General features: G+C 39.4%; 5 protein-coding genes, 1 long non-coding RNA gene and 1 pseudogene across 9 annotated transcripts; 3 read left to right on the top strand and 4 right to left on the bottom strand.

The window, feature by feature from the left end:
* Window positions 1-12,075: 12,075 nt before the first annotated feature.
* On the bottom strand, window positions 12,076-45,671 carry LOC149933117 (uncharacterized; annotated as a pseudogene). The gene is made up of 8 exons (XR_016473193.1): window positions 45,592-45,671; window positions 45,384-45,457; window positions 45,205-45,318; window positions 28,354-28,423; window positions 17,286-17,396; window positions 14,370-15,998; window positions 13,692-14,337; window positions 12,076-13,647 (listed from the first exon to the last, which is right to left on the bottom strand). The product of XR_016473193.1 is annotated as an uncharacterized LOC149933117 (transcript).
* Window positions 45,672-46,948: 1,277 nt separating this feature from the next.
* Ubc7 (ubiquitin conjugating enzyme 7) lies at window positions 46,949-47,905 on the top strand. The gene is made up of 2 exons (XM_090155488.1): window positions 46,949-47,117; window positions 47,185-47,905. The coding sequence occupies exon 2, from the start codon at window positions 47,200-47,202 to the stop codon at window positions 47,701-47,703; it is 504 nt and encodes a 167-aa protein (XP_090011614.1). The 5' UTR covers window positions 46,949-47,117; window positions 47,185-47,199; the 3' UTR covers window positions 47,704-47,905.
* An 847-nt stretch (window positions 47,906-48,752) lies between these two features.
* Window positions 48,753-49,735, top strand: LOC149933115 (uncharacterized). The gene is made up of 3 exons (XR_016472751.1): window positions 48,753-49,086; window positions 49,166-49,395; window positions 49,463-49,735. It is a non-coding gene; the product is annotated as an uncharacterized LOC149933115 (long non-coding RNA).
* Window positions 49,736-49,831: 96 nt separating this feature from the next.
* Ccdc58 (Coiled-coil domain-containing 58) lies at window positions 49,832-51,230 on the bottom strand. 2 transcript variants are annotated; one of them, XM_090155093.1, is made up of 5 exons: window positions 50,634-50,917; window positions 50,395-50,520; window positions 50,195-50,341; window positions 50,068-50,127; window positions 49,832-49,983 (listed from the first exon to the last, which is right to left on the bottom strand). In XM_090155093.1, the coding sequence occupies exons 2-5, from the start codon at window positions 50,503-50,505 to the stop codon at window positions 49,930-49,932; spliced, it is 372 nt and encodes a 123-aa protein (XP_090011219.1). In that variant the 5' UTR covers window positions 50,506-50,520; window positions 50,634-50,917; the 3' UTR covers window positions 49,832-49,929. The 2 variants fall into 2 exon arrangements, with proteins under 2 accessions (XP_090011219.1, XP_090011218.1); XM_090155092.1 differs by lacking the exon at window positions 50,634-50,917 and adding an exon at window positions 51,013-51,230 and having other exon boundaries at window positions 49,833-49,983.
* On the top strand, window positions 51,136-53,929 carry Kap-alpha1 (karyopherin alpha1). The gene is made up of 12 exons (XM_090155091.1): window positions 51,136-51,274; window positions 51,494-51,615; window positions 51,690-51,788; window positions 51,883-51,979; window positions 52,047-52,138; window positions 52,206-52,337; window positions 52,409-52,497; window positions 52,554-52,653; window positions 52,719-52,882; window positions 52,949-53,153; window positions 53,249-53,552; window positions 53,621-53,929. Exons 2-12 carry the CDS (start codon window positions 51,502-51,504, stop codon window positions 53,827-53,829), a joined length of 1,605 nt encoding a protein of 534 aa, XP_090011217.1. The 5' UTR covers window positions 51,136-51,274; window positions 51,494-51,501; the 3' UTR covers window positions 53,830-53,929.
* A 1,776-nt stretch (window positions 53,930-55,705) lies between these two features.
* woc (zinc finger protein without children) lies at window positions 55,706-63,597 on the bottom strand. 2 transcript variants are annotated; one of them, XM_090155133.1, is made up of 20 exons: window positions 63,162-63,597; window positions 62,049-62,973; window positions 60,790-61,856; window positions 60,598-60,718; window positions 60,475-60,536; window positions 60,169-60,408; window positions 59,852-60,109; window positions 59,590-59,787; window positions 59,293-59,520; window positions 58,934-59,231; window positions 58,615-58,871; window positions 58,364-58,553; window positions 58,106-58,302; window positions 57,758-58,031; window positions 57,385-57,689; window positions 57,109-57,325; window positions 56,915-57,040; window positions 56,587-56,856; window positions 56,416-56,521; window positions 55,706-56,333 (listed from the first exon to the last, which is right to left on the bottom strand). In XM_090155133.1, the coding sequence occupies exons 1-20, from the start codon at window positions 63,270-63,272 to the stop codon at window positions 56,159-56,161; spliced, it is 5,625 nt and encodes a 1,874-aa protein (XP_090011259.1). In that variant the 5' UTR covers window positions 63,273-63,597; the 3' UTR covers window positions 55,706-56,158. The 2 variants fall into 2 exon arrangements, with proteins under 2 accessions (XP_090011259.1, XP_090011258.1); XM_090155132.1 differs by having other exon boundaries at window positions 60,790-62,973.
* A 99-nt stretch (window positions 63,598-63,696) lies between these two features.
* Window positions 63,697-69,081, bottom strand: alpha-Man-Ia (alpha-Mannosidase class I a). Its single transcript, XM_090155385.1, has 9 exons — window positions 68,294-69,081; window positions 67,024-67,242; window positions 66,875-66,955; window positions 66,690-66,784; window positions 66,413-66,630; window positions 66,228-66,343; window positions 65,942-66,161; window positions 65,635-65,807; window positions 63,697-65,572 (listed from the first exon to the last, which is right to left on the bottom strand). The coding sequence occupies exons 1-9, from the start codon at window positions 68,903-68,905 to the stop codon at window positions 65,336-65,338; spliced, it is 1,971 nt and encodes a 656-aa protein (XP_090011511.1). The 5' UTR covers window positions 68,906-69,081; the 3' UTR covers window positions 63,697-65,335.
* Between the last annotated feature and the right edge of the window lie 1,489 nt (window positions 69,082-70,570).

The following is a 70,570-nucleotide window of genomic DNA, read 5'->3' as shown; positions in this document are numbered from 1 at the left end:
CTTGCCGACTTCTTTTGCCAGAACCATTTAGTGAGGAGATGTTTTAAAAATGGCGGGTTCCACTAGCTATCCGTAAACCCCATGATGTTTTCCAAGGGCAGATAAAAGGACCCCTCTCTCCAGTCTTCGATCTCCGGAAAAATCGCCAGAGCCGGGCATTCCAGAAGGACGTGTTCTAGCGTTTCTCTTTCAGCTCCGCACTGTACGCAACGACTGGAGCTGCCAAAGAGCTGTTCGCACCTATCGCCGGTTAAAAGGGCTCCTGTCCGCGCTTGAAAGAGAAGACCACTCGACAAACTCCCGTCGTAGAAATCTTCACTGCTCGGCTTGGCTTTGTTCTTGTAAATCTGGAGAGACCTGTGATTCGCGACCTTTTTTTTTCACTTTGCTTCGGCGTTCCTGTCTACGTGTCGATCGACATACACATTCCACTGAGCCTCCGTGAGTGCCTTAAACCGTTCCATACCAACACCATAAGCCCGATCGAGATTAGCTGTTCGTCGTTTAAAACGGGGGACAAAATGGCTCGTGTTACGCGCGACGATGTAAACCTTCTTAGCAATCCGGCTTGGGGACATAAACTTCAACCGTCCAAGGTATTTCAATTTGCTTCGGGCTTCACGTTCAACCATGAGGCTCCAGCCCATTCCACCTTTGATGGCCGCGTGCGCCGCCATCGGTCCAGCACTTAACGCGTAACGACCGACCTCGCACTGAGCGTAGTCGAGAGAGTCTTGCACCGTTTTCGAAATGTCAAGAACTTCATTGGCGTAGGTGAGCACGGGGACAGCGACAGTCTACCACAGAGTTCTCGCAACCGAGTAGGAATTGTACGAATTTTAAGCTAAATTTCGAGTCATCCAGCGGAGTTTGTTTCCTTTAGCCACCAAGCCCGATTCCCATATTTCCAAATAATTTATTCCTGATGAAAATACGACTCCCAGATACTTATGCGAATCAACAACTTTTATTTCCTTCCGCTGTAGAACGAAATTGCGAGTACAGGTAGATGACGCTGAAATGAGCGGCAGAACGTTCGATTTTTCAATACTAAAAGACAACCCTTTCGCCTCTCCAAACCTTGAACACTGATCCAATAACAACTGTAAATCATCACTACCGTTGGCCAACAAAACTATATCATCCGCATACATTAAGCATGGTATGACAGTGAATTCGCCATCAACTAAGTATTCCTGGTCGTCGTACTTAGGAAGAGAAGCACCCACTCTTAACGAGGACAATTTGATAGCTAGTTTATCCAGAAAAATGACGAAAAGTAACGGGGAGAGTGGACACCCTTGGCGTAGTCCGATCTTGCTTTCAATGGGTCCAGTGGAGAAAGTATCAAGGGTGTATGTGTAACTGCAACTACTATAGAGACTTTTTAATAACTCTATACTCTCCGAGGTAACTCCCTTCCCTTCGAGACTCTTCCATAGGCGAGGTCGGTCGATACTGTCATACGCTTTAGCAATGTCAATGAAACCTAGAAAAAGGTCTAACCCGCGGTGCCTGGAAATCTCGATTAAATGAGTGAGCACGAAAAGATTGTCCGCTATACGCCGGTCCTTTCTGAAACCACCTTGCGCCTCGTGTAATAAATTGTTGTCTTCAAGTTTTGTGCTCAGTCGCTCCCGTATCATCATAGAGTATATCTTGTAAATTACCGACGTAACAGCTATTGGTCTATAAGAGTTCAATTCGTCTTTGGGTTTGTCGCCCCCTTTATAGATTAGTGTAACTCGCGCTTTGGTCCATTCAGTGGGGACGGTTCGGTCCTCTCGACACGTATTTAACAAACGTAACAGGCAGCGTCTTGCTTTGGGACCCAAATTTTTTAAACACTCCGCGTAAATTCCATCAGAGCCCGCCGCTTTACCGCAATGAAGGCTTTTTAAGACTAGCTCCAGTTCCTTAATAACAAAGGCACTCTCAGCAATGTCCATTGAAGCTGGTATTGGGTCGAGGTCAATTTGCTCCGACCCACCAGCGGTTGCGGATGTCATCAATAGTTCAACCACGAGATCCCGAACATACTCCTGGATACGGTCAACTATGTCTTTCCGGTGGGACAAGAGAAAACCGTTTTTCCCTTTAATGCCCACAGACGCCTTCATATTCCGCGTGGTTTTACGTAGCCTTTTCAAGTATTTCCAAAATTTTCTTCCACGGGTCTTTCCAGCAGACATTATATCATTTTCCACTTTCTTGTTAGTAGCACGTATCGTCTTCTCTATTAAGATCTTACACTCAAGTTTGGCCGTCATATACGCATCCCATTTCGTCTTTGTTTTTGCGATATCCTCCTTCCGAGATAGGGCAACACGATGAGCCTTGCATGCCATTCGACGTTTCGAAATAGCCATCTGGACATCTTTATTCCACCAACTCTTAAGACATTTTTTTCCCTTAACCGCAGCAAGAGACCCTGTAGTGAAGCGAGATAAAGTGGAGCGCATGACATTTTTCACTGCGTCAACGAAATCGCCATAGGAACAATTTTCCCCGCATGACGACGCCCAATTTTCCAATTCCAGAGTGTACTGCGTTATTTTTTCCGTTTCCGAAAAGTCCCAAAAAACTCGCTTTTTACCAATAGGAGCGTCAATTTGGCGGAAGCTTTCATCAGTAATTTTAAAACTTGGTTGCTCCACACAGGTCGTAATAAGGTTATGGTCACTTCCTACGCTTTTTATACCTTCTTCGTCGACGGAGATTGAAAGAACAGTAGGCACAAGGTTTTCACTAACCAAGACATAGTCAATAGACGAACGCGCGCCTCTAGTCTGGCACGTCGTTTTGCCAACACAAACGTCCATGAGATTCCCTATGACCATTCCATTATTAGTGCTAAACATTTTAACCATACGCCCATTTGCGTCAGACCTTCCATCCAGTTCAACGATATGGCCATTCAGATCTCCCAGGATCACCAACTTCTCTCTTCCTATAGTTCTGAGCTCATGAACGTCGTGAGCGAGGCAATCGTAAATTTCTTCATTACACTCTGTCGAATTTGCACCTGTAGCGCAATAGACAATTCCGAAAGCTATTTCTGGATTATCTGCTAGTCCGATCCACATATGTTCAGGACATTTTTTTATTAACACTAGATTATCCAATTTTGACAAAACACCAATACCCCCGCCTTTTTTTTCAGATTTTTTTCTGTTTAAACCAAGCCACGTAAAATTCTCAGGGATACTGGGCAATTCTTCATCTCGCAAGTGCGTTTCCGCGACAGTCACAAAATCATAATTTTGAGATATCATAATATCTGAGAGTTCAAACCATTTTCGTTTTCCTCTTCCACCACAAACATTTAAAAAACCAAATTTTAAAGAAGTATTGCCAAAACGTTTATTTTTATTTTTAACTTTCCTTGGTCCTCTCTTCCGATGTCGCCTCCTCATATTATTGACTGTCACTTCTACGAAAGGGACCAGCCTCCTCAAACCCCCTACTATTTTCATCATAGTTTGCTACATTTTCACTCTGTTTTCGAATTACTCGTTTGCCTCGTATTATCCATTCACCACCCCCTTCACGTTTCTGCTTCAATTCATTATGAAGAGCTTTATCCTCTTCTCTTTCTAACGGCGTAAGATCTCTCGCGATGTATATAGGCGGTCCTTCCAATCCTCTCAAATGTTTGGACGCGGTCAAGACCTTGTTGCGACTCGGTACTCCGTCTAATGTCACTATCAGTGGACGTACATTTCTATTCCTTCTCTCTCCTTGACGGTATACTCGAGTCACTTTGACATCTGAGACCTGAATTATTTCTCCGAACCACTCCTGTACAGCCTGATTTTCCATCGGCAATTCTTCGGGCAAATTGAAAATCACGACATTCGCTTTCCTGTCTTTGCGGTTATTAAATTCCATAATTTCAGATTTAACCTCGTCCTTGACCTGTTTACCGATGACTTTGACATCCACGGAATCCACGCTGGGTATGTTCATTTCCATTTTCGCTTTCAGGATTTCATACTCATTCTTCATTTTCTTCTCTAATTCGAGAATTCTCGTGTCTCTCTTACTCTCGATCGAATCAAGTCTATTCATCATACGTTTTTCACTTTCTCCTACGGCTTGGTCCAGTTCTCTTTAAAAAAACTTTGGTACTCCGTGAGCTTATTGTCGAAAAGCGACGCCATCTTTGAGAAGCTTATAAGGTAGAGGAGGCTATTGAGGGTCCGGAAGGGATGAAAGAATGGCTGGTTGGGCGACTATTTTTGACCAAAGAGTTCGATGTGGTTCGCTGCTGTCGTATGGGGAGGAGCTCGGATCGTAAGTTTCAACCAATTAAAATCACTCTAGATTCGATGGCGACTCGGGATTATATATTATCCGAGGCCAGGAAATTAAATGAGAATGCAGGAGCGGAACTTCCTTCTTTTGCCCTTTATGTGGACAGACCTCTGATTCAACGTCTTAGCAACAGAATGCGTAATACGTTTTTCCGTGGCGGTTTTAGACAACGTGCCCCTAGATATCGTCGTAGCAATCTACGGGTAAATGAACGTTCCAATGAAATATACGCTGCTAGTAACGATGACAAAAATACGGACAGGTCTAACATAAGAGAAGATGAAAAAAACGGGCGAAAGGGTCGCCCACAACTGCCGATGTTGGCGACCCTCACCAAATATTGATTAAGGGGAAGCATTGTGAAATTTTAAACAAGGCGACTTGTTTGCGCCTGTTTATCTAGAGTTCTATAGCTCTAATTGTTAAGCACTCTTCGGTTTTGTAATAACGAGGTTTTGTTCTAAAAAACCTGCGAACAAAATTTTTATATAGTTAATAGTTATTAAGATAATGGTACTTAAATATGGCTGAAATGCCCATACACGCTCACACAAAACACTGTTTATCTCGTAAATGGTTAAATCGTTCTTCATGCGGTTTCTTGTATCGTTTTTAGAAAAGTTAAAACTAAAAAGTGTGCGAAGGAAATTGTATTTCATCGTTTAGTTAATTTTTAATTCACCTTGAAAAAGTACCTAAAATGATAAGTATTTAGGTAAACTATTTAAATACTTTAAAAATAGATATCACTCTCATATTTATGGTACAATTTGACAAACATGTTTTCTCTCAAATGTAAAAAGAAATAATCAGCTATCTTAAATATACATTACAATAATGAGCATTAAACTTCAATAATAATGCTGATACATATCAACTTTGCGCCTGTTATTCTAGAAAACCGTTCACAGTATGGCTTTGTGAAAGGTTTTAAGTTGCTCTGGAAGTTTCGTTTTAAAATTTGTGCGAAGCGAATTTTAATCGAGGGCTTATTTAATTTTTTATATGGTTACAAAATTCGGCAATATTTAACATATCTCGTCATCATTTTTAATATACTTCGGTACAACGAAAATCTTTTAGATTCATACGCTTCGTAAGTTTAACCTTATTTAATCGAATGCAAAACAAAAATTTAAAAAATATATTATATTTTGGTAACTAAACTAATTTTTTAAATTATTCGAATTTGGTACGTTTTCCTTTACTGCCATCTGCACGCGGTCGCTACCTTGTGGTAGTTTCCCAAACTATATATTAATTAAGAAAAAAATATGTGTAGATGGCAGGTTGAAGGTTTCCGAACGGGGATTTTTACTATAGAAGCCCCACGGAGGTTTTGGTAGTAAAGTTAGTAGGCAGGAAAAATCTTTTTTCCTCCCCCTAAAACTCGGACCCCTTTTTCGCCGGACCCGATTAGCCGCGCTTGTCCGTCAAAACTACTCTCCTCTCCGCTTAGCTTATCGTCACTGACTCTCGTTTGCGGTATTTCATATAGGGAATAGCTATCCGTTTCAGCCCAACTTTTCAGTGAGCTCTAAGGCATTCATACTACTCTCGCAAAACGTTGCTATTTCAGCCAGTGTTCCATTGTTGAAAGAGGCTACTTTTGATAAACTAATCTAATAGGGATAAATGTGCTTTTTTTATAAATCTGTTTGATCATTATTCTCTAACCCCTTCAATTTGTAATCGAAAACTGGTGTATTTCAATAATTTAACCCTATAAAACTCCAATAAATTGTTAAATTTATCCTAGTATCCTTATACACGCATATTTCTAGACACTATTGGTTGCGAATTTGATACCTAATTTTTATTACTTAAGAATATTTGGAATGGTAATGTCGAGTGGTCCGACTAATTTTGGCGCCGCAATGGAAATTTCAAATTCTATTTCAATTTTATTTTACAATAATTAGGACGAGAGGTATGTACAGTATATCTCTTACTATATAGGTATACATCATAAATCATAAACTTTTTGATAAAAGGATGAAAAATTACGCGTTTTAAATTTCGAAGTCGAAATTTCATTATAATTATAATTTTAAATGCTTATTTTAATTTCCATTAAATCTTAATTCAGTTGTGTATAATTAATAATTTCTAATTTTATATTTTTAAATTGTAAACTGAATTTTATGATATCTTTAAAAAAGTTTTTTATTGTATTTTTGTGCGTCAACGAGTTGTGGAAACGAACGGTGTGGGACAATAGCCTAATCCCTATTGTTAGGGTCCGCGTTTGGGTCGCTCTCGTTGCTTCCATTCCCACTCCGGTTTTTCCTCCCCAGCTCATGTCAAGGCGCACTTGAAAAAGACGAGGGCCCTCTTGTCTCATTGCTATAAACAAATTTTCAATCTAAGCGAAAAGGTCATCTCCAAATATGTTTAGCACTTTTAAAATAGTCGTTTTCATTTCCCCAATAATTAACGCGGTTTAAATTGTCCTTTGTTAGGTCCAGTTACCCAAGAAAGAGATTATCTCGCCAGGGGCCCCCTTCGTCTTAACCCATGAAACCCTTCGTAGCGTCCCATCTTCGTTCCCACGCTTCATCTAAGTGAACGGACGATTAAAAAAACGAAAGCCAAAAAACTCTACTCCACGATTTACATTTTAGACAACAATCGAGTTAGTTGATATTCATCGAGATTTATTCATAACTAATGGGCTACATCAACATTTCAGTCACTTTATGATTTGATAATTCAGATTTAAAATTACGTATAACCCTTTTTAAAATTGATAAAAGAAACGATAGTTCGGAAACAATTTTTACACAATTAAAAATGGCACCGAATTACAACTTTAAATGTGATACGGGAATTTGAGTTATTTTGATGAAAAAAAAGCGATTCAAAAAATATTTACAGATATACAAACAAAAAAATTGACATTGAAATCCAAAAAAAACCAAAGAAAACGCTCAAAACTAGGCAATTGAAAGTCAAGCACAACCGCAAATCTTATAATTGAGTTATTTTATATGGAAAATTTTTTTTGAGAAAATTGAAAAATTATATGGTGAGAGCAACACATTAAAAATGCTTGGAAAATTGAGGTAATGGTATTACAAAGTCAGACAAGTGCTTAGTCCTTCAATGATTCGAGTTGCAGATTTAATTTACTTTAAACAAATGACTCTTAAAAATAAATGAACTATAAACAGGTCGATTCTAAAAGTCAATATGAAAGTATTCACGCCAAATATTTACATTTTGTGAGATTCTGGTCAGTTCTTATGCAAAGATAAAATTTTATTTTGGTTTCTAAAGCCGGATTTATCAGCTTTATATGCAGAGGGCTTTACATTACATGAATGCAAAACAAAATAGAAGAAGAAATGTGGAAAGCAATGGAGATGCGGTATTATAACAATGTATATATTTATAATGTCAATAAATAATGGATAGTGGTAAACCATAACAAGTTGGCAAGCCAAAATATACCTCTCCTCGGAAGAATTGTCCCTAGTGGTATTAATTTCTCGAGATAACCCTTAAAGATATATCTCCGCAATTTAGAGTTATTTGTTAAAAATATTAACCCATTTCTATCCCGCCCGGTATAAAATTTTAATTATAATTAAAATAATTGAGACGAAACGACCAATTTTAATTTATTCAGAATATCATAAGTTAAGTAGTTACAACAGTAAGTTAGACGTACTATAACAATGCACAATTGAATTAAACCCTTTTACAGAACAAGTTTATCAGTTAAATATAATACGAAGCAAATTTTAATGAAAGAAATATCTACAGAGGCTTTTTGGAATTACTCGCTTACGAAATACTTGCCGCATCTTTAACGCTCATTTTATTTCAACACTCGCCCTTGATGAAGATACCGTAGATATCTGGTAGTGGACGACTCGTTCACTTCCTGTTGACGTTGTGACACATACCACATGAAAAAGACCAATGCCGTCCAATTTCCAATATCATATAATGACTCGCACACCCAAGAAATCATTGACTGCGTTAGAAATCGTAGATATCCAAATATCCACACCAAATGTATTTACAAGAAGCAAAAACCTTACCATCAACAAAGCACAGAGAGCCACTTGACTAACCGCCAGCTCTTAAAGCAATTAACGTTAAATTATCTCCTTTGAATTAACAGAACTATATATAGGTCGTTAAGAAAGTGGACCACCCTTTAACCCTCTAATCTCGGCTGACTGCGCTAAAACAAGATTTAACCTTTAAAAAATACCAGATTAGGCCTTCATAAATTCATTAATAAAAAAGACTTTATTACCTATTATGCTTACGATGCCTGTCTTAATTTCAGTGATTCTAAGCAGCTATCGGTGGTTCTGTGGTAGAGCGCTCGACTGCCAAGCCGAATGGTCTGGGTTCGAAACCTGGGTGGCGCATTTGTTTTTAATCAATAGAGAAACGCTAAATTAGAATTTCTTCGATGCAATAATTTCAATTTCAATTCTATTTCAATTAAACCAAAATTTCGTACTCTATTAAATACGCTTCCGATAAAGCTGAAGGTCTAATTTTCAATAAGGCGTAACAAGTGTCGGTGGTTCTGTGGTAGAACGTCCGCCTGTCAAGCAGGAGGTCTCGGGTTCAAATCCCGCCCGATGCGATCGCAAATTGATACTAAGACGAATACCGTGTACAACTGGTGGAAACCCTGCCATTGGACGTTGAGAGGTAGCATTACACTTAGCGCTCGGTCCGTCCCGAAGTCATTAAGAAGAAGTTGGAGAGAAAACGCCCATATAAACACAACAGACTCAACATGCACAACCATCAGAACACAAACACAACAAATTCAACACTCACAACCTACGAATAAACATTACAAAAACGTAATACACCAAACCGACACGACGGTGAGCGAAAAAACACCATCCAAACCAAACCGCAAATGCATCCGTTAACGCTCACCGTCACACGGTGGTTTTGCCAACCCTTTGAGAAACTGCGTACGCAGTGATTACACTTTGCACCGAAAATGCGAACGCGTTCGCAGGCCTGACAGACAGACAGACCCACCCACAGACCCACCCACAGACCGACCCACAGACAGACACGGTCGTTGTATAACCCCTCCTAGGGGACTTTGTCCCCTCGGAGAGGTAAAAAGTGGTTATGATTCGTAAAAACCGATGGCCGAAAAGTCGAAAAATTCACCCTGATTAAAAAAAATCGAACATGAAATTTTTGAAAATTTGTAGTTCGGATTATAACCGAATAAATCAATAAACAGCGGAATAAATAAATAGCGGTATGTAGAATAAATAAATACATATAAATAAATAGCGGTATATAGAATTAAAAAAATAAATAAACAATTAGCGGTATATATAAATAACAAATAAATAAATAGCGGTATGTAGAAATAAAAAAATAAATAAATAGCGGCATAAATAAATACATAAATAAAAATCTGCGTAAATAAATAATTAACGACGTAAATAGCGGTGTAAATAAAGAAATAAATAAATTAACGGTGGTGTAAATAAATATTGCTTTAGGTTTTCGAAGAAGCGGTTTGCGGTCTTTTTGAAATGCTCCGTTTAGGTCTTTTTGGAGTGGTTTCCCCGTCAATTATATTCTTTGAATTGACGGGGGTAAATGACTTTCTTTTTTATTGATTTATTTTCGTTTTGTTTGGCTATTGCGTCCAATATGTATTGGGGTTCTCTAAGCTCTGTAGGGGAAGACGAGGTCAAGGTTTGACCGTTGAGTTCGATTAAACAATTAAGTTTAGGAAACCAAATGATAACTTTAAAAAACAAGTCTTTATTCTGCGCTCCGATATCGTGTATACAGTTCGATAACCTTTCCACCGAGTCCAGGCTTACAGTAACCATCGGCCTCCTGTAAGCACCGCCTTATAACGTCCAAAAAGCCCGCCGATGTCAACCCTTGAACTCCAGATAAGACTCCCGCCGCTGGACTGGTGGCGCCATCTCTCCATCGCTCCTGCAACCAAACCATAAACAAAACCCACCGAGGCTTCCCGTAACTAGCTCCCCGTTACATCTTCCCCCACCCCAAAAAAGGGAAGCCTCGGAAAAAACGGAAACAAGAGAATTGATCAAAGAGACTTTATTGAAAAAAACCAGCCGAAACTTCAAACCGATAAATAAATACCGTACAACTGCTGAACGTTCTCCAACAGAGCCGCCGCCAGAGGATCCACCGCACAACCCCGCAAAGTAGCCAACCGATGTACTAACACCCCCGCAAGGCCCGGCAGCGGAACCGAGACGTCCGAAAAATAGTCCACCGGCAGACCCCCAGGAACAAACAATGGTGCAGCTGATTCCACCACAATCCGACCTACCGCAGCCCGCCGAAACACTTCCCGGGCCGGCCCCAAAGACGGAAAAGTGGCCATGGGAGAGTATCCCAGCCACAGGTTCGGAAAATACCCTAAGAATTGGTCCGCGTCCCACCGAGACCCCGAGAAATTATGAAGCAAAATGTGTTGCGACCGTCCGACATATTCTTTAAGTAACCGAAACACCTCCGAATACGCCCCCCGACACTGCACCACGACCGGAAACTGATACCGCCGGGCCAGCTCAAGCTGAGCAATGAACACCGCTCGCTGGACCGAGTATGGAACCCGACCCCCAATGCTCCGATCCAGTCCACACGCACCGATCCCTACCACCCGATTATGCCTCAAAATACCCTCAATTGCCACCGAAAACCCGGCGACACTTCCATCCAACGCATTCCTCGGCGGCACACCGACCACCACCCAAACCCGAGAATTCGCCACCAACCGATCCAATGCCACCGGCAAAGTAGCCGGAAGAGCCAAATTAGAGACGCACCCGACGAAGCCGTCCCCGAAATATCCAGGCTTTAACTCCACCAACCGATCAAATGACATATCAGCCGGCCAGACCAGCTTCTTAGAAATCTAGGTAATGTACCCAAACCCATCCAAATGCCGAAAAGCACACCTCTCCAACGCTGCCTGAGCCTCCGACGGTCGAGAACCCACCGAGACGTCCAAACAAACGGTAGCCACCGCCGACGGACCAACAACCGGTACCATTTGCGAAGCAACCGGAACCATGGACGGAACTTCCTCAGAACCCTGCTTCACCGGAACATCCGAATCCTCAGACCCTTTCTCCAACACCGCCGCTGCCTCCAAAACCTCCAACAGTACCGCCTGTCCAAAACCTCCGACCCCAGCCGCACGACGCACCACCAGACGTTCGACCTCCACCAACTCGTCCCTGCCACCATCACTCAGCAAGAGTACGTCCTCGACCACCCCAGGATCCAATACCTCTTCCGACATACCTGCAACTAACCATCTAAATTACTACAAAGATTCCCTAGTCGTTACAAAAGGAGAACCCCCAACTGGCCAAGACAAAAAACCATCCAAGCTCAACCCATGGCCAAAATGATCCCGAAGATACGTCGCAACCTGAGGACTCGACCGCAACTTTTCCCGAACCGGCCCTGGAGTAATATCATAAACACCACGCCGAGGACTTTTTCCCCGACTAACCAGCAACCGGTTCCACCCATAACGACCAGGCAAAGTCAACACATGCCCAGAATCCCGGCCCCAGGTCCACTGCCCGGCCCACCACAGAGAAAAACCCTTGACAGAGAAAACCCCGGGCCGCCTCCACCGGAAAAGACATACGCAAGAAGACAGAACTCCACCCCTGACATTCCCTATGAAGGAATTGCCGACCAGAATCCCCCCCCCCGATTTCAGCTTAGAACCATCAGAAGTAATGATGAAGCCCATCAAGGTAACCCGTCGCAAAACCCCTTCAACCCAACAGCATGGTCCCCGAGACCACCCGGGTAGTTCCTCCAATTGCACCACGTCCCCCCTCAGCGGACCACAGCTCCAATGACCCTGTTCCCCTATTTCTCCAGCTGTAGTGTTACCAAGCCTGAACCCCCTACACGGACCACCCTGCTTCGGAGAGCCGAACAAAGAAAACGCAGCGATACCCCGTCCAGAACCAAGAAGAGGAACAAATTCGCCAGTATGTACGTTACCGACGTGATAAGAAATCACCGAAAAATCCCGCTCTCTGGATCCCCAACGAAGCTGACGGAACTGCCGCCCGACGTCCGCCCCCGGTTCGAGTTTCCAACTACCAGTTTGATAGTGCCCGCCAAGGTAAACCCGTCGCCGACAGAAATCCTCCTCAACCCACCAGAACCAGCCCCGAGACGAGCCAGGTGAAGACCATCATTATGCTTCCCGCTTCAGTCCCCGACGACGACAACCGCACCAACTCTCCCCGGCTAACCCCCCTAGGAAGGGCAAATAATCAATTCGTCCCGAATTCCACCGCCCACGTGCCAGCCGGGCCGCCATGGAAAACCATCCTCCACCATCCCACAACTCCGTAACCTCCTGTCTCTACAACTCCGAACCATCGCAAACCATGACGACAAACCCGAAAGAAACCTACGTTCCAAGTCAACCCGTCGATCGACCCCGATATCCCCAACCATCAACCGTAATATTGCCCCAGCAATTAATACCACAACCAACGGACCCCAGATAGAACCGCCACCAACCATGTCTCTCATTATAGAAAACAAGCTTTAAAGAAACCCTTCCCCATTTAAAAACTTTCCATAAGCCCCATTAAAAATAAACCAAGACCATCAGAAGATAGCCCACATAGAACCTTGTATAAAAATACTAAAACCAGCCCATTCACCATAGGAAAGACATTGCGGAAAAAAAACCCTCCAAAACTTACGATCAGCGGAAAAAAAAAAATTATCTCGGCGGTACCTCCAAAAATGTAGGGGAAGACGAGGTCAAGGTTTGACCGTTGAGTTCGATTAAACAATTAAGTTTAGGAAACCAAATGATAACTTTAAAAAACAAGTCTTTATTCTGCGCTCCGATATCGTGTATACAGTTCGATAACCTTTCCACCGAGTCCAGGCTTACAGTAACCATCGGCCTCCTGTAAGCACCGCCTTATAACGTCCAAAAAGCCCGCCGATGTCAACCCTTGAACTCCAGATAAGACTCCCGCCGCTGGACTGGTGGCGCCATCTCTCCATCGCTCCTGCAACCAAACCATAAACAAAACCCACCGAGGCTTCCCGTAACTAGCTCCCCGTTACAGCTCCATACTTCTTTTAAACCGAGAGTCAACTATTTCTGGTAGCATACAGTTATTATCAAATGTGACTAATTTATCTTTCATTTTTTTCCCCAAAAATCGTCATCTCTCTCGATTGTTTCTACGTGTATGCCATTTTCAGTATACACAACAAAATAACAAAATTTTCTTTTCGTAATATGCAATTGCCCTTGGGTTTGAAAATAGAAATGGTCATTTCTATTAAGTTTTAGAGAATTGTTCTCTTCATCATCGTATGTGCAAAAAAAAGTTTTAGTTTGGCGTGTTTTCTTAGTTTTGGCTTGGAAATTTAATTCTTCGATATGACAGTGCGATAGGTAAAAGGTGATTTCACTTCTACTATGGCGTCTTCGCCAACTAGACCATCCGGAGACGCCCCTAAAAACCCGTATTCCAAATCAATAAATATTCCACAATCTATTACGTCCAAATGATGTTCTTTTCTTAGGATTTCTTTGGCTTTTTCTTCGCCTTCATGTCCATACGCAAATATGTAATCCATATTTTGGGAAGGAGGTTTTGGATAAAGGAGACTTTCAACCGTTTTGCCGCTTTTTGTTGTAGATTTCATTTTACAGACGCGACCGAAATTAGACGCGGTGAGGCGATGTCTTCTCTGATCTGACCATTCCGACGAATTGCCTCGCTGCCTCGTCATCATCTCGATAGCGCTCTGTTTCTCCGGTGTCACCCTCAGCTCTTCTAGTTTTAGTCTCGCCAATTCAGATATGGTTTCAGGTAACATGTCGGGTTTCATGGCATTCTCACCATTATGCGCCTTTCCGTCGTCAACCGGGTGCGTTTTTCTAGTAGCGCCAACGAAAAGTTTTTTCCTTTCGAAAAGACTGCGCTTAGAGTGCTGAGAGATTTGTTTTTGCGTAAAAGTCTGATTGCTCATTTTTTCAAAATAATGTTCGGACTCTTACCAGCTATTTTTCTAAAAAACTGAATTTGGTAGTTTCCCGCTCCTCTGTTTTTATTTATGGCAGCCGACGCGATACGACTGGGTATCACGCCTCTCTTTCCCATGTCTTTTCTTTTACAACCGATATGCTTTCCTATTAAAGACATCGTGCTTTCGGCCTGGTTGCTTGTGTCGTTTGTAATTAATTTATCGGCTTTATCCGCTATTCGAACGGCAGCGGCTGTAATGTTCCTTCTAATAGGGGAAGCTACGCTCTCCCATTTACCACTATTTTCACCTCGTTTGTCGCAAAAACTGGCATCGCACGTTCTGTGATCTCCAAAATAATGTTTGGGCGCATTAACTATGTCTTTTTTCAAGGCAGGTACTGAGTGGTCAGTCGATGAATGTTTAGATATCGCGGCTCTCGTTCCCTTCGATATGTTTTTTATTAAAACGTTATTTAAAATATTACCGCATTTATCTTTGTCTTTTTTTAAATTGTATAACGCTTTGGTGTAATTTTTTACGACGTGATTGGCGCATTCCCTTTTCGCAATTTTGTGCCCATAAACTTCTACTTTGCTTTGAAGTTCGTGCATGACGGACGAATCTCCATCCCCAATAAACACGCGATATTGCAATTTGTGCATCTCCACGCTCGCGTTGAAGCCTTTTTGAAGAATGTTAGCTTCCATGGCGCTAGAAGAGCCATCCCAGTTTTGAAGCAGTCGTGCTTTGGTGCCTCATTGCCTCGTTTCACGTGGAATTTGCACAAAGCGCAAAATTTGTTTCTGTAATCAATGTACAAAATTTTTCCGGTTCTAGCGCCAATGATTACAGCGAAGCCCGAATTTGAATTATAACTATGGCCGAAACTTCTTTTAATCCAACCTCCATCTACAATGACCGCGATGAAGCAAATATTATTGAAAGGGGCTTCGCAAAAGTTACCGGCTTCGGCCGCTAACCGGTACTCCTCCTGGCCAGATAACATTAATTCTTCGGCTAAAAGCTTTTTCCACATTTCTCCAATTCTATTTTCAATTTGCATATAACTCGATTCAGCCATAACGGGTACTCCAAGTACCGAAAATACTTCGTCGACGTTGGCAAATCCCGATCCCACACCCATAAATCCCATCACCACTTCGTCATTAATTGACAGCTCTTTTTCGCCCTTTTCTTTTATTTTTGTCACATTTTCGGCTATTTTATCCGAATTCACTGTAAATATTTTTCGGCATTGGTCGCATTCGAAATATAAACGGGAATAAAGGCCAACGCGCCTTTCTTTTAGATACTTGAAGTACCCGTTAGACTGATCGAAACATTTACCTTGCCGACCATTACATAAAAAGTAGTGTCTGTCCATTTCCCTAATTTGCTGGATAAAATAAACGGGGTCAACGATCCTACGGCCAACCAAAGTATCGCTATTCAACCCAGAATTTTTAAACGAGGGGTAAATTGACCTTATAAAACCTGGAGATTCGGGAGCTCTGGTTGTGATATCATTATTTAATGGTTGCGCGACTTTCTCATGACTAGACTTTGACTGCGTGCTCTCCTCTTGATTGAACGTCGACTGGTGATTCTTTTGATTCAACATAAAATCCTCCGTAATTTTTTTATCCCTTAAAAATATATGTATATATTTTTAAATGTAAAGCAACGGTTATCCACCTTTTATGAATTAACTGTACTCTTTTTACAGTTTGGTTTTCTCTCGGGGGTGGGGTAGGGGGTGAGTTATCTGGAAATGGATTTTATCTATCTCGTTTTCGCCGGTTCGAACAACGTACCCTAGTTTTAAGGCGAAGCACTGCGATGCCTAAGGCGAAATTATCTTCGGCGATGTCACATTAGTATCGCGAATGTCAGTCCTTTATATAGATCCCGATTCAATTCGCGCAGTGTTACCAGTTCTTAGCCACGTAATGATAATAAAAGGCTATAAATAACAAAATTATCGTTGGGAGAATATGAAGTGTCATACTTAAATCATAATGTTACTTATGATAGTATACATTAGACAGTTTTAGTATACAGGGTGTCCTTTTTTTATTCGAAAAAGCGATTTTTTTTTCAATAACCGTTTCAGTTAGAATGTAGAATTTTCAGTGTGAATTGTCAGTACTGGGGGCCATTGTTGTACATAATTTTTATCGATTTTAAAAAAATATTTTCAAATTCTGAAAAAATAACTTTTTATTTATTGGAGCTAGTAAAATTTTGCCAATGAGAAAAATGTAGAGCGACATCTAAAACATAAGAATAACGTTTGGTTGTTGAAAACCAAATAATTTTTCACGAAATAACACTGCATCCAAAAGATTAAAGTTTTTGATTTTTCCAATTATTTTGTTTACCCATTTAGTCAATTTTCAAACGCGTGTAATTTCGTGAAAAATTATTTAGTTTTCAACGGACAAACGTTATACTTATGTTTTCGACGTGGCTCTACATTTTTCTCATTGGCAAAATTTTACTAGCTCCAATAAATAAAAAGTTATTTTTTAAGAATTTGAAAATATTTGTTTTTTAAATCGATAAAAATTATGTACAACAATGGCCCCCAGTACTGACAATTCACACTGAAAAATTCCACATTCTAACTGAAACGGTTATTGAAAAAAATAGCTTTTTCTGATAAAAAAGGACACCCTGTATATCTCTCGCCAAAAGCTTGTCAAATCGTCGAGAATAGACCAAGGGGCTAACGACCTGCCAAAAGTACACCGAGTACAGAAAGTACAGCCTTTGGTAGTACAAAGTACGCTTACGCTTTTTAATACAGTCAAAGCTATGCTATTTGAAATATCGGTAGTTTTTCGGCAATTATGATTAGAATTCCCGGTTTAATATAACTTCTAGACGTTGTTTAGTAAATATATCGAAAAGAAGACGCAAAAGACACTTACTTTGATAGATTGTTTTCCCATTTCATACGAGAAGCTCTCTTCTTGGCGCGATTTGACGTTGGTTTTTTATTCCGTTGTCTTTCCATGACGACTCTTTACTGGAGTTCTACACTGTAGGAGAACGCGAGCGGTACTTTTTTCAGCAAATGTGTTGAAGTAAACCAAAATATGAGGAATGATCAGGAATCCTCAATTCCTCATACTTTCGGCCGAAATTGGAAAAGCCCCTTTTTTGGGGGTGGGGAATATTTTGGGATTAAAGTAGTGCTTTTGTCCATGTCTTTAGCCTGTTGTTAGGCCTTCCTAAGCTTTTACGGGCAGGAATGGAAATATTTGGTATTGGCCCGCAGCTTTTAGAGTGTTCGGACAGATTGGGGTGGGCTAAAAGTGGTAACCCATTGCTTTTAAACTCGTCAGTGGCGGAAGGTGCCAGGGTTTTTGGGGTATTTTATGAAAGGAAAGAGGATATTAGGATAAGGATTAAAGCGCTGATAGCTAAATTACGTGACCAACCCATTTGATTTCCAAACCAAATGTTCGATTGAGCGTTGTCAGAATAAAGTTGGTGGATATATATATATTATCTCGAAACGAATAGTGTTTTTAATAGACCCATAACAAAAGAGGGGCCGCAGACGAGGCTTAAGTGAGACCTGTGGACGGAACATCCTGTTTATGACGTTTTGAACCACGTGACTGCCATTGAAATATACAGGCGGAAGTAAGGAAACGGATGTTCCGTCCAAATGCTGAGTTGCCAGGTCAAATGTTAATTTTCGGCCCCCCAACTTTCAACATGGGTCTATTTATTTATAATTTTAAAAATAACTGGTGCTCTCTTAGCTAACTTGTTAAAATGTTGCTCTCTACATCACGAGATATAATATTCTTCACACGGGCGAAATAATAAAAATGCAACATGTTCAAGCTAGACTCCTCCCTTTTATAAAATCAACTATTTAATTCACAAATTGTAATATGATCAAAGGTAATAAATCCCAGTAAGTTCTAAAAAACCAATATCCGCACGGTAATGTTGAAAAAGCACCGCGAAATCGTATTACAGTGATTAAAGTTGTGAATTACAGAAACGCAGGGAGCGCCACGAAACCCTGGGTAGGAAGACTTCGACAAAAAAAGAACATAGCCATATCAGAGCACACGTGTGTACGTAATATCAGGAAACTATATAGGTATATACTTGGAGTGTCTAAGGTTCCATTGGGACGGTGTGACGAAAGCGCGTCGAGAAAAAGGCGGGGCTTAACTACGTCGAGTGTAAGACATAACAAGACATTTCAAATTCGTGGCTCGAGGTTTAGCGCGAAAAGAATGCGTCGCCATGGTAACAAATAGGTAATCTTCGAGCGCAAAAAAAAGGCTTACCAGAAAATTGATTTAAAAACCTCAATTTGTTATCGTACTGAAGTTTTATGGGTATTTATAAAGTTATTCGTTAAACAAATGTAGTGATACCTAATTTCAAAAAGAGAAAATCAGGTAAGCTAATATATAATAACTGGGACAAGGCTCAATGAAAAGTTTTGGCAGTGGTACGTCACTGTTTTTTTTTTCAATAGTTTTTATCGTGGGGAGAAAAATATCACCACAATGGCGGCCATGGCCAAAGCTACGGCCAAACCTCCGGCCAAACCTCAATTTATTATCTTACTGAAGATTTATTATGTTATCCGCAAAAACAAGTAAAGTGATACCTAATTTTAGGTATTTATATGTTTAAAAAAAGAGAAATCAGGTAAAGCTAATATATAATAACCGGGACTAGGCTTAATGAGTCGAAGTTTTCGTCGAATTAGGGTAGCGAGGCGCGACAGTTTATCTTTCGCGCTTTCTACGAGCATCATCACGGCTGCCAAAATCTTCCTTAGACATTCCAAGTGTATACCTATATAATTTCCTGGTAATATATATAAACTAGTAAATTCGGACCGCAAAGAGTTTCGCGCAAGGGATAGAAATATTACCAAAGGGACAAGAACTAATTCGGGGAAAACATGGCACCCGGAACTAAGTTTAAAAGGTCGCCGATGAGAAATCGCCTATATACTTTGAATTTGTTGAAAGGCTATGGGAAACAATATTAATTTCAAATAGAACCAACTTGAGATGTAAAATATTTTCAGCGTACAAATTTATTTTAAATAAGTTTTAATTATGACTTATGAGTAACAATTATTAAAACCTATTTCCTACGTAAACGTTTTTTAAGTTTAATCGCTAAGTTTGAAATTCTGTTTGATAAACATTAATTAACTTCAGTGAAATTTGTAAACTTTTATTTATTATTTAAATTTATTATGTCTTCCAACACATTAAAATTTCGTGAGTGACTGATTTTTCTCGATTTGAACTAGACCTATTGAATCGGCGTGTTTTACCGAAGAATCTCAATCTGTCTTACGCGCTACAAAGATAGGTTCGCATTTTAAGCGTAAAAGTAAGCATTATCTCTTCTGCCGTAGGCACTAAACAAAACGCTGAACATAATCCTTTACAACCGCGAAGTCCGAGAAAAGGGTCGACAGTCGCTACAATAGAGGGGCCACGAGGGGGAAGTAAAAATAATGTTTTAATCCTGTTTTTTTTTGTCCAAGAGGGGGGGAACTTTAGGCCTAAAATATATGTAAAGAAGAGCAACGGGTCACCCTGGAGCGATATTGTAGGTCTAAGCAATATACGGATATGTCGTATCCTTCCTCGTGCCTTTCCACCCCTTACCAGGTGACGCGTTTTTTCGAAATGGTCACTGACGCCAACTTAACACAGTCCATCTACTGTCACACCCGTTTGGGATATGTCTTCCAGCGCCCTAGTACACTGGACCTTGTCTTCTCTATTGAAGAACACCTTGTCTACGATGTCAAACAGCTCCCTCCGCTGGGTAAAAGTGACCACAATGTCATTCTCTTATGCATCGCCTGCCCAACACCATCGGTGCCTCACCGCCAATGTCGTGACTTCTTCAGAGGGGACTACGACTCGTTCGGTACCTTTATCTCCCAGGTCGACTGGCGAGCTGAATTTGGCTCTGGCGATGTTGAATTCTGCTGGTCCCGTTTTTCGGCCATCCTTCATGACGGTATTCAGCGTTTTGTTCCTCTTCGGGTCAACCGTCCTCTTCGTCCGGCTCATTTCTCTGCACGCTTCCAGAAATCTTTTTTTTTCAAAACCACTACCTGGGCGCAGTACGTGCGTTCTAAACGCCGTGGGTACTCCCAATCTCGGGTTGAAAAGGACTACGCTGCGTACAAAAGTGCCAGGAATGCCGTAACTAATGCTAGTCGGAACTTTAAGCGCAAATTTGAAGCTGACCTCACTGCGCAAATTGCTTCCAATCCGAAGGTCTTCTACAGTCATGTTAATAGATTGCGGCGAACTAAATTCACCATTACAGCGATGAGGGCCTCTGATGGCCAACTTGTCACTGAACCTAGTTTGATGGCTACTATCCTCACTGACCATTTCATCTCTGTTTCCTCTACTGTCAATCAATCATTTTCGCCCTCCACTGTGCCTCCCACACCGGGCAGTACCCAGCCTTCTCTCGACTCCTTTTCTTGTACCGCGGCTGATGTACACAAACAACTGCTGTCGTTGAACTCTACCCAATCTGCTGGCCCCGATGGGCTACACCCGTTTCTGCTTAAACTCCTAGCCAATGCGCTCGCCTCTCCGTTATGCATCATGTACAATATGAGTTTCACTACAGGGATTGTACCCCAGCAATGGAAGAGTGCCAACATCACTCCGATTCATAAAGCTGGCTCCCGTGACAACCCTGCCAATTACCGCCCTATTGCCAACACCTGTCACGTTGCTCGAATTGGAGAACGCTTGGTTGATAAACCCATCCGTGCCTTCCTGGAGGCCACCAGTTTTCTCCATCCGTCTCAACATGGATTTCGCGTCAAACATTCTTGCACCACTAATCTCTTGTCCGCCACCAACGACTGGACCACCTGGTTGGATGAGGGGAAGCCTGTCGATGTCATTTATCTAGACTTCAGAAAAGCGTTCGATACCATTCCCCATCCTGAATTGATTGCTGCTCTGCAGAAAGCCGGAATTACGGGAGCTGCTCTCACATGGCTCTCCAACTTCGTCATCGGGCGTCGGCATTCTGATGTCCTTCAAGGGTATGCTTCACCACCACAAACTCCTCTCACAGGGGTTCCCCAGGGGAGTGTGCTTGGTCCGATCCTTTTCACCGTTTTCATCAATTCCATGCCGCAGGTGGTCCAGCACTCTCGACTCTACTTATTTGCCGACGACTCAAAATTAGCAAACCAGGTTTCCACCTCATTAGATCAACAGCGCCTCAATCAAGACCTCCAGGCTGTGGCGGCCTGGGCTAACGCTCACAAAATGGAATTTAATGTCTCTAAATGGGGAGTGAACCACCTTGGGCGTTCTAATCCCTGTGCTTGGTACTTTTTGGGTGGTTCTACTATCTCGACCAGTGATTCTCCGGTGCGCGATCTCGGAGTTTGGGTGGACTCCTCCCTCAACTTCAGTCACCACTGCACAAAAGCTGTTAAAAAGATTAATTCTATCACCGGCTTGACACGTCGCTCTTTTTATTTTCGCTCCCCACGGCTGATACGTACCCTGTACAACTCCCTTGTCTTGCCCTATATCAACTTTGGATCCGAAGTGTGGAGCCCGCCCCTTCAAGGGGACCGGGACAACCTTACAAAAGCCCACAACCGTTTTACTAAACTCACTAAGGGCCTTGAGTGCCTTCCTCCGGTTGCGCGGAATGAGGCCCTCAAGCTGGACTCCCCGCTTCTCAGACACGCGATTAATGACCTGGTGTGTATCTGGAGCATGTGGTCGGGTCAGTCTGCTCTCCAGTTGTCCACCTTCTTCAAATTAGACACTCTTCGCAAGACCAGGGGTCATGCAGCGAAAATATTCAAACCACGGGCCCGGACCAAACAACGTCAATGGCACCTTGCTTTCCGTGCTATCCAAACTTGGAACTCCCTCCCCGCAGATGTACTTTCTGCTCAATCTCGTTGGACTTTCCGCAGCCGCACTCGGGAGTTTCTCCATTCTACCGTTTAATTTTTTTTTCTTGCTTTTCCACTTGTGGGTTATATACAAGCTATTCTAGCTTTGTAACTTGTATTTTTCTTAATAATAAATAAATAAATAAATAAATAAACGCACGGCAAGACCTCATCCCATAGAGTTTCTATAGGAGGAAAACGTTTTTCACAATCATTCTATCTGGTTATATTAAATGCGACTAAAAGTTGAAAATATTATAATAATAAAACAAAAGTATTATTGTATTATTAAGTTAATTTATTTTTATAAATACGAATCAAATGAAGAATTAAAGAATTCTGTGTATTTTTTCGTCATTTTATAAATTTAAAAATATCGGTTTTGTAGATGGCGTAGTAAGATTGGAACGCCCGCGAAAGGTGTAACGGTCAGCGCCATCTGTTGATTTTCATTGGTACTAATAGTCTAAAATGCTTCCCCTTAAAGACACTCGCCAGAGTTTCACATCCCCAGAGAGTGAAGTCCACGCCTCCTACCTACATTTGTGTAACGAAACGTGTGTATTGAATGTAAATAGTGATGTAATATGTACTACAGACTTGTTTGGGAATGATATAGCGAGTGAAGTTTCTGCCGTAACCCCTAGCATATCCGTTGATAATGCATTGTGTACGTTTATTGAACATATGGAAGTTTTTGAAAATACCTCTTCGTCTATAAATACTAAAGTTTTAAACACTTTGCCTGTCTCCCTCTCTTTCAATTGTGGTGCTGCTACAAGGGATGAAGCTATCAGTAGTTCTTATTGTTCTAAGAAAAAACGAGTCAAGAGGGGTAAAAGACAGAGCCAGAAGCGCAAATGCAGTCGACCGGCCTTTGGTTTTCTTAACATCCAGGGCGGTAGGGGTTTCCAAAGGTGGGAAGAGATGGCCCAGATTTTGAAAAAGAAAAGATTAATGTTTTTTGGGGTGGTAGAATCACACCTCCGAGATGGGGAAACCCCTCCTGGGTTGCCAAGCTCATTTCAGTGGGAGGGAGTCAATCGCACCAAGAAGGAGAAGAGACTGGGGGGAATTGGTATTGTTTTCCCGCAGTCTGAGGATATCATAATTCACCGCCGCTGTCGGGAGCATATGTGGTTCAGCCATGTAGCGTTCCCCAAAGTCAGCTTTGCTGTGATATACTGTGCGACAGGTACGCAACCGAAAGTTATTGATTGGAATGAGAATATATATACGTGCCTGCAGGAAGACATTTTATTTGAACAACGACGAGGCCACAAAATATGTTTGATGGGCGATTTTAATGGACACATTGCGGAACTGGAAGAAGAAAATATTAACGGCCTGCGTATGAAGACTTTTGTGGATATGAATAATTTGGTTATTGCTAACTTGACTCCTTGCTGTAACGGTAAATTCACCTGGCATGGTAGAGACTCGCGCACCACTGTTGATTACGTTTTATGTAGTGAAGAGTTGATTGATAATGTAGTAGAAATTAAAATAGACGAAGCTGGCGACTCGAGCGTGGGTAGTGACCATAACTCCATTTTTGTGACAATGAATTTTCAGCCGCCACAAGGGGGGGCCTTACCTCTGTCGACAGAACATACAAAAGATGTAAATGAACTACCAGTATTCTGGATATTAGATGATGAAGATAGTTTAGTTGCCTTCCGCAATAGAATGGAGGAGCTTGCTGAACAGGGGCTGCAAAATTATGAAGACTTCACAGCGGCAATGCGTGATACCATGATGGCTACTCTTCAAAGGAAACCAACAGTTACCGCAAAGGGAAAAACAGGGTATAAACCGAAGCAGTGGTGGGATGGTGAAGTGAAAGCGGCAATTAATAAACGAAAGGAAGCAAATAGACAGCATCGAAAAGCGTTGGCCTCCGGACAGTCTCCGGAAATTATTCTGAGCTTGTGGCAACGGTACAGAGCTGCTAAAACATCGGCCACATCTCTGATTGCGGTAAAGAAGAGAGCGTTTGACAAGAAACTTGAAAAAAGTATCTGTAGTGCAGGGAAGGACAAAGGAAAAAAATTTTGGCGCTACCTGAAAAAGCTACGTAATTCCAGCAAGTCTGTTAAGAGATCGAGCCGGGGTCTGAAGGCTAAGCGGGGCTCGCTGCTCCACACCCGCGATGAAATTATAGAGAGGATTATTGAGTATGTGTATGATCTTGAACAAGAACTACTCTCGGCGCCGGCCCCAATTTCGGGATGTCCTAATCCGAACCCTGATTTTGCTCCGTTACAATTCACTGTGATAGAAGTCATTCGAGCCATACAAGGTCTAAAGTCGGGTGAAGCAGCTGGTTTGGAGGGCATCTATGCCGAGTGTCTTAAACACCTCGGCCCTCGAGCCTGCTCTGCTCTGTGTATGATTTTTAACGGTATCCTCGATAATGGCGTTGTTCCTATCTCGTGGCATACAGCAAAGGTGTCTCTAATATTCAAAGGGAAAGGAAAGGATCCTACGGAAATGGACTCCTATAGGCCGATTGCAGTCACTTCAGTGTTGTACAAACTTTTTGCCTTGATTTTAAAGGACCGTTTGAGTGAGACCTTGGAAGACAATGACTTACTCAGTGAGGGCCAAGGTGGTTTTAGAAGGGATCGGCGTATTGGGGATCATCTGTTTGTTATCTGCCACCTGCTTGAAATTTCAAGATCTAGATCAATTCCTCTTAAGGTGGCTTTCCTGGACCTTCAGAAGGCGTATGACAGTGTATCGAGAGACTTTTTATGGAAAAGACTAGATGAAATGGGCATACCTCGGCCGCTGTCAATGGCAATAAAGAGTCTGTACGAACATTGCGATTACTCCTATAGCCTGGATGGAGTATCGACTCCAGCGGTTAAAAGCTTAGTGGGCCTTCGTCAAGGCTGTCCTCTGTCCCCCATCCTTTTCATTGCGTTTTTGGACCCACTGGCCAGGAAGTTAGATGCCTCTGGTATACGAGCGGTGCTTCCACCGATGACCTCAGAAAATTACGGCTTCAGCCTGGCCTACCTCTTCTTCGCTGACGATATAGTTTTATTCGCGAACAACCCCAACGACATGCAGGGATTACTTGATATAGCAAGTTCATTTGCAAAGGATGTGGGGCTTACCTTCAGTTTTGTGAAATCAAAATTTATGTCCTCCAACGGTCCACCAGGCCAGATCCTTCTGCTCCAGGGTCGCGAAATGGAGGAGGTCACAGAATACACGTACTTGGGCGTTAAAATTGAAAACACGGATCTCAAACAGCAAACAAGAGAGAGAGCACTCATTACGAAGGCGCAAAGGTTTCGTTGGGGTGTGTGCACCTCAGCAAGGGAGTCCTATAACCCATATGCAATAGGTCGTATCATTTGGAAAACTGTGGCTGTCCCTGCCTTGACTTTTGCGAACGAGGTAATCTGTTATTCACCCAAAACTCTAGAGGTATTGGATAGAGCTCAGCGGGATGTTGGTAAAACACTCATAATTGCGGGTCCAATGGCAGCAGATGCTGCGATCCAAGGCGAAATGGGGTGGAGCCTGTTTCGTGATAGGGAAGCTAAGAGTAAATTGAAGTATTTGGGAAGACTTAAATTTCTCCCTGAGAGAAGGCTAGTAAAGAAAATGTTCCTCTATATACGAAAAAACGGGATTCACACGGAGTGGACAAAAGCTGTGGAGCGTCTGGATCGTTCGCATGGGGCTGGTACAAACAGAGGAACGGCTGAAACGTATATACAGTGGATCAACATAGTGGAGAACGAGGTAAAAAAGGCGTCTGAATGTGCTTGGAAGGCTAGAGTGCTGAGCAAAGACAGCCTACGACAATACTCGGCTAAGGAAAAACCAGCTCCGGAGATGTTCTATGACGGAACAAAGAGCAGCAGTTTGCTGTTCCAGGCCCGATCTGGGTCACTGTTGACAGCGGGGCGTCAGAGTCAGCTGACAGACTGCTCACCTGAATGTCCTTTGTGCGGGTGGTATTATGAAGATATTGAACATGTTTTGGCGGAGTGTCCTGCTGTGGGTACGAGTACCACGAGTAATGACTGGAGGGCTGAATGGTTTGACTCGTCTCTTAAAGATATGGTTGGCTTTGGGCGCTCTGATTGGAACCCTGTAGGAGTTAAATGTATCTTGTTGGAATGGCACAATGCCAGGGAGCAATGGCGCCGCGATAAGTTGCACTGACCCTTTTACGTTTCTTGTTTTTGTCAGAGGATGCTAGGGATGATAGGAATTAAGTTATAAAAGACATTGGTCAACTTGAAGTAAGGGTGGCTGAGATGTGTAAAGGAAAAGAAGTTGAGCCGCTTAATAAGGCTAATAAGACTAATAAGACTTTTAATACGACTTATATCTGTATTTTATTTTTATTGTTTTGCGTTTGTAGAGTGTTTATGGTATGAGGACGTTATAGTTTTAAATGTTGTTATAATTTCCGTAACTTTAAAACGCTAAAATTGTAGGCTGTGCTCCGGCCCTGTGTCGGAGCCGCCCTGTTATAAAAGGGTGTATAACTACGGCTACCAATAAACCTGTAAACCTGTAAACCAGAGTTCATCCATTTGTGGCTTCGTTGTAGAAGTCTCACCAAACTGTCCATCGTTTTCAAAATCACAACCATCTAAGTGACAATACCATTTCACTCGTCTATCCTCTTCTAACGCCCAGTACAACGATTCCGAAACTTTAACGCATTTTATATGGAAACGGAGTCCACATCCAGCACACTGTATGCTCTTGGCCTTCTGGGTTAATTGTTGATCACAACACGAACATATTTTTAAACTCGAAGCGTCGTCTCCACCGCTGACATTTCTTTTTCGAGGGTTTTGACTCATTTTTTTAACAGCTTTTTACACGCGCTCCGTTTTAATTCACGACGCACGAGCTTCGATATTGATACTCCAACGCCCAAATTTTTAGGCTTAAAATTCTTCGATTTTCGTCGATTTAGGGTTCCGTATACTACCAAATAACTAAAAAACTAACCTTCCAAGAGAGAAACCGATTTCAGAAAATGTACTAAACTGTATAATACACCTATTAAGGCAAGACTTTCATCAGAAAAAAGGAAATTTACGTAATTAACTTCGCTGTACTGAGAGCTCCAAAACTGTGACACTGAGATATATAGTCCTTTATTTACATCGTTATTACTAAATTATAATATATAGATAGGGGGGAGGACTTTAAATCAGACCGGGCCTGTGTGTTAAAAATTCCTGGCGGGGGTACTGCCCATATCCCAAGCGCTCCAACCTGTGTAGATTCTATAAACCGTGCCGAAATGCGTCTTACAATTTTGAGCCTTCATTGACTTAAAACGCGTCCGCCGCTCTTCATGTAACCGCGTTTAAAATTTACCCAGCTAACTCTTGTTATTTCTGCAATAAATCTCTTGAAAATGAAGCTATTGTGAAGGATGTGTGAGAGAAAATGATGGCAAAGTCGGAATAATGGGTCACTTCAATTTAAGTTCATATTTACTGCCGTAAGGATTAAATCCACAAGACCAGTATCAATGCTTTGAAAAGAAAACACGACACCGATGACACTGTTCAACATGTAGAACGCGAGCGAATCAAACGTATAATAAATTATATTTAATACTTTAAATTAGTATATACATTGTGTATTATTTCAACGCTAAATGTAGACCTCAGAGCCAGCAAGAATATACTTGGTTAATACCTTATATAATCCTTTAGCAAAGACAGTTTATCTAAACAAAAGTACATCTAATTTTAACAGAAGCCTACTGAAAACCTACTATAAACTAAGTATTATAAATAGTTAGGCGACCAAAGTAAAATTACCAAACAAACAGTGAAGAAAAAATTAACTTTTGGATATGAGCTAGCTAGGTAACATAATTGTATAACATTAGCTTACAAGAGTGACAGAATCAGATAACAAATTCTAAGCCTAACTAGCCCTAAATACAGTAATTTTTTTAATAAAAGATAAGTTAGAACAATTATTCAAAAGATAATCTATCATCTCGTAAAATAACAAAGAAATGCTGTAATTACCTTTCGAAAAATATGAGTCCGAAAACCACATTCTGGATAGTTGCAGCCTTCTCTCGCTTTGTACTTACAGCTAAAACCGTTAAAGAAAGTGGAAAAGACCACTAATGAATCAACAACACCTGTAAATGGTTATTTTCATCCAGGGCCGTGCTTAGGGGGTGGCGAGCTGGGCGGTCGCCCAGGGCCGCTAAAATTTTACCATAAGGATGTATATACCGGAGGGCCGCTACACTCACAAATTTTCAGTTTCGCCCATGCATTTCGCCCGGGGCCGCGAGACCTTTAAGCACGGCCCTGTTTGCATCAGTGCCTACGTTATTCACATAGTAGACCTGATCACTAGTTAAAATGCTTCGTGCGCGCGGTGTAGATGGTGTTACGGTCGTTTTAGCCAAGAATCTAATCGGTGGGCTGCCAGCCATTCGATTAAGCGTTCTAGTTTGTTATCCTATTTCTATGACTGTACCTTCCATATTCCATTCAAAAATCTTCACTAATGGTTTGTTTCACAACGAACCAGTAAAAAGGTGGACTACGTTAGATTTTAACCTTTATATTCATCTTAGTGATTTTGGGAGTCACACTATTGGCTACCAACATAGGTATAGAAAACCTTTAAATTGAGAAGGAATTTTCGGTGTCGGAATTTTAGTCAGCCCAATGTAGCTTTATTGAAATTTATAAACTCGCTCGGTTTGTGCGGATGAAGTTAAATAGTGAGTAATTAAGAAAAATAAAAGGTTGGGGAAAATGACCAATAAGTCGAAGTGTGATATTCCACCAGCGTTATTAAAAAATATACCTAGCTTAATTGAGTTAGGCCTAGGCTCAAAAGAATCTGCAATGACTCCAATCTTATAGATGCGCCAGTAAAGCTCAACCTGAATTTCCACTATTTTTTCCAATAAACCTGCTTCTTTTATTTGACAATGCAAATTTATTTTAGAACGTGAGTCTCCGAGAACTTCATTAATTTGCAAATTAATTACATTAACAACAACTTGACACTATATTGTAGTTCATTTTAGCTCGTAAGCCTTGGTTGTTCAAACCGTTTGTTTACAGGTTTACAGGTTTATTAGTTGCCGTTGTTACACACCCTTTTATAACAGGGCGGCTCGGACACAGGGCCGGAGCTCAGCCTACAATTTTAGCGTTTTAAATTAGGAAAAGTTACGAAAATTATAACAACATTTAAACTATTAAGTCCTCACACAATGAACACTCTACAAACGCAAAACTAAAAATAATAATAATAATAATAATAATAATCAGCTAGGCTAATACCCAAGGCACCACCTTAGGCCCAAGTCATATAGCGACTTATAATGCCTTTAAACCGGTGGCCGGGTTACAGTACGTAGGAGGGTGGTGGAAGCCGTTGGTTTATCAGACGTAGAGCTATTTGTGCGATGGCATTATCGGCATTTGAGATTCGATGACGTCAATAATGACTTCAAAAATTACGTCAAATATTACGTAGGGTACGGATGACGCAATATCTGTGAAACAAACCGTTAGTGAAGAAATAGAGCTAGTAGCATACTTATGAGTAGTTATGTTACATATGCTTATACTTTCTTCATTTATAATTATCCCCGATTTATCGAAAAATCTTTTCCTAAGGACTGAAAACCTCAATTTGTGCCGTGATAGAATAAAATAAAATCAAGGTTATAAAATGAACTAAAAAGGGGCCCTCTGGAACTCCCCAGGGCCGTAGCTAAGTCTCGAGAAATCTTATGAAATTATTTTTTTTTTGGGATTTTTTCAATCCTTTGGAATTGTTTTTTTAATTTTTGTGGGGGCCCTCTTTTTTTGTGGGGGCGCCTAGGATGCCTACCTTTAAATTCGGGCCTGCTCACTACGCGAAAAGACTAAACGTTAACCATTACTAGAAACACGAATTTTTTTCTTGAGTGAAAATGCCACCCCTAGAAAGTGCCGCCCGGGGTCGGACCGCCCCTCCCGCCCCCCCCCCTAGGTACGCCACTGAGTGGCGCCATCGAACGTCTAAGACTAATATAACGGGTCGTCTGCTTCTTCTAGGCGCTCGCGCTTCAAAAACGTACGACAAAATTATAACATTGCAGGAATAGGAAGAGGCGCCTCTCTATGGCGAAGCGACTTTACCCTCTCTGTTAGTAGGTTAGTTATTATGAGTATTTAAAAATTTTGGAGTGTTAAATAAAGAACAATAAAACTTTTAATTAATTATGTGTTCACCCCAAGCATTTAATATTTAAACTGGCCCAGCTAATTTTTAAACTGGTGATTGGCCTATGATAGTGCCTTACTTCTCACACTGACATCAAATTTTACGTAGGGTAAGGATGACGCAATATCTGTGAAACAAACCGTTATGAGTAATTATGTTACATATGGTATTAGACTATTAGTTTATCATAAAGCCTTGCCACCATCAGATCTGTACGCAGTCAATAATGTTTTGGTTTGAGTGGGAAATTTAAAAATATGTTTTGCTTATCAGGTTTTGAAATTTAATTCATACCAGTGGCGTAGCCATGGGGGACCAGGGCGCACATGCCCCCACCAAAACGTATGGTCGTACGTACATATCTTTTTATTTTTTTGCATTTTTCAATGGTGTGCCCCCCTCGAACCACGCCAATGAATAATTGCGATTTTTCTGCAAAATAATTTTTTGAAATGGGTAGAAAATGTTTATGTCGAGAGTTGTGTAAATAATGGGATAAATAAAAAGGTTTCGTGGCACAAGTAAGAAACTAACAGTGGCGTAGACAAGGGGGGTTTCGGGTCCAGACCCCCCTTGGGCCTACCTTTAACTGTACTAAATCTCCACCCCTTCTCGACCCCCCTCTAAACATTGACATACTTCGACCCACCTTTTATGAATTTCTGGCTACGACACTGGAAACTAATATAATAATTAATAAAAGTTACATAACGAAGTTTGTTATATTAGTTAATATATATTACTCCATGTCAATATATTTATCCGGAGTCCCGGGGGATATAACCTCTCCTAGCCACGCGTCGGCCACTCTATGCATCGAGCTATGCATCGTTGAAAAGTTCAATAGTTTTTACATATCCGAGGTGAATATGTCCCCTAGGAGGGGTTTTACACAGTAGCGCTGCCAGCGGTAGGCACAAGTAGGTACGTGCCTACGTTGAAAAATTTTGGGCCTACTTAGGGGGCCTCCATTTTAAGAACTATAGGCCTACTTGGGGCCTCCAATTTAATAAAAGTTGCCTACTTTAGGCCTCCAATTTACGAAAAAGGTGCCTGCTTGGGGACTAAAATTCATTGAAAAGATGACTAGTTGACTACCAGTTTTTTTATTCCTGAACGGCCGGTAATTTCTGCTTTCCACTTTAGAAAACAAGCCCCCCCCCCCCCCCCAGGGGGCCCCTGCAGCCTAATGAAAAACCGATTTTTAGAAAATAATAGCCTAATTAAAGGAATAACTGCATCTGACCCCGACTTGGAAAACTTTCTCGTAGAAAATGACGTCCTAGCCCAGTGCCAAATATACACTCGCTTTAATTTCGACCTAGATTCATTGAAAGGTCAAATTAAAATAGCCAGAAATTTAATAAAATCGAAAAAATTTAAAAGCGTAACAGACTGTTATCACTATCTAATGACGATGGAAGGTGGCTTTCCCGACTTAGTTCAGTACTATAAAGTAGTTCTGTGTATTCCCGTGGCCAATACGTTTTCTGAAAGGAGTTTCAGTTCCTTGAATAGAATTGAAACGCGTCTACGGACAACAATGCGAGAGGATAGACTTTCCAACCTGGCCACATTATCCATTAATCGAGATTTATCGAATCATTTAAAAGAACATCCGATGTTAGTGGTTGATGAATTTGGGAAGAGCTCTAATCGCAGAGTGTCATTCATTGAGTAAAACGACTTTAATATTTAAAATAAGGTATTATTGGAATTGGGGATATTGGATATCTAAATGTTGGTTAAACTGTGGGACAATTGAAAAATTAATTTAATTTTAGCTTCACATAATAATGCAATAAGAAACACGGTGAACTCTTTCAAAATGGAGTTTAGTTAAAAGAAACAAACGTGAAATTATCGATTGAAATTATTGCGTAGAGGGGGGCCTCTAAATTCATCGGTGCCTACTTGGAAAAAAATCCTGGCGGCGCTACTGGTTTTACAATCACCGTGTCTGTCTGTGGGTCTGCGAACGCGTACGCATTTTCGGGTCAAAGTGTAATTGCTGCGTACGCAGTTTGTTAGAATTATCGGGGCAAAGTGCAATCGCTGCGTACGCAGTTTCTTAGCAATAGGGAAAAGGTTTTTCCCATAAGCGCCCTCTTTTTGTCATTGGGTGTATTATAATTTTCTTTTGCGAATTGTGATTATACGTGAAGAATCTTCGACGTTTGGGACGGACCGAGTGCTGAGGGTTACGGTAAACGCCTCAATGGCAGGGTTTCCACCAACTGTTCACGGCATACGACAAAGTATGATTTTGCGTTCGCATCGCGCGGGTTGCGAACCCGAGCCCCCCTGCATGACAGGCGAGTGTTCTACCACATAAATACCGATACATATTACGATTCATTGAAAATTAAAAACTCAGCTTGAGCGGAAGAGTACATTAATGGTTGATAAAGTCATACATTTTCGTTCTTTTTTGAGCATTACAGGATTTCGCGTATTATTTAAATTTTTACAATGAAGTAATTATACTACTAATAATTAGTAACTATACTACCATCCGGGATTTGAACCAGAGTCCGTCTGCGTCGAAAGCGAGTATTTTTCCACTGAACCATTTGATACACACGTTGGACGACCGAAATTCAAATAAATAGCCTTGGAGGTTCCGCTCAAATCGCGACGTTATTTTTTACGGATACGCAAATTTTGGTTTTAAAATATTAATTTTTACCTCTCCGAGGGATTATACAATCACCGTGTCTGTCTGTCTGTGGGTCTGTCTGTCAGGCCTGCGAACGCGTTCGCATTTTCGGGGCAAAGGTTACGCAGTTTCTCGAAATTTCTGCGTTCGCAGTTTCTCGAAGGGTTGGCAAGACCACCGTGTGACGGTGAGCGTTAACGGATTGATTAGGTTTGGTTGCACTTTTTTTTGTCAACGCTCACCGTCGCGACAGTTTTAATTCAGTTTGATTGGATATTTCGTTATTGTAATGTTTATGTGTAGGTTGTGAATGTGGAGTTCGTGTTGTGACGGTTGTGGGTGTTGAGTTTGTGTTATGATTGTTGTGGATGTTGAGTTTGTTGTGTATGTATGGGCGTTTTCTCTCCAACTTCTTAATGACTTTGGGACGGACCGAGTGCTGAGTGTTATGCAACCTCTCAACCTCCAACGGCAGGGTTTCCACGAATTGCACACGGTATTCGTCTTAGTATCAATTTGCGATTTTTTGGCCCGGGTCTGCCTCGTGCAAGAGACGTACTCTAACCACTCAGCCACCAACGCTTGTTAATTTACGGTGTTTTTCTAAAAAACAGCTTTGGCGAATGTCCTTTACAAAGTTATAACGTTAGGTACTATAATTTATTCTACATCATTTTAAATATTTATAAATTATCTTAATCTTATATTTAATTAATTATTTATAAATTATATTAATCTTATAATTAATTAATTATTTATAAATTATATTAATCTTATATTTAATTAAATATTTAAAAATTATATTAATCTTATATTTAATTAAATATTAATAAATTATATTAATCTTATAATTAATTAAATATTTATAAATTATATTAATATTATATTTAATTAAATATTTTAATTTATTTGACCGTGTTCAGGAATTGAACTCGGGTCGCATCGTTACAATGCAGATAGTTCACGGCCGATCCATTGACTTCCTCTGGGGCCTCCAAATGTGATTTTTAAATTTTATTTATTTTTAAAAATTGGTCATCTAGCGTACTCCACGCGAAGCCAACGCTGGCAGCAAAGCGGAGGGCTCGGCGCTATATATATGGGGTTCAGAAAGTTCCTCTTGGCCAGTGGCGAGTAAGTCTTCAGCGATAAGACAACTAACGTTTTTATCAGTGATTTTCTTGGACACCTCGAAGACTACATGTTTTTTCTACGGAATTTTTAATGTTCGGGTTCTAATCTTTGGTAAGGAAGTTCCTCTTGGCCAGTGGCGAGTAAGTCTTTAGCGATAAGACAACTAACGTTTTTACCAGTGATTTTCTTGGATACCTCGGAGACCACGTACTTTTTCAACCGAGTTTTTCACTGTTGGGGTTCTAATCCTTGGTAAGGAAGTTCCTCTTGGCCAGTGGCGAGTAAGTCTTTAGCGATAAGACAACTAACGTTTTTACCAGTGATTTTCTTGGATACCTCGGAGACCACGTACTTTTCAACCGAGTTTTTCACTGTTGGGGTTCTAATCCTTGGTAAGGAAGTTCCTCTTGGCCAGTGGCGAGTAAGTCTTTAGCGATAAGACAACTAACGTTTTTACCAGTGATTTTCTTGGATACCTCGGAGACCACGTACTTTTCAACCGAGTTTTTCACTGTTGGGGTTCTAATCCTTGGTAAGGAAGTTCCTCTTGGCCAGTGGCGAGTAAGTCTTTAGCGATAAGACAACTAACGTTTTTATCAGTGATTTTCTTTTACACCTCGAAGACTACATGTTTTTTCTACAGAATTTTTAATGTTCGGGTTCTAATCTTTGGTAAGGAAGTTCCTCTTGGCCAGTGGAGAGTAAGTCTTCAGCGATAAGACAACTAACGTTTTTATCAGTAATTTTCTTGGACACCTCGAAGACTACATGTTTTTTCTACGGAATTTTTAATGTTCGGGTTCTAATCTTTGGTAAGGAAGTTCCTCTTGGCCAGTGGCGAGTAAGTCTTTAGTGATAAGACAACTAACGTTTTTACCAGTGATTTTCTTGGATACCTCGGAGACCACGTACTTTTTCAACCGAGTTTTTCACTGTTGGGGTTCTAATCCTTGGTAAGGAAGTTCCTCTTGGCCAGTGGCGAGTAAGTCTTTAGCGATAAGACAACTAACGTTTTTATCAGTGATTTTCTTTTACACCTCGAAGACTACATGTTTTTTCTACAGAATTTTTAATGTTCGGGTTCTAATCTTTGGTAAGGAAGTTCCTCTTGGCCAGTGGAGAGTAAGTCTTCAGCGATAAGACAACTAACGTTTTTATCAGTGATTTTCTTGGACACCTCGAAGACTACATGTTTTTTCTACGGAATTTTTAATGTTCGGGTTCTAATCTTTGGTAAGGAAGTTCCTCTTGGCCAGTGGCGAGTAAGTCTTTAGTGATAAGACAACTAACGTTTTTACCAGTGATTTTCTTTGACACCTCGAAGACCACGTACTTTTTCAACCGAGTTTTTCACTGTTGGGGTTCTAATCCTTGGTAAGGAAGTTTCTCTTGGCCAGTGGCGAGTAAGTCTTTAGCGATAAGACAACTAACGTTTTTACCAGTGATTTTCTTTGACACCTCGAAGACCACGTACTTTTTCAACCGAGTTTTTTCTCTGTTGGGGCTCTAATCCTTGGTAAGGAAGTTCCTCTTGGCCAGTGGCGAGTAAGTCTTTAGTGATAAGACAACTAACGTTTTTACCAGTGATTTTCTTGGATACCTCGGAGACCACGTACTTTTTCAACCGAGTTTTTCACTGTTGGGGTTCTAATCCTTGGTAAGGAAGTTTCTCTTGGCCAGTGGCGAGTAAGTCTTTAGCGATAAGACAACTAACGTTTTTACCAGTGATTTTCTTTGACACCTCGAAGACCACGTACTTTTTCAACCGAGTTTTTTCTCTGTTGGGGCTCTAATCCTTGGTAAGGAAGTTCCTCTTGGCCAGTGGCGAGTAAGTCTTTAGTGATAAGACAACTAACGTTTTTACCAGTGATTTTCTTGGATACCTCGGAGACCACGTACTTTTTCAACCGAGTTTTTCACTGTTGGGGTTCTAATCCTTGGTAAGGAAGTTCCTCTTGGCCAGTGGCGAGTAAGTCTTTAGCGATAAGACAACTAACGTTTTTATCAGTGATTTTCTTTTACACCTCGAAGACTACATGTTTTTTCTACAGAATTTTTAATGTTCGGGTTCTAATCTTTGGTAAGGAAGTTCCTCTTGGCCAGTGGAGAGTAAGTCTTCAGCGATAAGACAACTAACGTTTTTATCAGTGATTTTCTTGGACACCTCGAAGACTACATGTTTTTTCTACGGAATTTTTAATGTTCGGGTTCTAATCTTTGGTAAGGAAGTTCCTCTTGGCCAGTGGCGAGTAAGTCTTTAGTGATAAGACAACTAACGTTTTTACCAGTGATTTTCTTTGACACCTCGAAGACCACGTACTTTTTCAACCGAGTTTTTCACTGTTGGGGTTCTAATCCTTGGTAAGGAAGTTTCTCTTGGCCAGTGGCGAGTAAGTCTTTAGCGATAAGACAACTAACGTTTTTACCAGTGATTTTCTTTGACACCTCGAAGACCACGTACTTTTTCAACCGAGTTTTTTCTCTGTTGGGGCTCTAATCCTTGGTAAGGAAGTTCCTCTTGGCCAGTGGCGAGTAAGTCTTTAGTGATAAGACAGCTAACGTTTTTACCAGTGATTTTCTTGGATACCTCGGAGACCACGTACTTTTTCAACCGAGTTTTTCACTGTTGGGGTTCTAATCCTTGGTAAGGAAGTTTCTCTTGGCCAGTGGCGAGTAAGTCTTTAGCGATAAGACAACTAACGTTTTTACCAGTGATTTTCTTTGACACCTCGAAGACCACGTACTTTTTCAACCGAGTTTTTTCTCTGTTGGGGCTCTAATCCTTGGTAAGGAAGTTCCTCTTGGCCAGTGGCGAGTAAGTCTTTAGTGATAAGACAACTAACGTTTTTACCAGTGATTTTCTTGGATACCTCGGAGACCACGTACTTTTTCAACCGAGTTTTTCACTGTTGGGGTTCTAATCCTTGGTAAGGAAGTTTCTCTTGGCCAGTGGCGAGTAAGTCATTAGCGATAAGACAACTAACGTTTTTACCAGTGATTTTCTTTGACACCTCGAAGACCACGTACTTTTTCAACCGAGTTTTTTCTCTGTTGGGGCTCTAATCCTTGGTAAGGAAGTTCCTCTTGGCCAGTGGCGAGTAAGTCTTTAGTGATAAGACAACTAACGTTTTTACCAGTGATTTTCTTGGATACCTCGGAGACCACGTACTTTTTCAACCGAGTTTTTCACTGTTGGGGTTCTAATCCTTGGTAAGGAAGTTTCTCTTGGCCAGTGGCGAGTAAGTCTTTAGCGATAAGACAACTAACGTTTTTACCAGTGATTTTCTTTGACACCTCGAAGACCACGTACTTTTTCAACCGAGTTTTTTCTCTGTTGGGGCTCTAATCCTTGGTAAGGAAGTTCCTCTTGGCCAGTGGCGAGTAAGTCTTTAGTGATAAGACAACTAACGTTTTTACCAGTGATTTTCTTGGATACCTCGGAGACCACGTACTTTTTCAACCGAGTTTTTCACTGTTGGGGTTCTAATCCTTGGTAAGGAAGTTTCTCTTGGCCAGTGGCGAGTAAGTCTTTAGCGATAAGACAACTAACGTTTTTACCAGTGATTTTCTTTGACACCTCGAAGACCACGTACTTTTTCAACCGAGTTTTTTCTCTGTTGGGGCGCTAATCCTTGGTAAGGAAGTTCCTCTTGGCCAGTGGCGAGTAAGTCTTTAGTGATAAGACAACTAACGTTTTTACCAGTGATTTTCTTGGATACCTCGGAGACCACGTACTTTTTCAACCGAGTTTTTCACTGTTGGTGTTCTAATCCTTGGTAAGGAAGTTCCTCTTGGCCAGTGGCGAGTAATACTTTAACGATAAGACAACTAACGTTTTTACCAGTGATTTTCTTGGACACCTCGAAGACCACGTACTTTTTCAACCGAGTTTTTCTCTGTTGGGGCTCTAATCCTTGGTAAGGAAGTTCCTCTTGGACATTGGCGAGTAAGTCTTTAGCGATAAGACAACTAACGTTTTTCCCAGTGATTTTCTTGGACACCTCGAAGACGACATGTTTTTTCAACGGAATTTTTAATCTTGGGGTTCAAATCCTTGGTAAGGAAGTTCCTCTTGGTCACTTCTAATACTCGTACTATTGGACATCAAGTCAACTAATAAAGCCACTTTGTAAACATCAACTCGTTATATGTCAACTAATTAACTACCCGAAATATTACAATTATCTTCTAAAAAGCGATTGCTTCTGTTATAATATAGGTTAACTTCATTATGTGAGAAAGATGTTATAATATAGGTTAACTTCATTATGTAAAATATCTGTAGGTGGCGCTAGTTACATACACCTAGGGGTGGATGTGAGACAGGGCCCCTAGAGCAGACACTTTTCTAAAGGCTGCACGCTTGAATAGTCATGTTGAATAAATCTCTATGTTAAATCGTAAGGCATCTCATTTTATTTAACCCCTCTTAACATGGTGACAGCGATGGGATATTCTATAATGTTCTAATTATAATTCTAAGGTATTATTTTAAAGTTTCGACTAGTTTTTGCGTTTTATTCGCGTTTTGTCGCCAACACGATGACGACTTCTTTCAAAAGCCCTCCTGCTTTTCTTCCTGGGGATGATCCCGCCTCCTCGTGGGCTGCTTACAAAGAAGGCTATGAAATTTACGCCGCTGCTGCAAATTTACAAGCCACGCCGATAGCCCGACAACGTGCAACATTTTAGCATATTTTAGGCCCAGCTGGGCTTGCTATTTACAAGACTCTTCCCATTGTTGCCGTTGACGATGCTCGAACTGTTGAGGTGATCTGCACTTCTTTTGACAATTATTATCTTCCGTATAAGAACTTAACCTACCTTCGCTACACATTTTTTCAAACCAAACAAACTTCACACCAAACGTTTGATCAGTTTTACACCAGCTTGAAGACCAAGGCCCAAAAATGCGAATTTACTACTTTATTGGATTCGCTCATTACTACTCAAATAGTGTGTGGAATTCGCCACGACAAACTACGTAAGGAACTTTTGTCTATTCCTACACTAACTCTTGACGAGGCTGTACGTCGTTGCCAAGCGGATGAGACTTCTACTATCCATGCTGCTAATATCTCTCGTGAACTTCCTCCACAACATGAAGTTATGTATTTGTACCCCGCCGTTCCGCTAGGCACTACGGCGGCCCACAACACTCAACCAGGTCCGGACAAAAATGCGCTTTGCGAAACAAACGTTCGGCCAGTGAGACAGCTATAAAAACCGGCTCACATATGGCAAACAAACGCCCCCATCACGGCCCAACAAAAGGCGACACCATGGGCCTGCCCGAGAACCCATCCTCGCACAGCTGAGGGCTAGAGAGACTTCCTCATTCACTGCAATTACCATCCCCGATAAGGTTATCAAATGACAGGTATGGAGCGAACCATCGCGCGAACCCAAAGTCCGAGCCCAGCAACCACGAACACACCCGTCCCCCCTCCGGCTGGCGGCGAAGAGGGCGATGCGAACTGGCGCGCAAGCCCAGAAATCAGGCCCGGCAGCCGCGAACGACACCAGTGACCCCATTAAAGACAATCCGGATAGGGACAGTGATAACTTCCTCCACAACAAGAGGCACCCTCGCCTAATTCCTCTACTGCCGTGGCATTGAATGCTCTACACCGTCAACGTCCTCTGCTACAGCCCCGCGTACCGCCGTCACACCGTCCACGGTTTACGCCTAACGCTTTTCGTCGTGGGACCCCGCAGCCCTTTCAACCGCGTCCGTGGTTTTCTTCCCATACCACCCATCACTCGCTGCCTGTGTATCGTCCACATAATAACGCACCTGGTACACGTTTCTCTGCTCCATCGTCTCCTCGACTGTCGGTCGCCTCTCGTGGGGCTTCTTGCCCTAATTGTGGACACCCACCTCACACTTCCCGACCATGTCCAGCACGTTCTTCCACCTGCTTCAAATGCCACCGTATCGGTCATTGGGCTATCGTCTGTCGTTCTGCCCATGCACTCCAAGAACTAGACTGCTTTCACGACCCACCTCACACGGATGATTTTTATTTTCCCTCGGAGTATGATGACGCTTATTCTGCTGAATCTGGATACTTTGACGAAATTGGATCCTCTGACGAACCTGGTCAGGTTTATGACACCACTGACTCATCTCAACATTATTCCTGTTACAGTTTGTCACTTGTCCGTGAGTTGAACCAATTACATACTACCTCCAATAAAGATGATGAAATTTATGACAATGTGTATTTATTTGACAAACCTGTCTGTTTCAAAATTGATACCGGTGCCCAGGTTAACATCATACCACTATGTCTTTACAATTCTTTCCTTCCCAAGCCGAAGTTGAGCAAGCCGATATACACCGTCATGGCCTATTCAGGACATCCTGTTCCAATGGCAGGCGTACTTGATGCTCCATGCACATCCTACACTGCTTCGTCTAAATTTCCCTTCTATGTCACCACTGACAATCGCACACCCATCTTGGGTGCTTCTGCCGCTCTTCAACTGGGAATTATCCAACATCATCACCATCCGCTTGGTCCTCCTCCTACACCTAAGCTTGTCGCTGTACTACATTCCGCACCTACTGCTACACGACTTACGCAATCACCTGCTGACATAATTGCCCAGTTTCACACCGTCTTTGATCATGTTGGGCGTCTTCCAGGTCGGCACCATATACAACTGAAAGAACAACCTATCCCAGTGATAAGCGCAGCACATCAGGTACCCTTTGCTTTTCGGGAACCGGTTCGCCTTGAACTTACAAGAATGCAGCAACTGGGCATCATTGTTCCGGTTACTGGCCCCTCCGATTGGGTCCCCCCCATGGTGGTGACCCCCAAGCCTGATGGATCGGTACGAATCTGTTTAGGTCCCCGAATACTGAATGCGTCAATCAAGCGCCAACCTTTTCCTGTTCCCACCACTCAAGAAATATTGGCAGCCTTGAGTGGCAAAAAGGTCTTTACCGTGTTGGACGTCCAGAGTGCCTTTTGGCACATTGCACTCACAGAGGAAAGTTCCCACCTCTGTACATTTGCGTCGCCGTACGGTCGATTTCGATATCTCCGTTACCCTAATGGCCTTGTTACTGGCTCGGAAGTTTGCCAGCAAACCCTTCGCAACCTTTTTCCGCCATCTGAATTTCCCGATGTACACATCTCGACTGACGATTTTCTCATTGCCTCGGTAGACATGGACTCCCACAAGACCTCATTATACCATGTCCTACAGCGGGCACATGATGTTAATTTATGTTTCGGACGTAAGAAACTGGCTTTGGCTGTTGATCGCGTCAAATACATCGGCCACATCGTTACGTCTTCCGGAGTAGAAGTTAATCCTGCTCGCATCTCGGCCATTTGCACTTTGCCACCTCCTAAAGACAAGGCGGCTCTTCAAAGTTTCTTGGGTATGATTAACTACATTACTCGCTTTATCCCCGCGGCAACGAATGATACTGCTCCACTTCGCCTTCTCCTCAAAAAGGACGTAGTCTTCAAATGGGAAAGCGACCACCAACAACATTACGATTCCCTTAAACACCTTGCTTCCACAGCCCTGGTACTCGCTTACTTTGACTCCAAGAAATCCATAACGCTTTCAGTTGATTCTAGTCAATCGGGTATTGGCGCTGTTATGATGCAAAATGGCCAACCCGTGGAATATGCTTCGACGACATTAACACCCACCCAGTGTCGCTATGCACAAATTGAAAAAGAGCTGCTAGCAATCGTTTTCGCCTGTGAACATTTCCATTTCTACATTGCGGGAACAAAAATAACAGTGGAAACAGACCACAGCCCACTCTTAGGCATTGTCAAGAAGCCTATTCATCTTTTATCCCCCCGGCTTCAGCGCTTACTGATGCGATTATTTCGCTACCAACTTGATCTAGTTTATGTTCCTGGATCTCAATTGCATATAGCAGACATGCTTTTGAGGACGCCACAACTGCACACCCTTATAAATACGGAGCTTTTGGATGGCCCCTATACTGCCGTATATGCCATGACCACTTTACCTCCCCTAAAACAAGCACAATATAAACAAGCCATTGCTAATGATGTTATTCTCCAGCAGATCATCAATTACAGTCAATCTGGTTGGCCACGTATTCTCAAACAAGTAGGTCCCGACTTACGCCCATACTGGCCTCACCAGGATGAACTACATGTCTTGGACGACCTAGTCTATCGTGGGTCAACTTTGGTTGTCCCCAAGTCCTTACAATTAGAAACGCTCAAAATAATACATGGCTCCCACCAAGGTATCAATGCATGTCTAGCTAAGGCAAAGCTCAATTTTTTTTGGCCTCGTATGTCTGATGATTTGACCCAATACATACAAGCTTGTTCGATCTGCAATAACAGGAGCCGTCAAAATACTCCAATCCCGATGCACCCCCACACGATACCGAAATTGCCTTGGGAAACTGCCGGGACAGATCTATTTCATGTTAATTCACAAAACTTCATCCTTCTCGTGGATTATTACTCCAAATTTGTGGAAGCCCAAGAACTTTCTAACACCACCACTCAGAACGTTATAAACTTTTTACAACCACAATTTGCTCGTCATGGACCTCCTCAACGGCTTATCTCTGATAATGGCCCTCCTTTTAACTCTGCAGGTTTCAAACACTTTCTACAACAATGGGGCGTCACTCACATCACCTCCTCTCCTCACTACCCCCAATCTAATGGGATGACGTAACGTACTATTCAGACCATAAAAAATGCCCTGATCAAGGCTCAACGAGATGGAAAGGATCTATCTTATGTTCTTATGGAATATAGGTCCACTCCGAAAGGTTTATTACCATCACCTGCGGAAATGTGTATGGGACGTCGGATACGAACACCCCTTACCACACATAGGGCGACATTACAACCAAGATACCCCACCAAAACGGATCTCCAAACATTACACCACCAACAACAAGCAATGGTTACTCGTCACAACGAAAAATATCCTCATGATCTTCCTGCTCTTTACCCTGGACAACCTATCCTTTATCAAGAAGGACCTCGAAATTGGCTACCTGCGACTGTCCTTTCTTCTGGACCTGAACCACGTTCGTACGTTATTCGTACAGCTCGTGGCCAAATATTTCGACGGTCTAGGATTCATCTAAAAATGATCAAATCCTTTGATGTAACCCCACTGATTCCCTTAACATCCGCTATACCCGTTTCACCTCCCCTAAACTCCGCTACCACTGAAACAAATACATCAGAATCCGACACGATGGCACAGACGACCTTTACCTAACACCAGCACCAACCGGTCAACCACGCCACACCAAATGTTTCGGCACACAATCAACAACTACCGTTGTTGAATCCTTTTGCCACATACCCTCATCTCCAGGCTTCACCACAATCGGATTTTGCGATCCATCTACGTCCACAACACCTCAATAATCCACGACCACCGATCGTTGACCAAGGCCTAATCCCCATACCAGGGACTACGATAGTGGGCAATTCTCCATGTCTACATCGTCCTAATCTTGAACCACTGAGGGTATCTCCTAGAACTTTGCCAGCTGATTCACACAATTCGACACCTATTAGGGCCTCTTCCCCCACTGTTGGCCCACCGAACATACCTGCGTTTACATCACCACAACCGACCACTTCTCACTATACTACAACCCGTTGTGGACGTACCAGCATGTTACCATTACGTTTTCGAATTTCTTCTGACTTTAGTGAAGGAAAAGGAAAACACAAGCCAAAGAAATTGACTTGACAAGTTTACAAAGACCAAAATAAGACTATTCAAAAAAAAATCATTAATCATTAATAAAAATATACATAAGGAGAAAGATGTTATAATATAGGTTAACTTCATTATGTGAGAAAGATGTTATAATATAGGTTAACTTCATTATGTAAAATATCTGTAGGTGGCGCTAGTTACATACACCTAGGGGTGGATGTGAGACAGGGCCCCTAGAGCAGACACTTTTCTAAAGGCTGCACGCTTGAATAGTCATGTTGAATAAATCTCTATGTTAAATCGTAAGGCATCTCATTTTATTTAACCCCTCTTAACAGCTTCGTGGTTAGATGACTCTGTTTCCCTTATCCAAATTCATTGCCCCCAACTTACACCGATCGGTCTTGAAATTTATTTTAATGTGTATATCATGTATAACATTGTTTAATGTGCTATTATTCGTGCCTTTTATACAATGTCTGACCACAAATAAACCAACGTTGGCTTTGTGGTCCTGTTTTTAATATAAATATACCACAAGGGTTCCTAGCCTTGGGAACAAAATATACATTTGACTGTGGTGAATATATCTTTAGCGGTAATCAAAAATAAGGTGTCTACATGCTACCAGGAATTTTCTTAGACGCCAGAAAAACCTACTTTAACAACATTCCAAGTGCATACCTCTATAATTTCCTGGCCATATATTAGTGGAGCGGTGGGGAGAAATGGTGGGTACAGATATAGACCGTACATGATATCAGAAATACTCTACATGTATTTCCCGCTATATAACACACAAATTTTTAGTGGGCTCCTGTCCCTTAATCCTTAGAGCGCCGCGCGATTGGCCATATAAAGAAAATAATATGAATAATCAGCTAGGCTAATATCCTTAGGCCCAGCTTGCGACTTTTAATGCCTTAATTCTGGGAGCCGGTTTATACTGCATAGGAGGGTGATGACAATAAAATGTTGTTTAATAATTTTGCTCCAATAAAACTTACAATTGTTAGTTATTATTTTTCAAAACTTATATCAGAAGTTTAAAGGGCAACATAGCTTGACGCGCGGAAGTGTAGTGCTTTTAATTACTTCCACCAGAAGTTTATAAAATATATCTTACGAGAAAAATAGACTCGAGGCAAATTCCATTAGCCTATTAGGCACGAATTTACCGCCAAAACATGGATGTGTACACCACATCACGGCTCAAAAAATCCTCGTGAATTTATTCGCCCTACGATGAAAAATGTTAATTAAGCTTACACTCCGTAGGGATGTGTGCTTATTTATAACTCATACTTGCTCGACATAATAGTTTAAAAAATTCGCTTTATAGTGTATTTCGCCCCGCACTATTCTATCTTCCGAAACGCCTGTGAAGGTACATGTTTCAAAAAAATAACATTAGCAGTATAAGAAGATGAACACATCTTTCGTAAGAGATATATTATACATTTCAACTTCCACCCATCAAGTTATATTGCCATTTAAATTTATAGTAACTTACGGGATAATTTCCTAAATCATTTGACATAAATCTTTTGTTAACTAGTTCACAAATAGAAATCTCATAGGTAACTAGAATGCTGCCGTGTAACTGGCAAATGGGCCAAACGCCGTGGCAGACGATAGCCAGATCTCAGCCAATCAGAGCTCAAAGAGTGGTTCTGCCAAGAATTTAATGTCACCAGAGAGAATGACGTCACCTATCTCCCGCTATAGTAGCAGATCCAAGGAGGATTATTATCCTCCTTGGTGGAACCACTCTACGGCCTCTCATTGGCTGAAGGTTCAAGGCGAACTGGCGTCAAGCTCGGCCGTAGATGGCAGCATTCTAGTTACCTATGAGATTTCTATGAGTTCACATCTGCCACATCATATTTCAAAACTACCGCCCAAAAATGGTGCTTTATGTCGTACCCCCAAAATGTAATTCCTCTTGGAAACCCCTACATTGATTAGGAGTTTAGAATTGTCAGCAGTTGGGGTTATGAGTAGAGTCAGAGAACCATAACTCCAACTCCACAATTTCAGTGCCATATGTAGTTGGAGAAATGAGCAGTTGGAGAAATGAGCAGTTGGAGAAATGAACAGTTGGAGAAATGAGCAGTTGGAGAAATGAGAAGTTGGAGAAATGAGCAGTTGGACAAATGAGAAGTTGGAGAAATGAACCCCATCCGACGTGCGGTGCATTGACATTCTGCTCGGTTTCCTTATTTTGTTTTCCTTTGTTTTTGGTGTAATTCTACCATTTGTACAGTGTACTTCGAGCTTTTTATTATTTTTCTTTTTTGTTTTGTTTGTTTTTTAATTGCGCGCCTGGTGTGAAGGCCCCCGCTATATACACCAAAAACTTGTAAGCCTTTATTCTGACCCCCCCCCCCCGAGCTTTCTTACCGATAGATAGCGCCTTATAAGGGTAGCCTGCTTAAATTACGCGTTTCTTCTAGCTTGGAGAAGGGAAGTATTCTGGAGTGGAAAATCCCATAGTGGTAATAAGAACGTCCTTTCCCGCCTATTGCTGTTAGAATTACCCAGACTACCCCGGTTTTTGGTCGGACGTCAGCTTTATCTGCCATCATTCTGGCTTGATGAAGTCCGACCAAAAAGAGCATGATGGGAATTTTACAAAGCCGCAGGTGGCGCCCGACTTTTCCACTCCAGAATACTTCCCTTCTCCAAGCTTCTAGCTGTCACCTCCGTATTCACTCCCTTCCAAATATTTTCTCTAGACCTTTATATACGTTTCCTATATCTATGGGTAAAAACCACAGATATATTATATTTCATATTCCAATGGGCATTTTGTAGTTGGAGAAATGATACTTCACCGTTAAATTCTGCAGTTGTGGTGTGAAGGCCTCGATGCCATAATGCACCAACATACCTTTTAATTAAGAAAAAAAAAAGATGTTTTAAAATGGCGCTTTGCAGTTTATTATAAATCATCCTTATGAAATTCATTGCAGTTGTATTTAAAGTTAAATGTAGGCTGTTAAAAGTTGAAACAACTTTTAGCTATCTAAAGTTCAGGTATTGGTTGTTAAATTTCTATTTGCGATTCAAATTCTCATTTTGCCTCGTTTTTTTTACTGCGCAGCCACGAAATCTGAAAATGGCCGGCTCTGCTCTACGGCGGCTAATGGCAGAATATAAACAGCTAACTTTAAATCCACCAGAAGGAATTATTGCAGGTCCAATTAATGAAGAGAATTTTTTTGAATGGGAAGCCTTAATCACTGGTCCTGAAGGCACTTGTTTTGAGGGAGGAGTATTTCCAGCTAAGCTAACATTTCCACCCGATTATCCACTAAGCCCTCCTAAAATGCAGTTCACTTGTGAGATGTTTCATCCTAACATCTACCCAGATGGTCGCGTTTGCATATCCATCCTACATGCTCCTGGGGACGACCCCATGGGTTATGAATCTTCAGCCGAACGATGGAGTCCGGTGCAAAGTGTAGAGAAAATTTTATTATCCGTAGTACTGATGCTTGCAGAGCCAAATGATGAAAGTGGAGCTAATGTTGATGCTGCTAAAATGTGGCGAGAAGATAGAGAACAATTTAATCAAATTGCGGACCGTTTAATTCGTAAATCTCTTGGGATTCCCTTTTAATATTATTAATAAATATAAAATTATTATTTTTTAATTATCTTTAACAACTTTAAATAAAATACCAAATTTAATCATTAGGTATCCAACCTGATATTCTTTAAAATTATTAAAACAAAATCTATATTATGATTATATATTGTACAAATCTCTAACCCTTTATGTACTGTAAAAATACTGAAATAAAATTGGTCTATTCTGTACATTTGTAGATACATATTATTCTTTTTTCTTCGGACTAGAATGGCATCAAATCTGTAGTGCCGTTTCTAGCCATGGGGAAGCAAGCAATTGCCGAGAACGCCAAAAACTAAAGGCAGAGTTAAAGGGGTTCCAAAGTTCGGTGGCAAAATGTGTGTAAAGTCAGTAAAGTGCGAAATTTACGGTTAACTCTGCCGCCTCTGCCAAGGCCAAGTGAGCTGTGAGGGGTCAAGGTGGGAAGGAAATGCATGCTCAATTTTCTTTTTTTTTTGCCACCGAACATTGGAGCCCCTTTAAAGACTTCTTGCAAAAAAAGGGGAGGTTGCGAGGGGGGTAAAGTGGACGAGGTATCGTCGCGTTCGCGCAAAAATATAGCCAGCACAAGATTTCTACAATTATGCTATAGGCCTTTCCATAAATTCGCTACGACTGCCCAGGTTGTTCTTGAAATTGTGCAGTCAAATCTATGGACGAATTCCTTAGCTCTCTTTAGAGGGAGAGCTGGGTAATCATTGTAGAAGTGAGAAAAAAACGGTAATCAAAAGGGCCTGGGCGGTTGCTCGTAGCGTCGTAGGCATACGTCATAGCTAAACCCCGCCCAGATCACGAGGCAAAACGCCACACGATCCGGCGAAATAATCACGTGACCACCGGGATGATTAGCGTCTTAATGTCATGGCCGACCTATACGCGTTACCATGGCAACGACCACCAGCCACACCCACGAGCAAGCTACGAATATAAAAAAAAATTAAATTAAAAAGTAGATTTGGAATTATTATGATCAAAAACTTTATTTATTTTTCACACTATTATCATGAAATTCGAAATACTTTGTTGATACACGTCATTATTTTGCTACGTTTTCCCTGAAATCCCCTCTCAAGTTTGTACTTCCGCTGCAGCTTCCTCCCTCCTCTTCCAAACAAACTCCAAGGTCATTAGGAGTGCATGACATTACGCAACATGTTTTTAAAAGATTCATAATCATAAGTACAATTTAGGCCTAGGATGTTAAAAGTATAATCTCTTCCGACCACCTTTAAAAACTATTACCGTATCGTACTATCATCTTTTCTGGGTAACGAAGATCAGGAAAGCCACTCGAAGCAGACGAATATACAGGAGTAAAATTTATTCCAGGACGATATCCCCAAAATTCATTCGGAGATTTACGGATTTAAGGTGATTAATATAAATTTGGTAATAATAGATTTATCGTCACGTATATCGAAAAATAAAAACGCATTATTTTTCTTAATAGGTTTAACAAATCATGTTGGGCCTAAAATTGTCAATGTCAATGATTTTAATGCAAATGAAAAGGGTACCCAATCTTCCTGCAAATGCCAGATTTTTCCATTCATCCCTTAAAATGTTTCAAGAGGGGGATAAAAATATGATGACTGGCCACAAACCCAATCCATTGGAAAAGAAATTGCTAGTGTGGTATAAAAGATTCCCCACAGAGGATGCCATACCACCAAAAGTCCCGTTCGTAACCTTCACTTATTTGCTTATATTTTACAGCAAGTTTATGAAAAATAAATTTATACTTTAGACAATCCATGATGGAAAAAGTCCGAAACAAAGCTAGGATTCATTTAAATATTATACTTTGCATAATGACTGGCGTAACAGCATTCATATTAATTAGAAAAGGTAAAAAAGCTTCAGAAGCTGGTGACACTGTCGTTAAACGTAATGAAGAGTTACGTAAAAAATATCAGGAGAGTTAAAAATTCAGGGAAATCATTACTAAATTCATAATATTTTAACCAATTGTTGGAGCATTTGTAGTGTTTTGAAAATAAATTTATCCTATACCTAAAAACATTTTCACAATCACTAAAGAAAGAACTCCTAGGTATCTCGTCACACCAATAACATAATTTGAAAAAGTAAATTTACAAATTTTATTATTTAAATTGATTCTAATATAAAAAAAGTGGAACCAAAAACTAAGAGCTCAAAAAGGCTACACAGCCATTAGCTATGGGTAAATAATGATTTGTACTTTTTTATTCATCAAACTTTTAAATCTGTAGGCTTGTAGAAAAACCTACATCTCTCGTAGAATACCTAATAATTAAAAAATTTATATGTACCCTGACTTGTTCAAACAGATTTTGTATTATGTAATGGGAAAAACAAATGACACCATACCTTAATACTTCGATCTTTCACTACTTCTTCCACATTTAATTCGTTTTGCATTAATCTAAGCTTAAATTTTTAACGAAAAATCATTCAAATTGCAAGATTGATACTTAAATTTTTTGACTTAAATTACTTTAGTTTGTTCTTTTCTTAACTGCTTTAATAAGTCTAAATTATCTTCATCACCAATCCTCTTTTCTTTTAGATTTTTGACTGCAACCGAAGATATAGTAATACAGTCTTTTATTGTATTTTCTCTTTGGCAGTATGAATCTTGTAGCTAAAAGGGAAAAAAGTTTCATATCAATTTATTTTATTGTGAATGAGACATACCTGAATATAAAGGTCTTTGCACTGATCAGTTACACTGGCTTTTGAGCTAAATGAAGCGGTTGGTATTGTGGTATTCAAAGCATGTATTATGTTGTCATCAATACTTCTCATCGCTTTTAATGTCTCCTATTCAAATAATTATGTATCCACATTTTAATGACAGACTACACCAAAAATGTCTAATTTTTCCAATTGACCCTAGACAGTGGCTTACCAGGAAAGCTAAAAAACAAGATTACCAAGTTATTTGTACAGTTTTACCTTTCAAGGTTTCACCTTTGTTGAGAACGATGAAGACAAGTTTGATTACAAACAGTAAGCAAGTTTAGACTTAAATAAAAATTTTATAATACAACCACGAACGGGACCCCCCTCAAATCCCGCCGAGAGAATCACGACCTGGTCCAAATAATAAGCTACGTGTAATCAAACATGGGTAATAAGGTTGAAAAATCCATCACAAAACCAAGGCCTATGTTTTAAACGTCTATTACAACTTTAAATCTGTAGTATATAATAAAAGTTGTATGTTTATTTAATAAAATTCCGCGTATTAGTAACATAAAATGTGGCTCTTTAGCAAATAAGTAAACGAATAAGGCGTTCTAAATAATTTACCTGAAAAGCAAGAAAATCATCACATGCTGAATTGGAAGCCGCCATTTTTTTATTTTTATTTTTTATTTTGCTGATTTTGCGCCCTCTAGTGAACTATAATTGCAAAATTTTATAATTATTTGCTTAATTAGTTGTTGCTTGTTGGCCACATTGAAGGGGACCGCGTTGGTGCCTTTGTGGTATCTAATTTTTCATTTAGTTAAGTTTCGAAAACGAAGCAAGTAGATTCTCCAGAGTGATTTTTTTATCTCGTTTCTTTCAGGTAATCTTTAAAGAATTGTAATAAAAATATTTATATCTGAAGAAAACCTAACCTTTAATCTTTCTCAATTTTGCAAGGCCTACTTTTTTTTTATAAAAACATTTCATAAATTTCTGTCCACCTAATGATGAAAAACTGTTGACAGTTAATTTGGGGGTATTGTTTGCTTTTGGAACTAGTAAATCTTTATTTAAAAGAATTTGTTATATACATTTGAAGGCTAAAAAATGTCAAACACTCATCGCTACCGATATAAGAACAGTGCTCTTGATGCTCAAGAGTTACGGCGGAGAAGGGAAGAAGAAGGGGTTCAACTGAGAAAACAAAAAAGAGAACATGAAGTACAATACATAATAAGCCAAAACTAGTTTTTAATGTGAAATTGATGTACTAAATTTTCTCAATGTTTCTAAAGTTATACAAAAGAAGGAACCTTAACGCGCCAGAGGATAACATGCAGGATGCTGATATTACTAGCATTATGCAAGATGATTCGTCAAATTCTACTTTGCAAGCAAGTTTAAACAGATTATTCTTTTTTTTTTCAATTACCTATTAAATCTAAAAACTACATTGTAATGGATTTAATGGGTTTTCTAATTCAAAAGGCTGGAATAACACCTGAAATGGTTTCGGAATTATATACAGACAATGTAGAGCAACAACTTAGTGCAACTCAAAAGTTTAGAAAATTACTTTCAAGAGGTAAATGATTATAACATAACCGATAATCCTCTTTAAAGTATTCTAAATGATCGGTTCCATTTTCAAGAGCCAAACCCACCAATTGATGAGGTGATACAAACTGGAATTGTACCAAGATTTGTAGAATTCTTGAAAAGAGATGATAATTGCACTCTACAGGTATCGCCATACCCTTCAATTTTGTTATTAATTTGAAATAAGCCTAATAAATTAATTATCAAACAAGTTTGAAGCTGCCTGGGCATTAACAAACATAGCTTCAGGAACTTCCCTTCAAACTAGAATGGTTATTGAAGCTGGAGCTGTGCCAATTTTCATTAGATTACTTGCATCGGATTACGAGGATGTTCAAGAACAAGTAAACAAATAATTTTGTGTATTCAATACCTTAGTCTATTGAACAACCATGTTAATAAATTTTTTATATAGGCTGTTTGGGCATTGGGAAATATCGCTGGAGATAGTCCAGAATGTAGAGATTATGTACTGAATGAAGAAATATTGATTCCCTTATTACAGTAAGGTGTTATTGGGGGAAGATCTAATTTGTATAAGCAATATTTATGTATTTCAGGCTCTTGAGTAAATCTGTGAGAATATCAATGATTAGGAATGCGGTTTGGGCTGTTTCTAATATTTGTCGAGGGAAAAATCCACCACCTAAATTTGAACAAGTAATTAGTTGCAGTTATGTTTTACTATTACGAAAACTAATTTACGAAATATTGTTTAAAAAAAGGTTTCTCCATGTTTACCTGTCCTGGCACGCCTTCTTTTCCATGCTGATGGTGATGTTCTAGCTGATGCTTGTTGGGCCCTCTCCTATTTATCTGATGGCCCCAACGAAAAAATTCAAGCAGTTATTGATGCTGGCGTTTGTCGGAAATTAGTGGAACTATTGATGTAGCTACTCTTATGAAATCTTTATGGGTTCAATTGCTTGTGATTGATGATATTTTTTGTCTTAAGGCACACTAATCATGCTGTAGTCTCTGCAGCATTGAGGGCAGTTGGTAATATCGTGACGGGTGATGATTTACAAACCCAAGTCATCCTAAATTGTGCGGCTCTTCCTTGTCTTCTTCACCTTTTGTCATCCCAAAAGGAATCCATAAGGAAAGAAGCTTGTTGGACAATTTCAAACATCACAGCCGGAAATAGACAACAAATACAGGTTTTTTTTTTTTTCATATTTTAACTTCTATTTGAAATATTAGAGCTAAAAATAATACCAACACTTGTTTTATTTTCCTTTCTTCTGTTTTGCAGGCGGTAATAGATGCAAATATTTTCCCAATTCTGATTGATATCCTCAGTAAAGCAGAGTTCAAAACGAGAAAAGAGGCTGCTTGGGCTATTACTAACGCTACATCTGGAGGCTCACCTGAGCAAATAAGATTCTTAGTCGAGCAGGGTTGCATTCCGCCCCTCTGCGAGTTGCTCACTGTGATGGATACCAAAACAGTTCAAGTCGCTTTAAATGGCCTCGAAAATATCCTCAGACTGGGAGAACAAGATTGCAAACAATATGGATGGATCAACAATTACGCAATTATGATTGAAGAATGTTACGGTATTATTACTTGCGTACGCTTTTACTGCGAAAAACATAGTACAAAAGAGACTCATGTTTTCTTCCAGGTCTCGATAAAATTGAGTTTTTGCAATCACATGAGAACATGGAGATCTACCAAAAAGCATTTGACATTATCGAACATTATTTTGGAACGGAAGATGAAGATTCCAAACTAGCCCCTGCTGTTGATGAACAAAACCAACAGTTCGAGTTTCAACCTCCAAATCCTAATGATGCAAAAGATGGAATACAAGGAGGAGGATATGACTTTTAAAGAAAAAGGATGTAGAATTTCTGAGGGTCAGTGTGGGTTTTGTTTAAAAAGAAAAACCCCTGAGGAATCATTTTTATATTAAAAAAATTTTACTTTTGAATTTATTGGAGCAATTAGAGAAGATGAGTAATTGGCAAGGCTGATAGGTGACCCGAATATTTTGTTTAAATACAAAGTATGGAAATATTTGCCACAAAATGTTGAAAAATATAAAGTTTGGAGTTAAAATCTTTTTCTATCTATTTAGGATGATTTTTCATTGTTTGTGTCAATTCGGTACTTTAGTTTTAACAAAATATTTTTTTTTAAGTTTTATAATTCGACAACTTGGTCTTTACCAGCTTGTAGTTGTCATTATTACAAATTTTTTTCTTAATATAGGAAATATTAAGGAGTTTTTACCTTTTCCTATAATTTTCATTCGTACAATTTAATGATTATTTATCATCTATTGTGCTAAAATTAAACCTAACCAGGCTATCAAAAAATGCTAACGTAAAATGTAGATCGATCACTAATCTTAAAATATTTGATTTAAAAACTTAATAGGCAAAAAACACTGTAAGGATGTTTGTAACAAACATTTAATTGTAAGAATTTTTAGTTTTTAATACCCAACTACTCCTTTTTTAAAACATCCAAGATGGTTGTTAATTAAAAAAAGCTTCCTTAACCGCTCTCTCAGAAACGTTAAGAAAACCAAAACAAAACTCAACATGCACACACACACAAGCAAGTACATCTATACCTTGACAACAGAAACACAGGACACAACGCCAAACATCACAAACTATACATAAACACGTGTATACACACACGATTCTGCGACAGCCAGTAATTTCTTTGCCCGATATATGTACTTATTCGGCTACAAAGTTTAACTGCATTGTTAATGAACACAGAAATTAAAGTGTGACAGTGGCATGTGATATTATGTATGTCAGTGATTCAGCCCTGGCTATAAATTCCTAAAACAAATTACTGTTGTGCGATGCTAATAAGAACTATGCAAAAAGAAAATGTATACCATCATTATTTCAAAACCCATTTAGAAACTGTGATATTTTTTGTAGCCTTTTCAAAATTTGTTAGTTAGTAGTTCCTTTACCAGGATGTTTTTTCCCAACTCTTGTTTAGGTTTTTAAATTACGAGCCATTTATTAAGTTTTGAATCCCATAGCCAGTTAAATATCTAGTCGGTTTACTATAAAATGCTTTTTGTATTCCCAAATTAGAATTATTTAAACAAAGGGTTGCTCATTTGCCTAATATGTAAATTGCCTTGTAAAATTACAAGATCTTAAAAGAAGGACGTGGTTAAAGAATGAAAAAAAATCTAAGCTGTCTCCCCTCACACTCAACATTCTCAGGACAAAATATACCAATTACATACTTCCAAAGCAAGATGGTCTGGCTAATCGACCAAAATAAATTAAGGGAATGTATTTTCATTTAAATTAAATGAGAACGCATTCTTTACCATTTTCTAAACAATGTACATACTAAAAAAAACAACACAACACACATGTACATAAATAAATATACACACATGTAAAAACATACTTGTACATTTAAATGAGAGCTATATTCTGTAATTCTTGTAGTACGTGCAATTAAAATTTTTGAATTGTACCCAAAACTTATTTCTCAACCCTTTGACATTTGAAAATTTAAACAGATACCACTGCGTTGTTTCATCCCAACACAAAATGTGTTACACATTAAGATACCGATATTAAATGACATATAACAATAAAAATTGAATTTGAGATCCATCTTGCTTTGTGGTAAGAATTTTGCTTAAGGTATGTATCTAACCCAAAAACGTCCAACTTCATTGCTGATTGTATTCGAAAGATTATCTTAAAAGATTCCCAATGCTTTATTTAATATTTACTCAACTCTCAAAACTTTTTTTCCTTCTAGAAGGAAAAATACACATACATCGTAGTTTACATTTCATTATGATTTTAATGATAAAAGAGAAGGGAATACTACTTAAATCTTCATGAAAAAATTAAGGGGGGGGGAAATGATGCCAGTGAAAATATAATGGAAATTTTATAACGAAAACCAACAGTATTTACATCATTCTCAAATGCAGTTATGAAAAGCCCATGTAACAACATTTTTCATATGGGTCTAAATTTCTGAAGTGTGTAAAAGTGTAGCTTGGGTTATCTTTTTAAGGACTGGATTTATCAACATATGAATCGAATACGTTTTAAAGATCATGTAAATTAACTAATATCACCAAATTTCCAAGAAGGGAATGGTGGTAAAAAATTTAAAACTTAAGATTATATATGTACAAATGTCATTTTGTTTACTAATCAACAAGATTTGGTCTGTTAATTTCTCTTACCATCCGGATACGATGAATCATCTTACTTAAGGTCTCTCTCCCCAAAGGTTGCATGGAATACCAAACTGGACTGTCGGGTACGCAAGACCGTTCGGGGTAAAGATAAAACACATCACTGCGAGTTCGTATACTATCAGGACTAAGAGGAAAAAAACTTTTGTTATTGCAAATATTAGCATACAAAAATCAGCAAATTTCTTTTGATTAAATGTTAACATTACCATTTAGATAAATAGAATTCGTAGAGCTTCACTGGACACCTTAAAACATTATGAAGATTTTCTACTTGTTCATATACCACTTCTTCTTTCCTGTTCCTTTTAGCATCTTTGTAAAGGAAACAAGATGTTCAAATCATATATTTTTACTGGAAATTTATCCAAATAACACACCTTTGCTAGGGGGATAATATCTTAAAACAGCAAGTTTTCCTGGCGTGGAAGCCAAAACTTTATTGGCACCACCGTGTTCTGGAGTTAAGTCCTTTTTGTAATGTTTTATAATGTGAGAAAAGGACAGCAGAGCATGATCGTTTACATTTCTAAGTCCAAAATGCTTAGTGTTGAAGTACATTAAAGTATTTAAAAGAACATGGGGAGAATGAGCTCCGAGTTGTTTAGATTCCCATAAAATTTCTTCTTCTATCCTTGAGACATATCGACCTAGGATTCAATAGTTTTATTCATAAATTCTACAAGTAATTTTTGAAGAAACAGTGACCTTCTCTCATAACAGCCATTTCTTGTTTTTGAACTACTTCATTCAAACACTCTGTAAATTTCTCATAATAGGAATCGGTAAAGATATTATCCACACGTCCATTTTCAAAGATGAACATCTGAATACCTAGATTTTAAACACATTTCAACCATTTGATACAAAATAACATATTAAAAATGTTCGTTGAAAAATACCTAAACATAGATAGTAGATACTATCGGGAGCGTATTCTTCACCATTGGGTTTACGAACTTCTTTCACAAAGAGGCAAAGGGAATAATTTAGTTCATCAGCCGTAAGCTGAAGCAGATCTGTTTTGAAGAGTTTCAATTTTCTTGATTGAGAGCCTCTTTCTAGCTGGTTGTTTTTCTGAACCACCCAATGTTTCCATGCATTAACTCCAAACATGAACTAGAAAAAAGGTCATGTTACCAAAATTGCTAATTTCAATCAAGAAATTATAGTCTAACTTTCAGGCAGAGGTTAGCATCAGGTGATTGACCATCTCCAACTACCGTTGCAATTCTCTGAATAGGTTCACTGAATGAAGTTTCATTTCCAGATACATACGGTTCACTTGAATCTTCTGAACAATGCAAACTTTCAGTCAAACGAGCTTTCTTCCTCCCTCTTCCGCCTCGAATAGCCCTGCCTCCACTGCTATTACGTCTTTTTGAGCCAGCAGAGTTTCTTTGCCTCATTCTTTGCTCCCTTGGAGTTAATACGTCGGATGAACTCTCATCTCCTAATGAAGAAACCACTGAAGCTGGTTCTTCTATATGGTCGGGTTTTTTGAAATGTTAAAAATAAGTTTCAAGGGTTTTCTCAGCTTCATCAACAAACCATTTAAATTGGGAGGATCATATTGAGGAGGAATCAGAGCAGTCTCCAGATCAAGCATAGGTTCTGTGAATTCAGCAAATTCATGGCCTAAACTGTTATCCGCAGAAGAACCACCCAAAGACATGGATGGGAGGCCATCATAATCATTATTATCCATTGGTGGAGCCGAGCTATGGTTTTCCTTTGACTTCTCATCTGACTCTTCTTCTTGGGCTGCTACCATTTCCGCCATCATTAAAAGTTCAGCTTCAAATGGATTGTCAGGTGTTCGTTCCTAAAAAAGAACTTGGAAATTTTAGTTAAACAAATCTCTACTATCTTAAGTCTGTCTAATGACAGTTAATTTACCCTTATTTCATTTATATGTTGCATGATCTGCTCCGTTGTTGATTTTGTTGTGGGTAAAAATATCGGCACTGGAATTGGTATTGGAAAAGGTGTTGGACATGGTATTGTTCGAGTATACATATGCATTGGTACGGGGACAAATATTGGCACCGGAATTGGTATTGGTACATAAGTTGGTGGTGGTGGTTCTGGTTCTTCTGTTAAACAGAAGAAAGAAATTTATTTAAATAAAAAAATTTTATTGTAAAAAACATTTACCAGTTTGAGTGCACTTGTGACAAGGGTGTGGTTTGCAAGCGACCCCTTTAGTTTGCATTGAAGGTTTGCACAAAACCATTTTATTTTTCGTTATTTTCGGCATTGGTGGTTTCACAACAATTTCTCTCATAACTTGCACAGTTGCTGGAGCTTGTGGTTGAGGAGGGGGAGCTGGAGTTGCTTGAACTGTCTATTAAAAAAAAATAAGTAAAAAATGTGTTCAAAATGAAGATGAAGATTAAAAGAAATACCTGAACTTTGTTTACAAATGGTGTGAAATTAACCTGAGCTGACTGTGGGATAAAGTTGGCTCCTGCCAGGCTATTAACTGCAGTCGAGATATTATTTACATTAGTTAATGTTGCTTGTGTTGGTCTGACGGGTCCAAGGCTGCCAGGAGCCAATGAAATTACAGATGAGATAACCGGTGTTGCATTGGAGAGAGAAACTGGCTTGTTGACAGGGACTGGTTGAGGTGGGGTGACAACTTGAGGTGTGGATGTGGCTTCTTAAAAGTGAATTAAAAAAATTGATGGATTTTAAAAATTTCAATTATAACCTATAGCTTACGAGGTACGGTTTGATTTCTAATTGTGGGTGTGACTGTGGTCAAAGTGGGAACTGAAGTAAATTGACTTTGAAACTGAATGACACACTGATAAGTGCAGAAATTGCGGATTGAAGCATCGCTCATTGTTAAATGATACTGAGCAGGAAGGTTATTGTGGCAATGATCGCAACAGACGCTTCGTGATGATGTGGCGTTCAAACTGACGCGGAATAGGGACAGACAATTAAGAGAGCAAAATAGTTGAACGTGATTATTTGAGTCCACTCTCTCAATCATGTCAAAGTTGTATTTTTTAACCTGAAAAATTAAAAACGTATTAACTTACCAAACTCATACCTTCTCTGCAATCATAACTCACTTTACACCAAGTACAAGGAACAATTTTTCGATGAGAAAGAACAAAAAGATTCATACAAGTTTTTCCGCAGAACCTTTTGCTAGCTCCTTCAAACTGAAGCGGAGATGATTCCGATTTGAAAAATTTGTGGCACGTATCACAGATTTTGTTAGTAATTTTGTTGGCATATCTGAAGGCTGCCACGCAAGGGTCGCTACACAAGGTATGTTCTTGCTTGTTAAAAACCACCTGTGATAAAAATTATAATAATAATCAAGTGTTATTTATCTGAAGTTGAAAGCAATAATTGTAGTTGACCTGGGCTTTGATTGGACCAATTTTTTGACAGACAGAACATTTTTTGGTTTTTGGAACAGATCCAGCTGCCGAATTAACTGTTTCGTACTGAGATAAGCATTGCTGACTACAAAAATCCTTAAAAACTCCCTTAGTACCAACAGGCGCTAAGAAACCATCGGTGCATCCAGTCAAATCTTTTTGACAGAATGTGCACACCTAAAAATAGCAATTTTATAATTGAAAATTTTTATGTTTAAAAACTATGAATATGGAGACAAACCTTTAGACCCCTTTTAAACTCTTCTAAGCATTTTCCAGAACAAAACTGTCTAATATCAGAGCCAAAACGCACGCAATACTTCCCCAGCGACAGTCTTTGGACGGGTGACTTACAGCAGGCGCAGTAACTTCCCAAAAATTGCTGGTACTTTCCCAAACAATCTTCATTGCAAAATTCCATAGTTTCCCAAGATAAGCATTTGGTTCGTCCTTCTATGTCTTTTTTACATTGTGCGCATGTTTGTTTAGCACCATGCATCTGAGACACAATTGAGATATTTAAGAAATATACAGAGCTGCAGTAAAATAAAATTTTACTTGTTGATATTGGCGGATGCATTCCTCAGAGCAAACTGACTTTCCATCAGTGTCCAAAGGAAAATATCCCTGACCATTTTTAATTTCAACCCTACAAACACTGCAAGTTTCAGTGGGACGAGTCAGACCTGGTGGTGGTGGTGCCAAATTTTGTTTAGAGCGGAATATTTTAAAACAATGGTCTGAACAAAGAAAGCAGGTCCTCCCATGGAAAAGGACCTGATACTTTAACCCTTTGTTCTACAAACATAAACCAAATTTAGTAAAAATATGAGCAAGCTCTATTCCTCGATAAAAAATGCTTACACTTCCACATTCAGTGCAATTTTTGAAACCTTTTTGATTGTCCAAATTATTTTGATTAGATTCTGAAAATTAAAGCTCCATTCAACCCAATCAAAATTAAATGATAAAAATATCTACACCAACCTTCTTTTTCTAGGGATTTGACTTCGTTAGACTTGGTGACTTTTGCTACTTCTTTTGCTAGTTTTTTGGAGGTCACTGACACTTTAGAAACAATTTCATCCATTACCTCTTCAACAGTTCCCTTATTAAAATTATATAAATTTAAAATATTTGAAGAAAGTTTGATTCTTCCAAAAAATACGCGCTTTTTACCTCTTGAACGAAGCCCAATTTCTTTCTCTTGTGAGAAGAATAGAAGAAATGCTCAGGAATATTGTCAACAATGCACACAGTCTTGTTAATGATGTCTTCTAATGTCTTCATAACAATTTTGTCAATATCACCATTCAACTCTTTCAAATCAACACTATCTTGACTTTCTTCACTAGCTGATTCATCGGATTTAAGGAGACTACTTCCGGAGGGAGAATCAACACTCTGGTCAATATTGGTCTCCACAAATTTACTAACAGAAGAATGGCGAGAGTCATCAGAAGTGCAAAGACCAATTTTCTTTGAAAATTCAGAATCCATTGGCTCATCAGGAGTGGAATGCTCAACTGCCAAAAGACTTATGGGATCAAAGTCATCATCATCGGAATCCTCTATAACAACTTCATTTTTAGAAATACTTTCACTCATGTCTACATCTTGTGAACATTTTTCTTCTTTAAAATGGCTATCAGATAGCATTTCACTTCTTTCAAGAGCATCTTCTTTAGAAATTTTATCTAATATATCATCAACATCTGCATCCTCATCAACATTTTCCATTGATTCGGCATCATCAGAATCTTTATTTACAACCTTAGTAGTAGTAGAGTTTCCATTACCTTCCTTTGTGGCCTGTTCATTTGCATTTTCACTCTCAGATTTTTTAATATGAACTTTTATTTCAATTTCTTGTTGGATGATATCATTTTTGTCAGCTTTTTCTGTGACTGCTTCTTCCTCCATCTTCTCAGTTACCAAAGAAGCATTGACTTCTTTCTCTAGCTGATAAGAACTTTTTTCCTTTGGTAATTTTTCCGTCACTCCTTCCTTAACCACCTTTTCATATAGTTGAATGGAAGAGCTATCATCAACCAGATTTGGTTCCTTCTCATCCCTTAATTTTGCTAATTGTTCATCTTTACCACCTTCTAATTGATCACTTTCAGCTCCCTCTAATTGATCTGATTCATCTTCTTCTACTACATCATGATAACTTTTGCCTCCCTCCAACTTTTCACTTTCCAATGAAGGTTCAACTTTACCTTCTTTTAGCTGAACAGTTTCAACTTCTTCCGGCTGAACAGTTTCACTTTCTTCCGGCTGAACAGATTCCCCTTCTTCCGGCTGAACAGTTTCTCCTTCTTCCGGCTGAACAGTTTCCCCTTCTTCCGGCTGAACAGTTTCCCCTTCTTCCGGCTGAACAGTTTCTCCTTCTTCCGGCTGAACAGTTTCCCCTTCTTCCGGCTGAACAGTTTCACCTTCTTCCGGCTGAACAGTTTCACCTTCTTCCGGCTGAACAGTTTCACCTTCTTCCGGCTGAACAGTTTCACCTTCTTCCGGCTGAACAGTTTCACCTTCTTCCGGCTGAACAGTTTCACCTTCTTCTGACTGAACAGTTTCACCTTCTTCTGATTGAACAGTTTCACCTTCTAATTGATCAACTACCTTCAAATTGCCACCTTCTTCTAGAGCAACATGTTCTGTTGGCTCTACAAGCTCAGTTTCACCTGCCTCCCGCTCTCCATTATCATCCCACTGACCATCATTACCTTCTTCATAGTCTTCCATTTGCCATTCATCACCATCTTCAGCTAGAGCATCACTGACAAATTTGTTATCAACAAATTCTATCTTTGAATCTACAGTGTTAGAATGGTCTAGTTCAGAAATAGCATTGTCATCAGAATTTTTTAAATTATTTTCACTCAGGTTGGTACTATCTAGAGTTTGATCCACTTTTTCTGGTTTTTCATAAGACACTTCCATAGATTGCTCCAAAGCGGAAAAATCAATATCATTTTGATGATCATTTACAAAATTTGAAGATTGTCCATCTTCAATAGTACTTTGTTTGTTATTTAAAACACTATTGTTTTTGGTTAACAATTCACTGCTTAATGACTTCTGAGTGGAGTCATTAACATCTGAATCATTATCCAACAAAGCATTGTCCCTCATTGTGGACAATAGACCAGCCGAACTGCTATTTTTATTAGGAACGCACGAACCAAGTTGCGTGTCTTCCATTGAATTGCACACATAAGAGTCTGTTTCCATATACTGGTCATCAATACTTTCTATATTAACATTTGTATCTTTGTATTTTACATTTGCAGGAGCATTGGAGTCATTTTCAATGTTCATTAGACTTCTTTCAGTATCTTCACCTTCAACACCACAAGGCTGTAAGTATTTTGAAATGAAATATAATACCTATAATATAATAAAATGCTTAGAACTAAGAATTATGACTTAATATATTAATATAATTTGAATCTCGTAAAAGAGTTGGTGTGGCTTCACAGTCATAATTATTAGTATTCTTCCACTCCTATGCTTGACATAGGTTGAATAGAGCCTGTTACACAAACCATGCTGCTGACATTTGACTGATGTTTTAAGTCCTCAAAGACGCCTACTAGTTGGATCGAATTTTGTGTTCTATGGCTTATTTCGGGTTCCGTATTTATAATTGTAGACATAATATATCAGTTCCTTATTAACCCTCGGTCACACAAGCCATCGGAAATCCTTGGAAGTTCTAAGGGCCAAAACGTTCAGCACGCCAAGGCCCGCAATCATACATGATGCTCATTCCCGCTCTTTGTTTTAAAACAATAATTACTAGATTTGATAGTGAATTATATTTAAAAAAACGTCGCGTAACTTCCACTACTGACTTCAAACTTAAAGAATATTCTATGACAATTGTTTTAATCAGATTAACTTAGGTTAAAATTGGTTACTTTGAAAAAAAAGGGCCAAACCCGGACAAAAAATCCACAAACTGCGCCGCGTTTCCCGCTAAACACAAACCTCGGTACTCGCTCGGTAAATACTTTTTCCGCCTAGTGGCAAACCAGAGAATTATTTACAAATTATTTTTAAAAATAGAAGTCATTTGGCTTGAGTTTAACGAAACGTTTTATTTCAAACTATATAACCCATTGCACAAAAAATAATCAAATCTATAAATAATTCATTAGAGCACTTATTACATGTAACTCCTATATTACCAATTATTTTGCCATTTTATGTACATAGTGAGAGACTACACTTATAAAGTGTAGGATAATATTACACCATGCATCTTTTTATCACTAAGAGATAAGCTGTAAACAAAAAGCTATCGTTTTTAGCGTAATTTATAATGGGGCAATTAAAAAAATTAGTGATTCTCAACAATAAACCTTTTATTTACTTCAGTTATTCAGTCGAAGTATTTATTTTAGCACTAAAGATTACATGTAGTCGGTAGTGATTTTAGTTAAAAATTTGATCTAAAGGAAAGGCTTAGGAGTAAAATTCTAAAATAATACTAGTATTTGCTAGTATTATTATAGATTTTAAAGAGGCCACCATTTGATTTCTGCGCCCCTTTATTATTTTGCGACTAGTCAATTTCCTATTTACAAAATAATAAAGGGGTATTAAAATTACACGGCCAACTATTTAAATTCTATTTTTATTGGCGCACTGCTACGACAAAAGGGATTCGTTATTCGGTTTTGTGACGTAATGATGTCACGTGTGTGGTCCTTTATCCAACACAAACAAGTCATCTCCTTCACAGAACAGAAGACAAAAAATGGCGACCGATAGCGTCATCAAGTTTGAGTCCATCGACGCATGCTAAAAAGCAGTCGTTGGAGCATGGTTGGAGGAGGAAAACCTTTACTATTTTACTAGCCAATCAGAATCTTAAGTTTTAGTAAACGCACATAATATACTTTTGGTATAGCACATAAAGCTTCGTACAGAGTTGTAATAATTCTAGTTTTAGCTTGGTTTTAAATGATGCAATAAAAAATCTATTAAAAGTGACAAAATATTTTCTTATTATGTATTTATGATACTCTTGACTATAACAAAAATTACACTGAACTTCAATTTCAGTATGACCCTTTATAAGACTCCCCCTCCACACAAACATTGATAAATAAAATAGGCATTTTATATAAACTATAAAAAATTTAGAGAAAATGTTTTACAGGTTTTGGAAGAAGAACGCATTTTTAAATATTTGAGGGGCACTAAAATTTATAATAAAAATAATATTTAACATAAATATAAACATTTAATTATTGAACTTCCAAAATTTTGTATGATGGGGAATTTTATGTACTTAAGAAATAATTTATCTGACAGTACCACCTCGTAAATTCAAGCAGAACCAGACAATTCATCATTCAAGACCATTGCCAGTTACCATAGCAACGATTACTATGGTCAAGGGAGCATGTGTTTGGTTCCAATAATAGGGTGACATAGATTGGCAAAAATTGTGAATTATTTTTAAATTAATTAAAGGTGAAATAATTTTCAGTACTTTGGCCATTTTTTTTTCAAATGGGGGTATACTTTTACATCATTACTGTAACTAATTTTATGTGGGAAGAAAATTCAAGGGTGACAATCTCCATTAAGCTTGTCTTCTCTTGAGAGTAAGAAATTCTCTAATAAGTACAGTTATTGTACGTACAATTTTTAGAAGTAACTTCGCGAAATTCAAACTGTCTTTATACTATATTTATATTATAAAATCCTACGAGGCAATTTTGTACGCTGGATTTACATTCTTCACTGGTAGAGGGTGAGCTTCAGTGTTAAAAACCCATGCGTCTAATGGCAATAAATCGTCATTAGAGAATATAAGGTAAAGGTATTTAAAAGTTTCCGCTAAAAGGAAACTCTGCTGAACATCGTCTTTTACACCGTCTGTCGAATAGACATTTTTGAGGCCCGTAAAGCCTCCATCAACGCGACAGTGCTTTTCTATGGCCTGTGCATAAAATTTTAGAATTAGAAAAATATAGAAAAGCTATAGGAAATTAAAAATATTACTTGGGCAGCTTCCCACGCCCATTCTCTATATTTATTGTCTTTCGTTAGCCTCCACATATAGAAATATGTTTCTATGACTTCCGGCCTCTGAATGTAATATTTTTCATTTTGCTTCAGCGCTTTTGCTTCTAAAGCATCTGTGAACCTAAATGATTCAGGTCCCAATTTTGTTGCTTTAAAAATGAAATGAAAATATTAGGCTACTATACTAAATGAATTCTGTTTATATATCTAATTGGCCCTTCACAAAAACTTCTCAGGTGTGTGTTTCTGTGGAGCACATAAAAGATTAGGCAAGTATTCAGACCTGATCTATCATAGGATTCATGGCATGTATGAGCTAGTTCTCCCGCAAGATGCATATAATGCTGTTTCTTGTCCTCTTCCAATGACTGCGCTCCTAATCCAATTAAACCACCCGAAAAGCACGCTAAATGATCCATCTTGGGGTCTAATCTATCATATTTCATATCAGCCAAATAGGTTAAACCACCCTTGGACTTTTGGACAAGTTTCTTCTCTATTGCCTGATTAAATTACATAATATAATTTAATGTATATAATATTAAAAAAATTAAAAAATAAACTCTTACACTGATAGCTTCATCATACATCATCCTGGCTTGACTATCTTCGGAATTTGACATGATCCATGACTTTAAGAGGTACTCGTAAAAACTATCACCCAATGCCCCCATTGAAATATGATCTAAAAATTATTAATAATTAAAAAATGGTTACATTAAATTTAAAAGTTTCTAAGAAAAATAATTCTTACGTTGTCCCCATCGTCCGGTTTTAGGATTAAGATAATTTGGATAAAGACCCTGAGGTTTTTCCATATCGTAGAGAAATTTTCGTATCTTCTCCACTTTCTCTCGATACACAGGATTACCAGTAATTTCACTCAAGTAAAGGAACTCTAAATGTAATGTCCCAAATTCAGCAAGAATTGAGCTGGAACTAGATGCCCATGCGTAATTTTTGCTGGCACCACTGTTGAATAAAAATTAAAACTCATACTTCGTAACTGTAAAATTAGATGAGTTTGGTACCTTTTTAAATGAACAAGTGCTAAAGGAATGCCAGTAGGAGTACCAAAAGCTGGCAAAAGTTTTTGCGCAATTGCGTCTGCTTTTTCCTTATACATCTATTTTTATATGAAAAATAACCAACAAATTCATACTGGGGTGGAAAATCAAATATGGAAACATATTTTAGCTATTTTATCTTGACTCACTACATCTCCAGTCATAGCGTAGCAAGCAAGAAGTCCTCCAATAAAACGAATATTTGTCTCAAACACCGATACTTCAGAGTTCTGTACATACAGAAATTATCAATAACATTGTACGAAAAGTTAATTCAAAGATCAAAACAGTTTCATACTCCTTGGTCCAAATTAAAGTGTTCAGCTATCCAATCACGGCCTTTTTTATATTCATTCATCAGTCCCATAATATATAATGTGTCCAGACCATCTACAATCGTTGCTCCTAAGGCAGTTTTACCAAAGATTCCAGCAGAGTGACCTCTCTTGGAAAGTGGACGTAGTTCATTCTGACCCCAAGCATATCTCTCGTAATTATCCCAGGCGTGCTTTGTCATCTGTATCATCAAGCATTAGTAAAAACAAGAAACACCTAAGTGCTTGTTACCGTGTGAAAAAACCTTGTACACCATAAAATATGCAAAATCAGGAAAATAAGGACAATAACGTAGTAGGATGCTTTTAATTAGCTAAGTACTATTACCATGGGTATAGTAGCAGCAGGGTTGGGACTTGATTATGCGACTAGCATAATATTTATTCTCTAGGGTTGAGTGCGTTCAACCTTATTAAAGAGCTTCAATGTAATTCCTGATACACCTATATAACTACAGACAGATTCAGTGGCCCATTCAATTCTGTATTTCAAATTTAAACTAAGTAAATTTACAAAAAAATAATTTGACATTGGATTGATCCAAGTAGAATTCAGATTGTTCAGTTTAAAATTTTGTGGAGTTATATTTAACAAACTATTTGGCTACCAGTGAAGGTAGATAAAATTACACATAGCTACTACCTCCATGTAACGGAAGCTTGTAAAACCCATAGAACTAACACATTCTATTTCCATTTTACCAAATTAAAATTATGTTATTCTATAAATTAGTGTTAATATTTAGGATTTCATTGGTGTATATAAAAACTGCTTTAGCTTTATCACAAAAAATATCATAGATTAAAATAATAATGACAGTTACACACACAAAATATTATAAATTAAAATAAATATTCTTCTTTCTATTCATCAGTATGCCACATCATCAAATTATCTTATCAGTGGCACAAAACAATTAACCAACAGGTATATTCTCAGGAATAAAATGTTTCAAGGTAAATAGAATAAGCTGTCCAAACTAACCAATGAGAACACACATATATGTGTAGTGGCATTATGGCATAAGATATTTTAGTACAGCAAATGAGTTTGGCAAGAATGATCCACACACTATAATTTTAATTACTATGGGATGAAATTGACAAGCCTCAAAATAAATATTTCAAGGTTAAGGAGAATAGGTGACTAACCGGATATCGGCATAAAAAAGCGAAAAGGGCTACTAGAATAGAATTTAGTGTATTGAAATATAAGGATATTTATAATATTACCTCTCGAATTTTATTTCTTCTCTGAATAGTAGTGGCATCAGGCGGCTCTCCACCTTGAACATTAGGCCCTCCCTTGTGATCTCTAACAATGTCTTTTAGTTTTACATTAGCAATGCTATGATCACTTAGAGGTATAAAGTCATTGTTTTTTCCCTCAACAGATTTAGGTAAAACATCATTGGAAGCAATATCTTTAGATGGCTTTTCATCAGGACTTTCAACTTGACCAGCTCCACCACTATCTTTATTTTTAGCCCATTCATCTCGTACATCCTGCTGAATTTTTCCATCTAATCTTACTTTATCTTCTAATTTATGGGGATCTAGGTTTTCACCATCATTATGTCGTACGATATTGGATTCAGCATCTTCTGGACGCGGGGGTGGCAAGAGTAGTCTTGGTCCCACATTTCTTATGGCTGAATGAATGGAGCTTACGGCCTTAAATTCCGGTAAAAAGAAGAAAGTTCCCACACAAACTATACCGAAAGTAACCAAAACAAGTCCTACTACATATTTTTCTCGGATTCGAAGAGTCTTTCTTCCGATGACGGGAAAAGGAACTCCATTGGAATAACGTTGGTATACGGGCAGAATACTGTTCACTGCCATCTTGTTTCATCCTAGGATAATTCCACCATTTCGCAAAAAAGTTGATATATATTAAACTATATGGGCACTATTTGAAACATTTCTAGTATACATAAAGGTTTAAATGGTTTTTATATCGCTAGTAAAGCTGACGTCTTCTCACGACCATCATTTCCGATAAAATGACGTTTCTTTTTGTTAACGGGGCTACCATCTCCTTGGAAAAAAAATTAGCTTAAATTCATCAAAACCATAGATATAAGAAACGTATATAAAGGTCTAGATAAAATATTTCAAAGGGAGTGAATACGGAGGTGACAGCTAGCAGAAACGCGTAATTTCTGCAGGCTATCCTTATAAAGCGCTATCTATCGGTAAGAAAGCTCGTGCTATCGTCGCGAGAGCCATTGTCTCCTGATTAAAAATGATACTAAAGGTCACCAACAGATGGTGTCTAAAGACTACGGCCTGCGGAAAGGTCAAGCACTTAGTACTAAAATGCTAAGAGAGCTCGCGCTCTTGGTCACGTGCCTTCCTCGGTGTCTGCTAGGTGTAAACTCCGTATTTTATGTTAGGCTTAGACGCCCCGAAATTTATCTAGACCTTTATATACATTTCTTATATCTATGATTAGGGTAAATTGTTAAATATATGTAATACAAAAACTTTATTTATCTACCATTCTACAAATTTCTGTTTTAAATTTAAAAATGGAAAACAAAAATAGTAATATTTGGACCGGCCTTTTTTACTAAGGGGGATGCGTTGAGTTTGAAAGTTATCTTCATGCTGGTTGGAAAGGTTAACTTCCTCCCCAAGCTCTTTGGTTTCCCCTTTACACAAAAACTTGCTGACAGTGGATGGTGCGTTCCGCCCCGGCGGCAGTTTTTTATGGGCGGAATTTTTCATAAGAGCTATTCCTGGATATAGGTAGAGGAGAGAGAGACTGAAATTTGGCAACTCTGGGACAGGCCTGGCTGGCAAAAGGTCTAGCTACGCCACTGCTTGCTGAGGTTAAAGGTAATATTAAGTGTAGAGAGCTGTTACGGTAGTTTCGCGTAGCTTGAAGGGCAATTTAATCTGGCCACGGGTAATAAGTCCTGCAATAAAAAATCTTCAAAGAAATCGCCAAGAAGTAATGTTTCTGAGTGCCAGGATCTGCAAGTTACTGTTTAAGTAGTGCTTGTTTAAATAATGGAAACTTTTAACATGTACGATATGCAGCAGGGGAGGGGGGTCAGAATAACGGGAAATAAACTTGGTGTACATGGCTGAATGCCTTCCCACCAAACGCGCCTTTGTTACCAACAAGAAAAAAAAACAAAAAAATAGAGAAAAACGCTCGTGAAAAACAAAACATAACAACCAAAAACCAAATTAGGAAAGGTAGTTCGAGATACTGCACTGTGAATCTTCGGGAACAACGTTAATGAAAAAAAACAAGAAAAATACGTTAAACATGAAATGTGAAGGCAATAGTACAAACACGGGATAAATGGAAACAGGGCGGAGTTACAGAGAGTCTATGAGATGGTTTCTAAGGTTGCTTCGGGCCATCGGGCGTGAGGTGCAGTGGAGTACATCGCTGGGTAAGTTATTCCACAAGTACGGACGGAAAATTGCCATTGACGGGTGATAGTACGGACATGTGGTTTGACTTACTATATCTTGGCATTATGACCTCTC

The sequence above is a fragment of the Leiobunum rupestre genome, chromosome 8 (genome assembly GCF_980474605.1).
Source record: "Leiobunum rupestre chromosome 8, qqLeiRupe1.1.hap1, whole genome shotgun sequence".
NCBI classification, from domain to species: domain Eukaryota; kingdom Metazoa; phylum Arthropoda; class Arachnida; order Opiliones; family Sclerosomatidae; genus Leiobunum; species Leiobunum rupestre.
The sequence above is the reverse complement of the archived record's forward strand: the minus strand, read 5'-3'. Positions and strand labels throughout refer to the sequence as shown.

Coding starts and splice junctions, on each gene's coding strand:
- Kap-alpha1 (XM_090155091.1), top strand. CDS start 51,502: ATGTCAAACACTCATCGCTACCGATATAAGAACAGTGCTCTTGATGCT. Junction 51,980..52,046: donor TAGAAAATTACTTTCAAGAG/GTAAATGATTAT, acceptor TCCATTTTCAAG/AGCCAAACCCACCAATTGAT. Junction 52,338..52,408: donor ACGAGGATGTTCAAGAACAA/GTAAACAAATAA, acceptor TTTTTTATATAG/GCTGTTTGGGCATTGGGAAA.
- woc (XM_090155132.1), bottom strand. CDS start 63,272: ATGTCTACAATTATAAATACGGAACCCGAAATAAGCCATAGAACACAA. Junction 57,690..57,757: donor TGATCCTCCCAATTTAAATG/GTTTGTTGATGA, acceptor CCGACCATATAG/AAGAACCAGCTTCAGTGGTT. Junction 56,522..56,586: donor ATATTATCCCCCTAGCAAAG/GTGTGTTATTTG, acceptor TCCTTTACAAAG/ATGCTAAAAGGAACAGGAAA.
- Ccdc58 (XM_090155092.1), bottom strand. CDS start 51,057: ATGGCGGCTTCCAATTCAGCATGTGATGATTTTCTTGCTTTTCAG. Junction 50,342..50,394: donor GCAAAGACCTTTATATTCAG/GTATGTCTCATT, acceptor TTTCCCTTTTAG/CTACAAGATTCATACTGCCA. Junction 49,984..50,067: donor TGAAAGATCGAAGTATTAAG/GTATGGTGTCAT, acceptor TTTAATTATTAG/GTATTCTACGAGAGATGTAG.
- alpha-Man-Ia (XM_090155385.1), bottom strand. CDS start 68,905: ATGGCAGTGAACAGTATTCTGCCCGTATACCAACGTTATTCCAATGGA. Junction 66,344..66,412: donor AACCGGACGATGGGGACAAC/GTAAGAATTATT, acceptor AATAATTTTTAG/ATCATATTTCAATGGGGGCA. Junction 65,808..65,941: donor TGAATCCTATGATAGATCAG/GTCTGAATACTT, acceptor TCATTTTTAAAG/CAACAAAATTGGGACCTGAA.
- Ubc7 (XM_090155488.1), top strand. CDS start 47,200: ATGGCCGGCTCTGCTCTACGGCGGCTAATGGCAGAATATAAACAGCTA.